Here is a 57437-nt window from a genome sequence, read left to right on the forward strand (position 1 = left end):
CTGCCCGCGCTGCCTCTCTCCCCTGCGCGTCTCTGTCCGTCTCCCTCGCGGCCTCTGTCCTTCTCTGTCTCTCCCCCTCCCACTCTCCGTGCGGCCCCCTCTGTCTCGGACCCCGGCCCCCGCCTCGGCCGCGTCCCAGGCTCGCCCGGGAGCCCGAGCTCCCGCCGCCCGCGGCGCGCCGAGAACTCCCAACTCGCGGCACGCCGCCCCGCTTTGCGAGACTTTCGCCCCTCCTCACACGTGACCCGCGCCCCACTGCGGAGGCCGCGCGCCCCCCAGCCCGGGAGCCCCGGCTGCCCGCGGGACCCCGCCCTGCCCGCCCCTCGGCCTAACCCGGCCTCAAGCCCCCTCCCGCGGGGCCCGCGGCGCGGAGCAGGGGCTGGGGCGGGGGGCTGCTGGCCCCGCTCCTGCCCTGGATCCTGCCCGGGTTTTCCTCCTCGCCCCAGGAGCGCTCCTCCCAGAACCCGTTCCTGGATCCGCTCCCGGGTTTTGTGCCCCCCCCCCAGGGGGCAGGTGGAGAGGGTTCCTTGGAGCCGGGAAGGGGGTGGGTGGGAGCTGGTCCCTCTGGGGTCCCACGGAGTCCGGCCCCTCTCCTTAGCGGTCCTCGTACTCTCCCAAAGTACCGCCGGTCAAGGACCCGAAGCACCTCACTCTGGGAGTCTGAGGGGGCCCTATTGGAGGGACCCTCACGATCAGTCAGTCACCACTGCCCCATTTTACAGATGGCGAGACTGGGTACCAGAGAGGGTCAGAAACTCGGCCAAGGTCACCCAGAGATGACAAAGCCAGGCCAAACCCTAGTCTCTTGTTCTCTGTCGTTCTCCATTACCCCAAGCTGTCAGGCCTGGGCCCCACACTCTGGGGTGTCAGGGAACCCCCAGCACCCACAGCACCTGTCTAGCCAGCTACTTCCTGACATCCTGCCACGTCACTCTAGCCCTCCGAGGAGACAAGAGGGAAAGTGCTCCTCCTTCCAGGGTGGTAGGACGAGAGAACACCTGCAGTTAGACAGCCAGTAAAACTTCCCTGGGAGTCTGGCCATCACCGACTAGCCCCATTACAAAGAGGGAGAGACCGAGGCACCCCAAAGCCAGGTGGAGAACTGATGAAATCTGAAATCCCCTCTGGCTCTCCTGAGCCTCGAGGGTGTCAGCATAAGAACAGCAACACACAAACCACCACAAGTGTTTCCCTTCCTCGTGGGCTCTCCCTACTCAAAAGGATTCAGTCCCAACTCCTCAGTATGGTATAGTCAGGCCCCACCTTATCCGGCATCCCACATCCCATAAACCCACAGGTACACCCTGATTCCACAGATTCCAGAACACGCCACAGGCCTCCACACCTCTCTGCCTACACGCACTGTTCCTCCTCACTGAAATGTCCTTCCACCTTTTTTTCCCAGAGAATTCCTGCTGTTCCCCAAGCCCAGCCTCAGTGCCACTTCCTTGAGAAGGCCTCCTGATGACCCCAGCAGAAGTCATTTATCACCCACTCATTCATTCAACCAGCACTAGGCACCCACCATGTACCAGCCCCTGGGCTGGGCACAAGTATGGTTCTTGCTTAGTGGGATGAGGAGTCAGGCTAACCTAGGCTCAAAAGCACCTAGGAGCTACTTGACCTTGAACAAGTTTTTATTTAATCTGTCGGTAAATTGAGGACCCTAACGTCCTCCATTCCCAAGGGGTAGATTAAGTGAGGTGGATGCACAAGAAATACACAGATCATGGTAGGCGCTCAATAAATGTGGCCATCCTTTCTCACGGCTCTCTCCGACTGTGCAGACCTCCAGAACGCACGTCCTGTTCCACGCCTCTCCCTGGTTACCCTGCTGTGTCCTCACAGGCAGACAGCCAGGACTGATGTTCCATCACATGAATGCTCAGTGCGTGGATGCAGGGGAGACTCAAGCAGCCTGAGTGCCCTGTGGGCAAGAGATGTGTGCCTGGTCTTTTTCACCTTTTCCGTGGATGGAAAGTGGGAGGATGAGGGTGAGACAAATGACCTGCCTGGCCACGGGCCTGACCTGGTAGCCATCCTGGGAGTGTGGGGTGCAGGCAGAGGAAGAAGGGGCAGGAAGGAGGGGAAAATGGAGACAGAGATGTCTGTAGATCCAAAGCATCTACTGTCACAGAATCAGTCTCCTGATGCCAAGTCCCTGGGCACAAACTTGAAGATGGGATGGGGGTTCTGGGGCAAGGAGGGTTACCTTGCCGGGCCTGGTCCGCACCCTGGGGCTGCTGTTCATCCTGCAAGGAGACTGGACTGGGAGGAGGTAGGGAGAGGCAAGCAGAGGAGCTCCAGGCAGGGAGAGGTTCGGAGGCCCCAGGAAAGAGCCCTTTCTCTCCTCTCCAGCCCTGTGTGACCCTGGGCAGCTCAACTCTCCTCTCTGGGCCTTTGTTTCCTCATATGTAAAGTGAGAACTATAATACCCACTTTGAGCTTTGGGGTGTGTGTGTGTGTGTGTGTGTGTGTTGTTGTTGTTGTTGTTGTTGTTGTTTTTAGATAGGGTCTTTGCCCAGGCTGGAGTGCAGTGGCGCCATCTCGGCTCACTGCAACCTCCGCCTCCTGGGCTTAAGCCATCCTCCTACCTCAGCCTCCCGAGTAGCTGGGACCACAGGCATGTGCCACCATGCCAGGCTAATTTTTGTATTTTTTGTAGAGATGGGGTTTTGTCATGTTGTCCAGGCTAGTCTCAAACTCTTGAGCTCAAGCGATCCACCTGCCTTGGCCTCCCAAAGTGCTAGGATTACAGGTGTGAACCACCGCACGTGGTCGAGCAGCTGTTTTGAGGATAATCATAGACTAAAGGAAGACTTCACATTGTTCACCTTCCGTGTAAGTAGCTTCTAGCCCTGTGTGAGGTTGGGGGCAGAGATGGAAATGGGCCTGCAGAGGCCTGGGGGCAGTGTGAGGGAGTTGAGAAAAGGCTTGAGTGTCAGAACCTGTGTGACCCTGGGCAAGATGCGTGTCCTCTCTGGACCTCAGAGGCCTCGTCTGTAGTGGGACAGTGTGGACTAGGTCTCCCAAGGGTAAGTGGGCTTTGTCATGATCCACCACAGATGCGCCCCTCCCCAGACGGAATGAGGACAACCCGCTTCCCCTGCGCTCGTACCCCTAGCTCAGCACTATCCAGACCTTCGCAGGGATTGTCTCCTTTGATTCTTGCAAGAATTCTCCAGGCACCTGTTACCAATGGGGAAACTGAGGCACGGGCAGTAATGCCATGAGTGGCAGGGCCGGTGTGGCCAGGAACAATGGTCTGGAGGAAGGAGGTTCGCTCTGAAGTTTGGAGGAGAATGCTTGTAAAACCTCTGTCCACCATACACTTTGGTAAAACGTCCTGGCCATCTCCATTCTCCATTCTCTCCTTTGATCCTCACAAGATCTCCGTGGGGTACGGGCTATGCCTGTCTTTACCTCACAGGTGAGGACTCTGAACTGACACACAGAGAGGGGAAGTGGCTTGTCTGGGGTCAGGCAGTAAGCAACTGTCTGGGCCAGGATTTGAACCAGGCTCAACTTCCACTTTCTGGGGAAAGGTCATTCCAGGCTAGCAGAGCACTCACTAACCGATTTACTCTGGGGTCCTGCTCACACCTCCTGGGTCCTACAGGGGCCCTGAGAGCCTGTGTAGAGGGCTGAGAGGAGAGGAAGGGAGGGCAACTTGGGCCAGGCAGGTGGACAGCTGGGGAGGAGACGGAAAAGGCCACTTCAAAATGCTAGAGTCACAGAGGCCAGAGGTTTTTGTCCTAGAGAGTGTCTTAAAGTTCAGCCAGGGCCGGGCGCGGTGGCTCACGCCTGTAATCCCAGCACTTTGGGAGGCCGAGGCGGGCAGATCACTTGAGGTCAGGTGTTCGAGGCCAGCCTGGCTAACATGGTGAAACCCCGACTCTACTAAAAATACAAAAATTAGCCAGGCATTGTGGTGCGCATCTGTAATCCAAGCTACTCGGGAGGCGAAGGCAGGAGAATCACTTGAACCCGGGAGGCAGAGGTTGCAGTGAGCTGAGATCGCGCCACTGCACTCCAGCCTGGGCTACAGAGCAAGACTCCATCTCAAAAAAAAAAAAAAAAAAAAAAAAAAAAAGGTCCAGCCAGCCCATTCTGCAGATGAGGCAAACTGAGGTAGCCCAGATACTTAGATTAGAAATCAGATCAGGACACAGCTGGCCTGCCTCAGAGCTCTAAAGTCCCAGGAGCTTCCAGGGGGTGAGGTCCAGAGGTGATTAAAGGGACACTGGGGGGCCAGAGGCCCAGAACCCATCCCAGCAGGCTGTGCCCTGGGGACAGAGGACTGTAGGGGTCTCTCCTGCCCTCCACCTCCACCCTCGCCCACCCCCCAGCACTCAGTAGTCACCAGGGTGGAATATTTTAGCACCTATAGAAAAACCGCCACAGACGGCCGTGGCAGCTGTTGCTAAGGAGACGCTCCCAAAATAGCCCCCCTCCGCCAACCTTTCCCGCTGCTGCTCCTGCTGTGGGGAGGGGAGGAGACCAGGCAGGGAGGGGGTGGCACATGAGTGTTCGCCCTAGGCTCACCCACCCACCCTGGCCCCTGGTGCCCACCCTGGCCCAAGACCTGGGCAGCCACAGGTCTGTGGAAGGGCAGGAGCTGTCCCATGCATGCCTGTGATCTCAGTCACAGTCCTCAGCTAGGGAAGAAGGTCACTCAGGTGATAGGAGAGGGGGGAGCAGAACCCCCGCACCCAAGACCCCCCAGCACACTCCCACACATACACAATTACAGGTTATCACAGTTCTCCACATCCACTGTACACACCACAAATACAGTCCCACGCATGCCCACCGAGGGGTACACACACATCAGCAAAGATGCATCAGATGCACGGGTAAACGTCTGCCACAACTACACAACATCCACCTGTACACACACACCATGGAGCCACAAAGACATGCTTTTATATCCACATATTCACACACCCATCCCAAATACACACGTACACCAATATATGCATGCCAGGCACACGGACACACACACACACACACCAATGTACATATACCCTCACAGCACATGGACACACATATTCACAGATACACACAACTGTCCAAACACATGCCCAGCCTGTGGCATCTAAAGGGCAATCAGTTGTGTTACCCAGTAGACTCTGTCTGGGGTGCTGTGTCTTAGGGTTTCCAGAAATCCTCACTTAGTGGGGAACTTCTACAACCACAGGGCAGAGGGTAAGGAGGAGGTGGCAGGCAGGTGGATGAAGGGTTGTGTCTCTCTGAACCCCTTTAAGTCTGGGGACTAGATGATGACTGGTGCTCAGGAGAGCTGCCCTGGGCCCACTTCTCGAAGGGGAAAGTGGAGTAGACTCTCACCCGCAGACTTGAAACTTCTGGGCACAGAGATTTCTGAGCCCCAGGGGCTGGGGCGATAAAGAGGACAAGATGGCAATTGGGTGGCAACTGTGATGGTCTGTGGCATGCGCAAGGCACGTTCCAGTTGGTGAGCCGCTTTCACACTCCATTATTTCACACGCTTGGTAACAGCTACTCTGAGATACTGGTGGAGGTGTCCCCATGTCTGAGTCTCAGAGAGGAGAGAGAACTCCACGACCACACAGTAAGTTACTAGCAGAGCTGGACCCAGAACCCCAGGGGGTGCCAGCACCCAGCCCCAGTGCCTGGCACTTGGCTGCACTGCACGAACTTGGAAGGAGGCCACCGGGTGCAGGGCCTAGCTCTGCCCCTGATGAGCCCCGAGTTACTAGGGGGCAGCCAGGCCCTCCATCTTCCCACCTGGAAAGCTGAGAATGAATCCCCAGGGGTGTTTTCAAGCAGCGGCTTGTGGCCACCGTCAGGGCTGGGGAGTGGTGTTTGCCGGAAGTCCTCGGAATGCCAGCGCAAGGACGAAGGGTGGCCCAGCCTCTCCCCTCCTCGTTTGGCCAGCCGCGGTCTCTCTCCAGCCTCGCTCTGTGACTCCTGAATCCGGGCTCCGGGTCTTCGTTCGCGCCTCGTCACTCTGGAGACGCTGCGAGCGGCTTGCGGTTGCCGTAGGAACCTCGCCAGGGCCTCCGCGAGGCGCACGACTCCGCGCGCTGAGAGCCGCGTTTTGGTCACCGAGAGACACCTGTCGCCAGCGGCGAGGGGTGGGGGCGTCGCGGCCCGGGTTATTATGCTTTTCTTTTTAATTGAGGTGTAACTTACAAATAGTACAGCGAACATCTTAAAAGTACAGCTCTGCGGGGCGCGGTGGCGCACGCCTGTAATCCAGCACTTTGGAAGGCCGAGGCGGGAGGCTCACGTGAGCCCAGGAGTTCGAGACCAGCCTGGGCAACATAGCGAGACCCTGTCTTTTAGAAAAAAATAACAGTGTAATGGCGTGCACCTGTAGTCCCAGCTACTCGGGAGGCCGAACCGGGAGAATGGCTTGAGCCCAGGAGTTCGAGGCTGCAGTGAGCTATCATTCCGGTCACTGCACTCCTCCTCCAGCCTGAGCAATAAGGCGAGACCCTGTCTCTTAAAAAGAAAAAAAAAAAAGGTAGAGCTCGATTAATTTTTCAGACATACTCATAAAACTCGTGTTACCACCACCGTGATCAAGACACAGAAGACTTCCAGGCCCTAGAAGTCTCACATCTTCAGGAATAAACCAGTGAGGGAGAGGTCACCATCTGAAACCCTGGAGTTGTCTGTTTTTGCCCCTCTCTGCTCTGGCAGACCCTCTTTGGGCCTCAGTTTCCTGTGAAGGGAAGCAAGGAGCTGAGGTGACGTGTATTGCGTGGTTTATATCTTGCAAATCGCTTTAGATATTTAGCTAACTTTAACCCGGATAACTATTGTATGAGGTCGGTACTTGGTTTATACACAGGTTAACGATGCGAACACTATAACTTGGAGAGATTAGCTAGTCTAAATTCAGATAGCTCTTAGGTGGTGGAGTTTGAGGGCCTAACTCATCTGTCTAACCTTGATGCTCATCTTTTCCTTCTTTCCTTCCTTGGCCTCTACAGGCCGGGCGCGGTGGCTCACGCCTGTAATCCCAGCACTTTGGGAGGCCGAGGCAGGTGGATCACCTGATGTAAGGAGTTAAGAGACCCGCCTGACCAACATGGTGAAACCCTGTCTCTACTAAAAATCCAAAAATTAGCCGGGCGTGGTGGCAGGCGCCTGTACTCCCAGCTACTCCGGAGGCTGAGGCAGGAGAATCGCTTGAACCCGGGAGGTGGAGGTTGCAGTAAACTGAGATCGCACCACTGCACTCCAGCCTGGGTGACAGAGTGAGACACCGTCTGAAAATAATAATAATAATAATAATAATAAATAATAATAATAATAAAGAATGGTACAAGTAAAAGGCACTGAGGGGCGGGGGGGCAGGCCACGTCTTATCTCCTCGCCTTTGTGCAATTAGTACCTTCCACTGGGGACTCTCTTCTCTTCCCCAAGGTTTTGTCTCCGAGGCAAGCTCCTACTCACCCTCCAAAGCCCACTAGAGCATCATTTGCCCTAAAGCCTTCCTTAAGAGCAATCCTCCCAGGGACTCCCTCCAACAGACAGTGATTGCCATTTTTCCTCTGTGCGGTCCAGTCCGTGCACAGGCACCCACCTCCCACAGCACCAGAAAGGCCCCTGGAGGCTGCACCTAAGTTCAACCCTCAAGGCGCCTGGTGCCCAGCTGGTCTTCAGTAAATGTGTTTGTAACTAAAACGGGAAGAGAGGTTTTGAACCTCGGTGTTTATAACCTTGGTGTGTCAGTAAAATGCGGCCCGCTGCCCCTGCCTCCTGTCACTTAAAAGATATTGAGCTGGAGAAAGAGCTTCCCGAACACCTGGGGTGGAACCGCAGGGAGAGGAAGGTTGGGCCCACCCCGCGCTCGGTTAGGAAATGGACTCGTCCGCGCCTCCGGGCGGGCGGGACCTCAGGGGCTGCCTGGGAAGAGGTCATTCCTTCCACGGGGGAGCGTCCACTCGCCTAGGCCAGAGGAAGACTTGGCGGCCTAGAGGAAGCTCTAGGGAGCCCCGGAAGCCCGGGACATAGCTTTCCTTCCAGGCCCCTGCCCGGTGAGAGACAGCCAATTAAGTGGAGTGATTTTCACTTTACACCCCTATTTCCTTCCACACAGAATTGGAGGCAGTTTGCAGGATATTCCAAACAGTGGTGAAATATAAGAAAGGGCTAGGACCAGAAAAAGAGAGCGAGCGAGAGAGATTATATATACCTATTTTTAAAAAATAATTGAGCAAGTCCCCCATTCTCTCTTCCATAAATCTGACTTTGAACGTAGAATTTGCTTTGTTAGTGAGAAGAGAACAGTCCTTGCCCTTTGAGCTAAAGGAAATTTCCCTCTTTGCTTTCCCCTGCAGCAGGCACATTTTTGAGTGTTGGGAAATTGAGGCTCAGAGACGTGAGGGACTTGCTGGAATCCACCCAGCAGCAGGGACAGATCGTGAATGACCGTGCAGGTGGCCAGAGTGCTGGCAGGGGCTAGAGCCAAATGTTTTCCGCGAGTAAAGGGTTTCCTCTTTTCTCCATGGGGAGCTTTGAAAGTCTCCACCTGGGAGCCTAGTGGGCACAAAAGAGGTGGGGCTAATTACTGAGGACAGAGCCTTAGGACTTTGGGGAGAGGAGAGCCATGTGACCTTGGGGAGCAAGAGACAAATTTGAGCCCCGATTTCCTCATCTGTAAAATAAGGACATAGTATCCATTTCATAGGGACATCAGGAAAACTGGATGCAAAGAGCAATGGCTAAGCACCTGCAATACTTCATTTCTTTTTGAGACAGGGTCTCACTGTCACCCATGCCCAGGTTCAAGTAGAGTAGCGCAATCTCAGTTCACTGCAACCTTGACCTCCCAGGCTCAGGTGATCCTCCCAACTCAGCCTCTCAAGAAGCTGTAACTATAGGCACGTGCTACCACGCCTGGCTAATTTGTGTGTGTGGTTTTTTTTTTTTTTTTTTTTTTTGAGACGGAGCCTCACTCTGTCACCCAGGCTGGAGTGCAGTGGCCTGGTGTTGGCTCACTGCAACCTCTGCCTCCTGGGTTCAAGCGATTCTCCTGCCTCAGCCTCCCAAGTAGCTTGGATTACAGGCGCACGCCACTAATCTGGCTAATCTTTGTATTTTTAGTAGAGACGGGGTTTCACCATGTTGGTCAGGCTGGTCTCGAACTCCTGACCTCAGGTGATCCGCCCACCTCAGTCTCCCAAAGTGCTGAGATTACAGGCGTGAGCCACTGTGCCTGGCCATAATTTTTGTCTTTTTTTTTTTTTTTTTTGTAGCAATAGAGTTTCACCAGGTCGCCCAGGTTTGTCTCAAACTCCTGGGCTCAAGAGATTTGCCCACCTGGCCTCCCAAAGTGCTGAGGTTACAGGCATGAGCCACTGCGCTGGCCTCTTTTTATTTTTTTCTTTTTGAGACAAAGTCTCACTCTGTCACTTAGTTTGGAATACAGTGATGTAATCATAGCTCACTGCCACGTTCAACTCCTGGGCTCAAGCGATCCTCCTGCTTCAGCGTCTCAAGTAGCTGGAGCCACAGGTTTGTGTCACCATGCCCAGCTAATCTTTTTTTTATTTTCTGTTTTCTTAATTTTTTGTAGAGACGAGTCTTGCTGTGTTGCCTTGACTGGTCTTGTACTCCTGGCCTCAAGTGATCCCCCTGCCTCTGCCTCCCAAAGTGCTGGGATTACAGGTGTGAACCACCGTGACTGGCCTACATCTGTCTTTATTTTTCCCATTTAGCAGATGAGAAAGCTGAGGCCCAGAGAGGGGACATGGCAGGCTCAAGGCCACAGTGGCAGGCCTGGGACAAGGTCTAGCCCCTGGAGCCATTCAGCTTGGGTTCCTTCCCCTCCAGCACCACGGTCCCTCCTCAGACTGTCCCTGGCCTTGGCCAGTTTCCCTGTGGTCTTGAGGAAATAAAGGGAAGGGGAGGATCCAGCCCCACATCCCCCCCAACACACACAGTGGGGGCTGCTTCCCAGGAGGACAGATGTTTTCACCAAATGGCACTTGCACGTGCTTTTCTCTGGCTTGGGGAGGAGGTGGGCGCTGAGAAGGAAATGCCAGCTGGTTGGGCAGAGACAACCGCAGCCACACCTGAGGGATTTAAATAGCCTCCGCCTTCTCTGGGCACCGGCTGAGGAGGAGGCATCTGGGCAGGGTTGGAGGGGAGCGGGGAACAGAAGGGCCATTCGGAACCTGCCGCAGCTCAGGGATGAGCGCCTGGCTCTTCCTCCCAGAGGGACCTGGTCTAGGCACCTCACCTCCCTGGACCTCGAGGTTCATCCCCTGCAAAGCGAGGCTCTGAAGGCCGCTGAACCGCGTGCCTGTTGATGGAAAGAACCTGAGTAACAGGCCTGACCCATGCCTGGCACCCAGATGCTCAGTACTTGACGGCTATTGGGGTCACCACCTCCCTGCCAGGGCAGGAGGGCCTGCTGCTGAGTCTCTGACAAATGAGCGTCCACTGGCTGCTCACCCACCTCTCGCGACAGGGTGCTCATCACCTGCCATGGCAACCCACAGTGTAAGGGAATGATTTCATGGCAGACCAAGTGTTGGAATCTGGGCTACAGGACTGCTTGGTGTCTGTGTGACCTCAAGCAAGTTATTTAGCCTCCCTGCCTCGCTTTCCCCATGTGTGAAATGAGAATGAGGCCACTGCTTCCTCACGGTGTTGTTTAGATGAATGCCTTTGGAACTTTACAGTTAAACACGATCCCCAGGGGATTCGTGTGCACATCAGAGTCTGATTCACCCCGGAATGCCTGGGGAGGGGCTGAGATTCTGCATTCCCAACAAGCGGTAGCAATGCTGCTGGTCTTTGGACTGCGTTTGGGGTCTCAAAGGACTGCCTTGGCTGGGCGCGGTGGTTCACGCCTGTAATCCCCGCACTTTGGGAGGCTGAGGCAGGCGAATCATCTGAGGTCAGGAGTTCGAGACCAGCCTGGCCAACATGGTGAAACCCCATCTCTACTAAGAATACAAAAAATAGCCTGGCGTGGTGGCGGGCGCCTGTAATCCCAGCTACTTGGGAGGCTGAGGCATGAGAATTGCCTGAACCAGGAAGGCAGAGATTGCAGTGAGCAGAGATCGTGCCACTGCACCCCAGCCTGGGCCATAGAGCGAGACTCTGTCTCAAAAAAAAAAGGACTGCCTTTCCCTGGGAGGAAAAGTAGGGAAAGTAGGGGGCATAGGGAGCCATAGAAGGGTCTTGACCACTGAAGTGACAGATTTTTATCACAGAAAAGAGGCTGGCCATAGTGGCTTATGCCTGTAATCCCAGCATTTGGAAGGCTGAGGCAGGCAGATGGCTTGAGCACAAGAGTTCGAGACTAGCCTGGGCAACATAGTGAGACCCCATCTCTGTTTAAATACATTTGTCATGGAAAAGCCTCTCTGGTTATCTGTGGCAGGAGGTGGGAGTGGGAGGAGGTCCCTTATTTAGAGAGAGGTGAGGGCGCTGAGTGGGGGGAGGGCTTATTCAGGTCAAGGAGGGGAGGCTAAGGGCCCTCAGCTCACCTGGTCCACTCTTTCAGACGCAGAGACTTATATCCAGAGGGGGTGGTGGACCTGCTCAGACCACACAGCCCTGGGAGGACTCCCTCCCACCAGGGACCCTTCACTCCCCACCCTTCCTGGTGCTCAGCTCTCCTGGGTCTCTCCTGTCCTGTGTGTCCCTGTTTAACATCCTAGTAACACCAAGAAGAGGGAGGCATGAACGAGGGCCCTGGATCTCCCTGACCAGCTTGACCTCCTTCCTACTCACAACAACCCCATTTTACAGGTGAGAAAATTGAGACCAAGAGAGAGGAAGGCCCACCGACCCAGGCGGTAGCCGAGGTCAGTCTGATTCTGCTGCTGAGTGGTGTGCCATTACCATTGTCCACCTGCAGCAAGATCGGGTCCCGACCGTGTGGACAACCAAATTAACAGACGGAGGTGGGGACTCCACTTCCGGCTCGCCCCGCCCCACCCCACGCTCCCAGGGAGGGAGCTCCAGCTCCGGGAAGATGAGGACAATAGCAGGAATCGCCCCACAGGGTACTTCCACGTGCTGGCTCCTGCCAAGCGCTGGCACCAGTGTTATGGGGCCTGTGTACAGATGAGGAAACTGAGGCAGAGATTGGGGCTTGGTGGCAGGCCTCCAGTTTCTGCGGAGGGAAGGCAGAGGGCACTTGGGGCATGGGCGACATGGGTCGTGGCGGGCACCCGGCGCACACGGCAGCCGGGCGCAGGCCAGAAGCCCCCCGCGTCGCCGGGCCGCCCAGTCCGGGAGCCGGGCGCTGGGATGGGCGGGAGGCGGGATCTCCGGGCCGCGCCGCTTCCTGGCTCCCCACCCTGCGCCGGCGGCCGCCCTGGCCACGTCACCGCCCGGCCAAGAGTGCGTGGGCGGCGGCGCGCGGGTGCGATCGCGGAGCTGTGAGGCGCAGGCAGGGCTCTGGGACACCTAGAGACCGGGGCCGGAGACGTGGCAGCCGCCCTGCCCGCCAGAAAGTTTCCTAGAAGTTTGCTGGGCGCGGGCGCACGACTGACTGGCTGGACCATGAACGTGTTCCGAATCCTCGGCGACCTGAGCCACCTCCTGGCCATGATCTTGCTGCTGGGGAAGATCTGGAGGTCCAAGTGCTGCACGGGTGAGGGGCGCCGGGCAGGGAGGTGCGGGACCCCCTCTCTGGCCAACCTCCTGCCCCTGCGTGCAGGGCAGGGCGCTCCAGGTGTCTGCTCAGGGTGGGGACTCCGGCGTGGGGGTCCTTGAAACTTTGCAGAGCTCCACTTCCAAAAACAATGTAAAGTTGTATAAAATCAGAGGAGGAGGACCCCTCGAGATGATGGGAGGAGGGTGGGTTTGTTCCTGCACAGACGCCCCCTCAGGTTGGCAGTGTCACTGCTGGTTGGAAGAGGGAGTTATAAGGGAAGTGACAACCCCTCCCTCCCACCAGTTACACCCATTGTTCCTTCCACCATCGACTGGGGGGAGAAGCAGATATGCACTCAGGAACGGCCCACGATTCTCAAGGTCTTCTCTTCTCTGCCCCTTCCCAGACCCCACCCCACCCCCCAAAGTGAGCCCTCGTCCCTCCCCTGCCTGCATGTGTGGCACTGGTGGCTGTGATGTGGCAGGAGGGCACCAGCCGGGCTCAGGCGGGTATGGAGCTGCCTCTAAACGGAAGCCGGGGAAGGCTGGAGGGGTCCCTGTTTGCATTCTGGCTGCCCTGCTGGAGGTTTGGAGAAGCTTTGAGGCTGGACTCGCGGTCGCCAAACAGATCCAGAGCCACGAAAGGCTGCCAGAGCCTCCTCCAGCCATCTTTGTCCACCGGCATCCTCGTGGTGCCCTCCCTGTGCCTGGCACTGGGTGTACAGAGGCAGGAGTGAGCTCAGGCTCCTCGTGGGGCTGAGGAGGCTGAGAGTGGGCCCCGAAGGCCCTGTGGAAGGAGCAGCTCCGTGCTGGTCCCGGAGGACGAGCAGGTGTCAATCCAGGAAGTGTGTGCTGTGGAGGGCTCCGGGGATGAAGAGGCATGGAGGTCACCAAGCACCGGGCATCCCCCGGGAAGGGTGGGCAGCCAGATTTTGGGTGGTCTGGAGGGAGATGAGTCCAGGAGGGAGGCTGGTCCAGATGTGAAAGGGCCTTTTCTGTCAGGCCAGGGAGTTGGGTCTGGGGAGCCCTTCATGGTTTGGAAGCTGGGAAGGGGCCTGGAAGGGGGCCTGAACAGGTTGCTTTGCAAGCTTTGAGAGAGAAGGCACAGACAGCAGGGGGAGGCCTGGCAGGGTGGGGGTTGGTGCAGACATGAGCAACAGTACGGTGTGGAGGGAGTGGTTCGAGGCCTGGAGGCCATTTGGGTTTGGGGTCTCTGGAGAGACAGGTACAGAGACAGTTCAGGTTCTTCCTCAGGGGAGGTGGCCAGGAATGCTGAGTGGGGGACCCGGAGCGGCAGGCCCTGGTGAGGGGAGAATCAGCTCCAACCTCTCCCTGCACTTTTGCAGAAGGCCCTGCACGGAGTGAGCAACCATGACCAAGAGGGGACACTGGTACCTGGCCGCTGTCTGCCAGACACTGCTGGGCACCTAGAATACAGCCCGGACAGCAGAGGCCCAGCCCTGGTGGAGCTGACTTTCTTTTATTTATTTTTTATTTTTATTTTTTAACAGAGTTTCGCTTGTCCCTGAAGCTGAAGTACTGTGGCGTGATCTCGGCTCACTGCAACCTCCACCTCCCAGGTTCAAGCGATTCTCCTGCCTCAGCCTCCTGAGTAGCTGGGATTACAGGCACGCACCACCACGCCCGGCTAATTTTTGTATTTTTAGTAGAGACGGGGTTTCGCCATGTTGGCCAGGCTGGTCTTGAACTCCTGACCTCAGGTGATTCACCCACCTCGGCCTCCGAAAGTGCTGGGATTGTAGGCGTGGGCCACGGCACCCACCTTTTTTTTTTTTTTTTTTGAGACAGAGTTTTATTCTATCCCCTAGGCTGGAGTGCAGTGGCGCAATCTCGGCTCACTGCAACCTCTGCCTCCCAGGTTCAAGCTATTCTCCTGCTTCAGCCTCCCGAGTAGCTGGGATTACAGACCCCCGCCATCACACTCAGCTAATTTTTGTATTTTTAGTAGAGACGGGGTTTCGCCATATTGGCCAGGCTGGTCTCGAACTCCTGGGCTCGAGTTACAGGTGTGAGCCACTATGCCCAGCCAAGTGGTGGACCTGACTTTCTAGTGGTAGGAAGCCATCAATAAACAATAGTCCTAGGAAACTGAGCAAATGACACGGTTTGTTAGAGGCCATAGTGAGTACTATGGGAACAGAAAAAGGGCAGCTGGGTGGGAGGGATGGGCCTGTGTGTGCACAGAGAGAAGTCAGAGGTGATAGAGGCAGGGCCTGGTGTGACCTCAACAGACCCAGCCCCAAAGGCCAGAGACTTGGGCTTCACTCTCACTCCTCCCCTTGACTCGCTGTGTGACCCTGGGCCTTTGTTTTCCCATTTGTCAAATGGGAGTGAGGGCTGCCCCTGGCAGTGGGGTCCACCTATGCTTAGTGGACCCCGGAGGGACTCTGGCCAGTCCAGGCTCACATTGTCCTCTGTGTCCCGAGTCTCCATGTGCAGCTTCCTGGTGGAAATGATTGTTTTCAAAAGTGTGAAAACTATTGTGCTCAAGATCACCGGGGGGCTGGGCACGGTGACTCACACCTGTAATCCCAGCACTTTGGGAGGCCAAGGCGGGTAGATCACATGAGGTCAGGCGTTCAAGACCAGCCTGGCGCGTGGCGAAACCCCGTCTCCACTAAAAATACAAAAAATTATCTGAGTATGGTGGCAGGTGCCTGTAATCCCAGCTACTCGTGAGGCTGAGGCAGGAGAATTGCTTGAACCTGGGAGGCAGAGGTTGCAGTGAGCTGAGATTGCACCATTGCACTCCAGCCTGGGCAGCAAGAGCGGAACTCTGTCTCAAACAAACAAACAAGCAAAACAAAACAGAAGATCACCAGGGTTCCCAAAGCGCTAAGGAAAATGTGAGTAAAACCCAGGGGACTGGCAGGCTGAGGATGAAGAGAAAAGAGGGGTAGGGGAAGGCCCAAACGGGTGACCAAGCGTCCCCCACCAGGGCTGCCTCCCAGGCAGTCCTACGTGGGGCTGAGGGCTTCTCTGTCAAAGTGTGTGAGGGCTCAGTGAGATGAACATCAGGCCATCCCAGAGCTGGCCTCAGGTCAGTATGGCCTCCCCCAGTGGGGTTCATTACCCACTGCCAGCCCCACTGTTGCCCTCACCCCGGCTAGTGCACGTGCGCGCGTGCTAGACCCCCCAGAGGGACCCAGGTTCTCACTGAGCACTGTGTATTCCTTAGCTCAGTCCTGCCACTCTGCATGAGGGGCCGTTTGACAGGTGAGGAATGTGAGACCGAGGCTCGCCCTAAAGCCAGCACATTCTCCAGAATGTTAGAGACTTCAGGGGTGTTCCCTCTTGCCCATTAAAAATGTTCCCCCAGGCTGGGTGCAGTGGCTTACCCATGTAATCCCAGCACTTTGGGAAGCTGAGGCAGGAGGATCACCTGAGCCCAGGAATTTGAGACCAGCTTGGGCAACATGGCAAAATCTTGTCTCTAGAAAAAATATAAAAATTAGCTGGGCATGGTAGCATGTGCCTGTAGTCCCAGCTACTCAGGAGGCTAAGGTAGGAGGGTCATCCCAGCCTGGGGAGGTTGAGGCTGCAGTGATCTGTGATTGTGTCACTGCACTCCAGCCTGGGTGACAGAGTGAGACCCTGCCTCACAAAAAAAGAAAAAAAAATGTTCTCCCACCCCAAATGTCTGGAACCAGAGGAATGGTTAGAGAAGGCACAGTTCAGGGGTACAGGGGAACCAGACCCTGAATCAGACAGCACAGTAGTTCCCCCTTATCCACGGAGGATATGTTCCAAGACTGCCAGTGGATGCCTGAAACCATGGGTTAAACCAAACCCTATATATATACTGTTTCTTCCATCTGATAACCAAGACTGCTGGCCGGGCACAGTGGCTCACACCTGTAATCCCAGCACTTTGGGAGGCCGAAGTGGGCAGATCACTTGAGGTCAGGAGTTCAAGACCAGCCTGGCCAACACGGTGAAAACCCATCTCTACTAAAAACACAAAAATTAGCCGGGCATGGTGGTGGGCGCCTGTAATCCCAGCTACCCGGGAGGCTGAGGCAGGAGAATGACTTGAACCCAGGAGGCAGACGTTGCAGTGAGTCGAGATCGCACCACTGCACTCCAGCCTGGGTGACAGAGTGAGACTCTGTCTCTAAAAATAAATAAATAAATAAATAAAAAGCGGCCAAAGGACACTAAGGAGCATGACAACAAAATGCAGCATGGATTCCGGGATGGAATCCAGGAATGGAAAAAGGGCAGCAGTGGGAAAACTGGTGAAATCAGAATAAAGCCTGGAGTTCAGTCAACAGTGCTCTACTGATGTTGATTTATTTGTTTTGATAAAGTACTGTCACTAAATACGATGTTTTTTGTTTTTTTTTAAAAAGACAGAGTTTTGCTCTTGTTGCCCAGGCTGGAGTGCAATGGCGCGATCTTGGCTCACTGCAACCTCCACCTCCTGGGTTCAAGCGATTCTCCTGCCTCAGCCTCCCAAGTAGCTGGGGTTACAGGCATGAGCCACCACACCTGGCTAATTTTGTATTTTTTAGTGGAGATGGTGTTTCTCCAAGTTGGTCAGGCTTGGTCTCAAACTCCCAACCTCAGGTGATCTGCCCGCCTCGGCCTCCCAAAGTGTTGGATTACAGGCATGAGCCACCCCCCCCCCCGGCCCAAATACAATGTTAACACTAGATATAGCTGGATATGTGGGATTCTCTGTACTGTCTTTACAACTCTGTTGTAGTAAATCTAACGTTCTTTCAAAATAAAAAGTTAAAAAAAGAAAGAGACCAAAGTGGGTCAAGAAACAGCATTTAGACTGGGCGCGGTGGCTCACGCCTATAATCCCAACACTGAGAGAATGAGGTAGGAGGATCACTTGGGCCCAGGAGTTTGAGACCAGGCTGGGCGACATAGTGAAACTCTGTCTCTACAAAAATAATAATAATAATAATAATAATAATAATAATAATAATAATAATAAAATTAGCCAGTCTGATGGTTTGTGTCTGTAGTTGCCAGCTACTCGAGAGGCTGAGATAGGAGAATTGTTTGAGTCCAGGAGATCGAGGCTGCAGTGAGCTATGATTGCACCACTGCACCCCAGCCTGGGAGACAGAGTAAGACCCTTTCTCTAAAAAGAAAAAAATAAAAAAGAAAGAAACAGCATGGAGAGTATGAACCCTTTTTTGTCAACTCAGTGCATCCATGTGCATCATATGTGTACACATAGGTGTCATGTGTGTACATGTTCACGAAGATCTGGAAGGATGAACACTAGGGGTTTGGAATATTTTTATCTTTGCATCTTTGTATATTGTTTGATTTTTGTTTTGCAAAGAGTAAATATAGGTATAACTTTTGTAACTAGAAAAAAGGCTTTTTGGCTGGGCGTGGTGGGTCATGCCTGTAATCCCAGCACTTTGGGAGGCCAAGGCGGGCAGATCACTTGAAGTCAGAAGTTTGAGACCAGCCATGATCAACCTGGTGAAACTCCATCTCTACTAAAAATTCAAAAATTAGCCAGGCGTGGTGGCAGGCACCTGTAAACCCAGCTACTTCGGAGGCTGAGGCAGGAGAATCACTTGAACCCGGGAGGCAGAGGTTGTGGTGAGCCGAGATCACGCCACTGCACTCCAGCCTGGGCGACAGAGTGAGACTCCATCTCAAAAAAAGAAAAAAGGCTTTTTAAATCTTACAGTTTGAAAAATAAAATAGAATGCTCCCCTGGCCCTGAACCTTCCTCTGCCTGCTCTGGTCTCCCTGGTGAATCAACACCTTGTAAAGTCAGTGAGTTGCTCCTCCTAAGACTGAGCTTTGGGGACTGTCAGTGGAACTCTGGGGGTGGAGTGAAGAGAAGCCTCAACAACCCCCACCAAGCCCGACTCACACCACCCCCGACATCCTCTCCAGAGCAAGAGCCCAGGCAGGCACACGCAGGGGGACTGGGAACTCGGTGTTCGTGTCTTTATTTGGAGACTGGGAGACAGATTACAGTTTAATGAGAGGAACAACGACTCAAGTGATCCGATGGGAAGGGTGAGTTTCCTGGTCCTTAGGGAGCGACAGTGCCCTGGACAGGAGGTCTTTGAGTGGGAATGGACACTCTAGAGGCCTCCCCAGCTCCAGGCTGTGCGCCTCTTGAGGGTGGGCAGGCTTGGGAGTCTGTGTCCTCATTGTCTCCTGTCTACCCTTGGCCACAGGCATCTCTGGGAAGAGCCAGATCCTGTTTGCTCTCGTCTTCACCACCAGGTACCTGGACCTGTTCACCAACTTCATCTCCATCTACAACACAGTAATGAAGGTGAGGGGCTGGGTGTGATGGTTGGGGGAAGCCACCAAGCCCCCACAAACTGTGAGGTAGCCTGCTTGGAAACTCATTCTGTGGAGCCAGGCCAACCTGGGTTTGAATCCTGACTTTGCTGCTTAGTGGCTGCATGACCTCATCTTGGGCCTCTTTGTATATCAGTGTCCTCGTGCAAAAATGAGGACAGGGCTGGGCACTGTGGCTCATGCCTGTAATCCCAGCAATTTGGGAGGCCGAGTTGGGCGGATGGAGTGGTCTCCAATAACCATCCTGGCTAACAAGGTGAAACCCTGTCTCTACTAAAAATACAAAAAATTAGCCGGGCATGGTGGCTCATGCCTGCAGTCCCAGCTACTCAGGAGGCTGAGGCAGGAGAGTTGCTTTAACTTGGGAGGCGGAGGTTGCAGTGAGCCGAGATCGCGCCACTGCACTCCACCCTGGGTGACAGAGTGAGGCTCTGTCTCAAAAAGAAAAAAAAAAAAAAAAGACAATACCATTACTTAGCTCAGAGGGTTTGGTTGGGAACATTAAACGAGATAATAAATGTAAATGTAAAAAACCCTGCCATATATTAAACATTCAATAAAGGGTCACACCTGTAATCCCAGCACTTTGGGAGGCCGAGGCGAGAGGACCGCTTGAGCTCAGGAGTCTGAGACCAGCCTGGGCAATGCAGTGAGACTCCGCCTCTACATAAAATTTAAGAAATTTAGCTGGGCGTAGTGGTGCTCATCTGTGGTCCCAGCTACTCAGGAGGCTGAGGTGGGACAATCACCTGATCTTGGTAGATCAAGGCTGCAGTGAGCCATGATCATGCCATTGTACTCCAGTCTGGGCAACAGAGTGAGATCCTATCTCAAGAAAAAAAAATTATTTAGGTGATAGAGAAGGATTAGAGAGCTACTTCAGGGAGTGTGGTCAGGGTATCTTCAAAGAGATGACATGTAAGCTGACAGCTTAGTGACAACAAGGAACCAGCCATGTAAAGATCAAAGGACACAGCTTTTTTCTGTTTTTTTAAGACGGAGTCTCACTGTTTTCTGTTGCCCAGGCTGGAGTGCAGCAGCGCAATCTCAGCTCACTGCAGCCTCCACCTCCTGGTTTCAAGCCGGGAGCTTGCCTTGTGCCTCAGCCTCCCAAGTAGCTGGGACTACAGGCATGTGCCACCACGTCCAGCTAATTTTTGTATTTTTAGGAGAGACAGGGTTTCTCCATGTTGGCCAGGCTGGTCTCACGCTCCTGACCTCAAGTGGTCCACCCACCTCGACCTCCCAAAGTGCTGGGATTACGGGTGTGAGCCACCGTGCCCGCCAAGATGTAGATTTTAGTTTGGACACATTATCTAATAGGAATCTTATTTCTTGTGCAGTGGTGCGATCATGGCTCACTGCCTCAACTTCCCGGGCTGAAGGGGTCCTCCCACCTCAGACTCCTGAGTAGCTGGGACTACAGGCACGCACCACCATGCCTGGCTAATTTTTTTGTATTTTTAATAGAGACAAGATTTCACCATGTTGCCCAGGCTGGTCTCAAACCCCTGGGCTCAAGTGATCTGCCTGTGTCAGTCTCCCAAAGTTCTGGAATTACCATGATCAGCTAGGAGTCCTTTTTTTTTTTTTTGAGACGGAGTCTCACTCTGTCGCCCAGGCTGGAGTGCAGTGGCGCAATCTCGGCTCACTGCAAGCTCCGCCTCCCGGGTTCACGCCATTCTCCTGCCTCAGCCTCCCGAGTAGCTGGGACTACAGGCGCCTGCCACTGTGCCCAGCTAAGTTTTGTATTTTTAGTAGAGACAGGGTTTCACCTTATTAGCCAGGATGGTCTTGATCTCCTGACCTTGTTATCTGCCCGCCTCGGCCTCCCGAAGTGCTGGGATTACAGGCGTGAGCCATTGCGCCCAGCCAGGAGTCTTCTTTTTTGTTGTTGTTGAAATGGAGTCTTGCACTGTGGCTCAGGCTGGGGTGCAGTGGTGCAATCTTGGCTCACTGCAACCTCTGCCTCCTGGATTCAAGCAATTCTACCACCTCAGCCTCCAGAGTAGCTGGGATTACAGGCGCCCACCACCACGCCCGGCTACTTTTTGTATTTTTTGATAGAGACGGGGTTTCACTATGTTGGCCAGGCTGGTCTCAAACTCCTGACCTCGTGATCTGCCCACCTTGGCCCCTCAAAGTGTTGGAATTACAGGCGTGAGCCACCGCACCTGGCCCTTTTTTTTTTTTTTTTTTTGAGACAGAGTGGAGTGCAGTGGCACGATCTTGGCTCACTGCAGCCTCTGCCTCCCGGGTTCAAGTTATTTATTTATTTATTGTTTAGACAGAATCTAGCTCTGTCGCCCAGGCTGGAGTGCAGTGGCGCGATCTCGGCTCATTGCAACCTCCACCTCCCAAGTTCAAGCGATTCTCCTGCCTCAGCCTCCCGAGTAGCTGGGATTACAGATGTGTGCCACCATGCCTGGCTAACTTTTTTTTTTTTTGTATTTTTAATAAAGACGGGGTTTCACCATGTTAGCCAGGATGGTCTCCTGACCTCGTGATCTGCCCACCTCGGCCTCCCAAAGTGTTGGGATTACAGGCATTAGCCACCATGCCCAGTCTTTTTTATTTTGAGACAGTCTCCCTCTGTTGCCCAGGCTGGAGTGCAGTGGCGTGATCTCGGCTCATTGCAACCTCCGCCTCCCAGGTTCAAGCGAATTCTCCTGCCTCAGCCTCCTGAGTAGCTGGGATTACAGGTGCGCACCACCATGCCTGGCTAATTTTTGTATTTTTAGTAGAGACGGGGTTTCACTATGTTGGCCGGGCTGGTCTCGAACTCCTGACCTCGTGATCCACCCTCCTCGGCCTCCCAAAGTGCTGGGATTACAGGCGAGAGCCACCGTGCCTGGCCTAGGAATCTTATTTCTAAGGAAGAAGGGTTCCATGGGGGAATTCTATCTTGCAGGGCTATTGAGAAGATCACATGAGATAACATACAGCACCTAGAAAATATTTAACTAAAGTGAGTTGTCCTTTTCTTCCATATCAGAGACATCCCTTTGGGATTTCAGGCATGTTGTTACTAGTTGGTAGAGTGGAGGTTGCTGTTACTTGTGAGGTGTTGAACTCATTCAGATTTAGTGAATGTGAATCTGAGGACTGGAAATCACCGTCTACTTAAGTTCACACATGTATCAAACATCACCTGCTAGTTCATTTCTCAGCCCAAGTCAGCCTTGGGCATTCCTGGCAGAGACAGCAGACTCAGCCCTTGCCATAGCTGAATGAGGTCTAGGAAGCTCAAAGAGGCTAGTTTCTACATTTATGAAATGAAAAAGTGACCACCTCATTCACTCATTCCAGCATTTGTTTTATGCCAGGGACTGAGTTAGGAGCTGGGGATTAGGAGGTGGACCTTGCCATGGAGTCCTCTCTTAGAGGGGAGATGGACTTGTACCTAGACATTTACAGAGCATGTGATCACGGGCTAAAATGAATATGTTCACATGGAGCTATGGCGACAGAATGTGTGCCTCATTGTAGTGAAAAAAAGACTGCTTCGAGGAAATAACTCCAAATAGGAGTACAAATAGGAGTGCTCTAGGCCAGTGTGGTCCTGCTCAGGCAGTATCAGCGTCACTTGGGAAACTTGTTAGAAATACAGACTTTTAAGGCCGGGCGCGGTGGCTCATGCCTATAATCCCAGCACTTTGGGAGGCCGAGGCGGGCGGATCACCTGAGGTGAGGAGTTGGAGACAAGCCTGACCAACATGGTGAAACTAAAAATACAAAAATTAGCCGGGCATGGTGGTGCACGCCTGTAATCCCAGCTACTCAGGAGGCTGAGGCAGGAGAATCACTTGAATCCAGGAGGCGGAGGTTGCAGTGAGCCGAGATTGCACCACTGCACTCCAGCCTGGGCGACAGAGCGAGACTCCATCTCAAAAAAAAAAAAAGGAAGAACAAACTCTCAGGCCCATCCAGACCTATGAAATCAAAAGCTCTTGGGGCAAGGGAAGAGACAGCATCTGTGATTTTTTTTTTTTTTTTTTTTTTTTTTTGAGACAAAGTCTCACTCTTATCCCCCAGGCTGGAGTACAATGGCGTGATCTCGGCTCACTGTAACCTCTGCCTCCCGGGTTCAAGTGATTCTCCTGCCTCAGCCTCCCAGCTAGCTGGGATTACAGGCGCCCGCCATCATGCCTGGCTAGTTTTTTTATTTTTAGTAGAAACGGGGTTTCACCATGTTGGCCAGGCTGGTCTCAAACTCTTGACCTCAGGTGATCTGCCCACCTTGGCCTCCCAAGGTGCTGGGATTACAGGCGTGAGCCTCCACACCCAGGCAGCATCTGTGTTTTGATGCACACTCATTTGAGAAGTGCTGGCCTGGAAGGTTGGAGGCCATATCAAAATGAAATCATTATATGCCAGAGGACAGCTACTGTGATTAGGAGAGCTTTTCTGAAGGAGCAATGGTCAGTTAATTCAAGGGATGTTAGCAGGTCATAAGTAGTCCCAGCTTCTAGGGAGGCTGAAGCAGGAGGATCACTCGACCCCAGGGTTTGAGACCAGACTGGGCAACATTTAAAAAAAAAAAGGCTAGTCCTTGTGGAAGAATGCTCAGAAGTCACTGATGCATATCCAGGAAATTGTTTTAAAATTGTTTCAAGAGCCCTGGAATGCCTCTGGTAAATCCCCTGAAATAGACCAATCCTGTTTCACCTAATGCTCCACAAATGAAGGGGACGACAAGGGCACCTTTGACTGTTCATGGCAGCACTGTCAGTCCCAGTATAGAAGCATGGAGTTATTTAATGAAAGGGTCATTGATTTCAAATTCTAGGCAACTGGACCCAAGATAAATTGCAAACATATTTAACCTCTTCATGTTACATTATGGCAGAACACTGACCCTTAGGTTTGGTAGGCTAGGAGCGTAGTAAATAGGCTGGGAAATGACTTCATAGATTCGACTCCCATGTCTCTCTCCCTTTTTAGGTGGTTTTTCTCCTCTGTGCCTATGTTACAGTGTACATGATATATGGGAAATTCCGTAAAACTTTTGACAGTGAGAATGACACATTCCGCCTGGAGTTTCTTCTGGTCCCAGTCATTGGCCTTTCCTTCCTTGAAAACTACAGTTTCACTCTGCTGGAGGTAAGGGAATGGACTGAGTACCAGTTCTCAAAGGGAAATATGCTCCCGGCATCCTTCCCTCCAGACCCTGGGCTTGCCTTCTGCTTACAACTGTGACCATTACTCATGTATCCTTCAGTTATAAGTTGAGAAGAAATTGACAAGCTATTTACAATGCTTTAGTTGGAAATGAGCACATCTCAATAGTCATGATGCCCATAAACCAAGCAGGCATCACAGCCCTACTTCTGGCTGTTGAGACGTTCTGTTCAACAGATGATTAGCAGATCCCTATATCCCTGTAGCACAGTCCAGGCCCAGAAATTTCAACTCAGTAAGTTTGGACTGTGGCCCATGAATCTGCAGGCAACAAGCATCATGGGAGATTCTGACGCTGGTGTTTATGGACATGACTAATTTTTTATTATTTTTTTGAGACGGAGTCTCACTCTGTTGCCCAGGCTGGAGTGCAGTGGCAGGATCTCAGCTCACTGCAACCTCTGCCTCCTGGGTTCAGGTGATTCTCCTGTCTCAGCTTCCCAAGTAACTGGGATTATAGGCACGAGCCACCACACTCAGCTAATTTTTGTATTTTTAGTTGAGACGGGGTTTCACCATGTTGGCCAGGCTGGTCTCCAACTCCTGACCTCAAGTGATCCACCCACCTCGGCCTCCCAAAGTTCTCGGATTATAGGTGTGAGCCTGGCAACATGACTAGATTTTAAGAAACTGTGGCTTCAATTATGATTTTATACTATGAAACTATCATTTAAGTTATTTTTGGCCGGGCACGGTGGCTCACGAGGTCAGGAGATCGAGACCATCCTGGCTAACACAGTGAAACCCTGTCTCTACTGAAAAATAGAAGAAAAAAAATTAGCCGAGCGTGGTGGCAGGCGCCTGTAGTCTCAGCTACTCGGGAGGCTGAGACAGGAGAATGGAGTGAACCCAGGAGGTGGAGCTTGCAGTGAGCCGAGATCGCACCACTGCACTCCAGCCTGGGAGACAGAGTGAGACTCCATCTCAGAAAAAAAAAAAAAAAAAAAAGTTATTTTTGGCTGGGTGTAGTGGCACATGCCTGTATGTAGTCCCAGCTACTAAGGAAGGTGAGATGGAAAGATCACTTGAGCCCAGGAGTTTGAGGCTGCAGCAAGCTATGATCATGCCACTGCACTCCAGCCTGGGTGACAACAGCAAGACCCTATCTTAAAAAAAAAAAATTAAAAGTAGTTTTCTATATAAATGCTCACGCTACACTGTGAAAAAAGCAGTGTACTGTATAATCTTTCAAAAATTAGAAAAAAAACCCCTTATATTTACCTAGAGATGGTAGGTTAAACTGATTAAAATATTATAATTTTTATTGAGAACTTTTTTTCCTCCTTACTGTACCTTCTCCAGCAAGCTATTGTTTTAGTAATTATGTTCTTTTAAGATGGGCCTCTTCTTGGTCTTGCTCAGTCTCTGGTTGCTTTCTCTTTGGCTCAGATCCTCTGGACTTTCTCTATCTACCTGGAATCAGTGGCTATTCTGCCCCAGCTCTTCATGATCAGCAAGACTGGAGAGGCTGAGACCATAACTACTCACTACCTGTTCTTTCTGGGTCTGTACCGGGCACTCTACCTGGCTAACTGGATCAGGCGGTACCAGACTGAGAATTTCTATGACCAAATTGCAGTGGTGTCTGGAGTAGTACAAACCATCTTCTACTGTGACTTCTTCTACTTGTATGTGACCAAAGGTATGTCCTGGGATGACAGCAATGCTGACACTGGCCTAAGGAGTTACTCATCCATTTAATAAGTATTCCAGCAGATACAGATGTGAACAGTCAAGTCTCTGCCATCCACAGTGCTTGTGTTCTAATGCAAGAAGACAAATATTTTCAATAAAGAAACAAATGCCATAAAAACATGCAGGCCAATAGGTTATGTGTACTATGCAAGACAGCTGTGAGATGACATTTGACAGAATACTTGGTTAGTAGTGAAAAACATTCCAGAACTTATTACAAGCCCCAAGGAAACAACCAGCTTGGTGCAATGGACAAAAAGCCTAGTGGGGTCAAAATCTATAAACCTGGAGATGAGTCAACCAAGACCAGTTCACATAGGGCAGGGGTGTCCAACCTTTTGGCTGCCCTGGCCCACACTGGAAGAATTGTCGTGGGCCACACATAAAATACACTGATAGCTTATGAGCAAAAACAAACAAAAAGACACTTCATATGTTTTAAGAAAGTTTACAAATTCGTGTTGGGCCACAAAGCCATCCTGAGCTGCGGGTTGGACAAGCTTGACCTAGCGCCTCGTAGGCCAGGGTAAGGGGCTTGCATTACATTCTGATTGCCAAGGGCAGGTATTGGGTCATTAAAAAACCCAATCCACTAGCTGCTATGTAGGGTAGAAAGCAGTCCAAGTACAGTGACTAGCTATGGGGCAGTTGCAGTTGATCAGGAAAAAGGCTCTAGAGGTAGAAAGAGATGTGGACACAAGTTCTAGGACTTGAGAAGGTCTGCTGATTTGATTGTATGAGATGTACAACAGACAATTTGAGGCCAATCGCTAAGTTTACAGCTGGGGGGAAGGGTGCCAGTAACCAAGTCGGGGATCAGTAGGTCCATAGTCAACCGGAGATGAAAACTCCCCCTTTGCTTTAACAATCGAACATATACTGTGAGCCGGCCATTAAGAGATGATACCAAGATTATGCATCAAGTTATAAAGCAGTCCTTTCATCAGATGGTAAATTCTTATTTCATCTCCATTTTCTTCCAGTCCTTAAGGGAAAGAAGTTAAGTCTTCCAATGCCAATCTGAGGACCTTCAGAGACAGTCTACGCCTTAACAAGCACATGAAGGAAACTATTTTGAATGTTCTCTTTGGCAACTTATCCATAATTTGGGATCAAATGTTAAAACCAGAAAAGTGCTTAGTGTGGATTTCAGCAAAACCTGATCGTCCCACCGAGAAGACCTTCTCATCAATAGATCGCCCTTAAAGACCCATTGTAAGGTCATAAAAAACCTCGGCCAACTGCACAAAGATGGTGCCTCACTGCAACAAGAAACCTTAAGGTGTCTTACCGACGAAATAAAAAAAATAAATGATTGTTCTCCAAGGCCCGAGGGCAAGACTCATGATGAGCAAGTCAACCCCAATCTGGAACAATGTCCCTCCTCTTAAGAATGTCCCAACTAAAGACCAGTTAAAATATTAGGGTACATTCTTGTGAATTTCCACTTTCCAGGTAGATGACCAAATTTAGGTGGTCAAGATATAAAGGTGACAGCTAGTTTTAAGTGTGAAACTTATTTCACTTTCACACTGCCTTCAGGCCAGAAGCAAACCAAATTTACCAGGTTTGGCTGGAGGAGTTTTGTGACTCATCTTTTACTGGTTTGAAATTTTTTCAAACCAGTGGCTGATACCTGCTTTGTACTTAGTACCTTAATACCAATAACCTAATGGTACTTAGGCGAGTACCATTTGCACAATCACTGTTTTACTTATGAGCAGATAGAGATATATCCAAACCCTTACCTACTAGGTATCCTGCTAGGGTTTTCAATTCCAATTCTTGTATTAAGTTTCTTCCTTTCAGTTTTAGGTGCAAAAGTAATCAGTCAATCCAATATCCCCCATCTCTGTCTTGAAACAAAAACTGTTTTAAGACGTCTACGTTGAATTATTCAGAGAATTAAGCAATAAAAGCTCACACCTTATTGTCAACAGTGTTTTTATTTATACCTACAAAAAGAAAACAAGATGGTATCAAAAGGACAATTTACAAACTAAGAATAGTAACATAGCTTTCAGCATCCTGTGCCTGAACATCACACATCTACAAGTCTTTCAAGTCTTAATGCAACAGGAATGTGTCTGGAGACCAGCAAGAACATGAATAGAGAGCACTGATCCCAAGCAAAAGCCACTAACCTTTTAGATGAGAAGTCCACACAACGAATTGTTAGGGAGGATTGGGGAGAAGCAGCCCATTGCTTAATACATTGAAACCCTTTCCCTAAGTTGAGTTTCAACCATGAATGCAGTAACTAGCATAAAATGATTCTTCTGCTCATGTTCTGAAGCCAACAGCAGAACCTGAATTATAAGTGACAGACATGGAGGCAGAAGAGTTAAACTCTGCTAGACTTCAGCTGTGCTCAGGCCATAATAGTTTCTGAGGTTTGGAATTTACTGTTATTTTATGATTACAATGTCCCAGGTGGAAAAAGGGAAGCAAGCAATCCAAATAACCACTTGCTTGCCCAGAGACCTTTCCCTCAAACATGCTTTCAAGAGCTGCGAGAGAGTAGGGCATCCCTTGTGGTGGTACCTCTATGTTTAAAGAAAGAAGAAAAAAACCCAGAATTTGGTTGTAGAAAACAATGCCCACAACAGACTGGCCAGTGCTTAGACAAATTTGGGGTTGGGGGGAACACTTTGGTTTGAAAGCACAGAGCAGTTTGCCATGTTTCTTCTGTGCCTACCATCCTCCCTTGGCCTCAACTTCTGTAAGATGGGGGGGACAAAAAGAGAAGTAAAGTTAAGAAGAAAGTGGAAAATTAAAAAAAAAGATGTCAAAGTTTTTACATGCATATATTTCAGCTTATGCTGAAGACCTACCTGTATGTTGCACATTGAATCATACTTTCAGAACCCCTCAGAAACCATCCCTCTCTCCCTAAAGAATTTTAAAAGGAAAACAAAACCTCGAGTATAGATCTTACAGATCAGCAAGCATTCAGGCCTTAGCCAAAGAATGCAGTGGAGCCTTCCCCCTTCAACTGCATTGTGAATGAATACCAATTAACAGCATAAAAATTAATAGTCCCATATCAGATCTGGAAGGGGTTTCTGGGGCTGTCTGATGTCCCTATCCTGTTGTAGTGAACACAATAGCAGAACATTCTTTCTGGGTCCATCTGCTATGAAGTCTTGGTAAAACAGCATTACTATGAAGAGGATGAACTCACCTACCTTCAGATGGAGGAAAAGTGAAAAGGACTTAGGCTTTAGTCCTCCATGACTTTTCTTAAGCACTACCTACCTGTAATAAGCTGAGTGCAAAAGGATGCCGAAGAAAATCTGCACCCAGAAGCTGTTAGAAAGCACTGCAGAGAACAGGGTATGAAGAAAATAAAGAGTTCTTAATAAACCCTTAAGATTCTTTGTTCAAGGTAACTTTGCCAAAAGGGCAGAGTAGGTGGCAAAGAGTTGCTTTTATTCTAGCTCTACACTGCATTTGAAAAGAAAATTTGCCCATTTTGAATATATTGTTTATAATTAAATGTGCTTTTTACACTGCAGGTCAATATAAAAACTGGTTAGTAAATTTCCAGTGAGCATTTATGTTCATTTGCTCACAGCAGCTGTCTGGATGGAAAATTAATTTCACAGATGGTCCCCAGTTAAACTGGGAAGAAATATAGGCAGCTTCCACCCAGATGCTGAGATGCTACAGTTTAACCACTACAATAAACACTTGTGGTTTTTAATTTAAAGGATACACAAAACTCAGCAATTCAATTTCTAGCCTGACACTAAAATGGTTATTTTTCAGTAACGGGGGGAGAAGTGGGGAGGCAGAGTGTGAAGGGAAATAAAACCAATTAGTAAATTTTAACTATCAAATGCACTCCAGCAATCAGTCAAAACAGGCCCGAGGAAACCTGTTCCAACTTAAGAAACATTTAAAAGCACAAAAGAAAATGTGCAGGGCAGTCCCTCTTTGTTTTCTAACCCAGTAATGAGAAATTTAAAGCACAGATGCCATCTTCCTCTGCAAAACAATTCAGCCCTCCCCCTCCCTCCCTCCCCCCTCCCCAACTCAGAAAAACAAAAGATGGGGCTCCCACAAAAGGGCCTAATACCTTACTCTTTTAGATGAAAAATAGCTCAAATATCTTCAACATGCAAGAAGTTGGGGGAAGAAATTAATCTCTTCCAGTCGGCTATATATATATATATATATATATTTTTTTTTTTTTTTTACAAAATGTTATTACAGACTGGATCATTTTGGTGGGCAGAAGAAACCTGGCAGTGAATTCTAACTAATCTGCATGAAAAGACAAATCACGATGGTTGGGGGGAAAAATTTAAAAAAAAGGAAAAAAAAAGAAAAGGGGAAGAGGAAAAAAAAAGGAAAGACAGTGTTCCTTAAAATGTAATTAAGTCTGCTGGAGTCACTACCACTTGAGTGGTTTCATTTACGTGAAGGAGGAGGAGGGGGAGGAGGAGGAGGGTATTGGTAGGCAGTCTGCCCCATGTAACCTATCATATTGGTAGCTCCCGGAGGCTGTGCAAACTGTTGTGACATCAGTGGCTGTGGCTGCTGCCCAGACCGGCCTATCCCACTAAACTGCTGGCTAGAGCTCTGTGAACTTCTCCCAGTTGAGGTGGTGCTACTAGCTCCGTAAGTGCCAGCACCATATTCTTGAGCTGTATAGCTACTGGTGCCATAAGCAGCTGCCCCATAGGTGCCTTGACCATAGGTGTATTGGCCTGCTTGTGCTCCAAAGGCAGAATTTGGACTTCCATAGCCACTGCCATTAGCATAACCAGCTCTATCGGTTTCACTACGATCCCGATAGCTTGCAGAGTCTCTCCGGCCACCATCCTTGACTCCTCGAAGCCTTCGGTCACACTCATCCTGATACATCAGATTGGGATTGTTGGCTGAAGAAGTGGTCCGGTAACGAGAACGACCACCTAATGGGAAGATACAAGAAGATTTTTAACAGCAGATATATGACCTAAACATAACAATGTAAAAATTCTATTGGGTACAAAAGTATTAAACATGTCTCCTTGATATTTAGTTATGCTGGCCAGCCTCCCAATTAGTACTGTAAAAATATACTCATAATTTGATTCTTTAATGGGACACATTCAAAAGCACAGTAAACATTAAAGGACACTAGACCTTTTCACCCTTTTAGGCCCCTTACTTGAGGATGATCAAGAAACACGGTATTACAATATGAAACCTTGAGTCAGGAAGCCCAGATCCTAGGATATTCGGCAACTGTAGATGCAACTGCTATGTCTCAGTTTCTACCCACCACTAAACAGTGTAAAATGACTGACCTCTCCGTATGGAAAACTGGAAACCTAATATACTACTAAGCATTTTTGAAAGTATTAAAAAAGCAACCATGACCCGGGGCACACTGGCTCACTCTCGTAATCCCAGCACTTTGGGAGATCAAGGCAGGAGGGTCACTTGAGGTCAGCAGTTCAAGACCAGCCAACATGGTGAAACCCTGTCTCTACAAAAAATACAAAAATGAGCTGGACATGGTGGCACATACCTGTAGTACCAGCTACTTGGGAGGCTGAAGCAGGAGAATCACTTGAACCCAGGAGGCAGAGGTTGAAGTGAGCTGAGATCGTGCCACTGCACTCCAGTCTGGGCAACAGAGTGAGACTCTGTCTCTGCCCCCACCCCGCCAAAGCAACCACATTAAAACTCAGACCAGCCTCAGCTAGGTTTGGTGGCTCACTCCTGTAATCTCAGCACTTTGGGAGGCCAAGACAGGTGGATCACCAGAGGTCCCGAGTTTGAGACCAGCCAGGCCAACATGGTGAAACTCCACCTCTACTAAAAATACAAAAATTAGCAGGGTGTGCTGGCGGGTGCCTGTAATCCCAGCTACTTGGGAGGCTGAGGCAGGAGAATCACTTGAACCTGGGAGGCAGAGGTTGCAATGAGCTGAGATCGCGCCATTGCACTTCAGCCTGGGCGAGAGCGAGACTCCGTCTCAAAACAAACAAACAAACAAACAAGCAAACAAGCAAGCAAAACCAAACCTCAGACCAGTCTCTAAGAAAAAAAAATTCACAATTTAGCTTAACTAATAGGACTATCACAACAAACTTCATGTTTTCTTAGTTGAAAAAGGTTATAAAAAGCATTAGGCAGTGTCCTTTGCTATTAAGCAACATACTTACAGCCTTCACATGGTTAAAAACAGCAACTAAAAGCAAGTCACAGAAGGCGTAAAGAGATACCTTGGCAGTACCTGGAAAACTCCAGGACTTACCCTTACCCCCGCCTCCGCCGCCTCCTCTGTGGTCCACAAGCTGCATCAGTTTTGGATTGATAGCCTGATTGGCCTCTTCCAGCACTTTGATAAGCTCTCTGGCCTGTTTTAGGTTCCCTGGGGTGAAGAAGGTATAGGCGGTACCCTTGTTGGTGCTACGGGCTGTTCGGCCAATACGGTGCACATAATCCTCTGAGCTGTTTGGATAGTCATAGTTGATCACAAACTTGACATCTTCCACATCTTCCACGTCAATGATGAGTCAGTGTGTAGGTTGATGTGGCAGGGAAAGAGAAGGTAAAGGACATGCCAACAACAGGTGGGAAGCACGAATGCAGATGACAGCAAGAGGAAAGAAGGTGAAGTTAGTAACCACTCTGAACAGAAACAAAAAAAGACTCATCCCAACAGAGTAAAAGAGGATTACTGATTCCTGGGACATGCATAGGAAGTAGGATCTTTATTGGCTGTAGAATCCTAAGGGAATCCCATCCAAACATCCAAACTCCTGCCTCTGCTACATTTTACCAATATACTGACAGGAGTTACACCAATATTGGTCTTCAGACGCAAATTCCAGTACTATCCTTTACAAAACCGGAACATAGAACAAAGTGGTAAACCACTGTGAAGTTATGAGGCCAAATCACTTCTACTCTGTTGGGAGAAGCCTGGCAAAATCTACCAACAACATAACAAACTTACCTTTAAACCAGTCACAGAGCAAAGTAAAAAAAGGAGCTTCATATATTTTATTACTACAATTTAAAGGAAACTTAATCAAAACATTTAACTTTTTTTGCTCTTATCTTTTTAAGAAACTGAGTAGAGCCAAAGCTGTTAAGTACACACCTATTTTCCTTTGCAGAAACATCCAGATTATCTATCCCCTTTCAATTACAAGAGCACATTACACTAAAATTTTACTGTACTACCAAGCCCAGCTTCTGCCAAAATGAGGATATTTTTGCTCAACTCAAGGTTATTTCAACTCAGGACTTGTTTCAATTATCAATGATTGTCTACGTGACCTGGGAAATTAAATTAATAGCCAAAGAACGTGGGAAAACCATGAAACCTTGAGACACAAGTTTAGTATTCTCTCTACTGCTGGGAATTGGGCTGAATAACCTCCTAAGGCTTAAAATGTAAATGTTAGTGTAATGCTTTCAGCTGAATGTATATTTTTACCTACTTAAACAAACAATTTTAAGAATATAACAAAGAATCCTACTGTTTTGTGGAAAAAAATCTGCATTTTACAAAGAATATTCAGAAAATATCCTAGATAAAACACAGATTTTTGTGATATAAATAATTAAAAAACATTCTCTGTTTGTTACCAGACCGATGCACACTCCCTCCTCCTTTGGGAAACCGCTGCAGCCGATCCCGTCTCTTTGCCTTTTATTTTTGGCGGCCTCCTTTCGAAAACTCCGCCTTCTGACACGGGACCACTGGAGCGCGGGGAGCATGCATCAAGGGTCCGTGGCAGTGAGAAGTCCCCACACACGCTCGCTCTGTGAACTGGCTTAGATGCTTCTCTGTAGCCCCATTTGGTTGCCAAGCGCCGGAGAACCTGGGTTCGGGTAAAAATTTCAGGTCCTCCAACGCCTCCCCCAAGGATAATTGGGGTGATTGTAGAAAAAAATAATTAATAAAAAAAAATGTAAGTTACATCCAAAGGGTCAGACTGCATCTATTGCCCAGACTGGATTAATTTCAAGGGAGAAAGGGGAGATTAAAAAAAAAAAAATTAGCTGTTGTTACAGGGCTTGTGAAGAAGGGGCATTATGTCTGTTTCTTATTACAATAAAGGCTCCTCGGTCTTTACTGACCCCTAAAGTCCTGAATCACACCAGAAAGACGAGAAGGCACTTATCACAGGGGGCAGCTTGAGTCTCCGGCTAGGGTCGTTGACGCAACAAAGGAAAAAAGAATTTACAGGGCCAGGGTGGATGTAAGACAGGGGGTGGGGAATTCTACTCCATGGTATCTTCAGAGCTAGGATAATGCTCCTTATGCAATCCCACTGCATATGACCATGGCAGTAGAACAAGTTCAATTACTACACTGGATGCCTAAGTGTGCTTTCCTAGCAGAAAGCACCAGGGTGGAGTCAACAGTTCACATGCTAATACTTGGAAGTATTTCTAGAAGGGGGTGTTCAATAGAGGGCAGACATGATGCAAGTTCTTCATACTAGAAAGGTGTCCTGTGTGTGCATGCACAGCTGGATGGGGGCACACAGGAGCAAGCGCAGAATTTGGTTTTCTCCAGTCAAGTCTACCCTGATGTTATCTGTGCACTGCCACAATATTATCTTGCTGCCTTTCTAGAAGATGCTGTAGCAGGGTAAGAAATCGAAAGTTAATGTTTTGGCCAGCTGACTGGGATAAGAACCTTTTGTCTGAAAGGCCCTATGACATGGCCTGAATCGCCAATCACTAATTAGGAGGGACTAAGTCTAGCCAAGAGGCTCATCTAGAGCTGCTTCCGGCCAATGTAGATTTGTCTCGGCCATGTATTGAGTGATCTGCAGCTGATATCAAAGCTTCTGTTAAAAAACAAAACAAAATAAATTCAATACTTTTAGTTTAACAGTGTGTAGTTTAAACAAAAAAAAGGAAAAATAAAAAATATCCCAGTGGAAAGGGAAGTGGTAGCCTAAGGATGACTATTATAAAATTATGGGAATCAAAGAACTTACCTGAAGGGAACATTTAAGAGACCATCGCTTGACAGGAAGTGAAAAAAGGCCCTGGTGACTCAGCTGAAAATTGCACCCCTGTCTATGAGGTAGAAGCCTTCACTTTCCAGGATCTTGTAGGACATTGGTCAGAATTCTGCCATTTTGGTGGGTTTTCTCCCTCTTTTGATTTTTTACAAGGCAGCAAACAAAGGGGCCCAAAACAAGCACTGATGTTGAGTAACAAGAAACAGACTCGGGTACCTTCCCTCTCCCCTCACTTGGATGAGTGGGGGTGGGATGAAGAGTCTAAGTTATTCTAATGGTAGCCAATTAATTTGGTTTAGAAATGCAAGGGGACATGGAGCAAATATTTTTAATTGTCTAGGCAAGATGCACAAAGAAGCTACCAGCACATAGCAAGCCTGTTTAAAAACCAACCATTACTGAAAGCTTTATGTAAACTGCTTTCAGGCCTCCGCCTCCTCTCCCAACAGGCCCAAGTTCTAATGGCACAGATCCAGACATGACCTCAGAGGGCAGAGGGGCAGAGAGAACTTTCCATCATGGCTGCAGGTCACCACCTCTGAAGGAGGGAATGATGAGTGCAATGCATAAAAAGGCTTCATTACTTTTGTATTACAGTTTGAATACCTGTTCTCTTTATATTATATAGTATAAGGGAATAATATGGTACTTCTCACCTTACTGGGCAAATTAAATACCTGTCAATAATTTAAGGATTTCCTTGTAATACAAATAATCTTTTTTTTTAAAATATAGAAGTTCTGAGTTAGACCTGTTTAGCTCAGAATAGTGGGCTAAACTACCATAAAATTCTCTGTATATCTTAAATGGTAATGGGTCAAAAACTCCAGAAAATCATCAGTTGATAACACACCTACAGATAAGTGCATGGGTAGGAGGAGGGGATAGCCAAGTGCCCATGATAATTTGACCTCAGTAAATTAAACTGGGCAATACACATATTTGCTATTCTGATACTGCATTAGACTTATAAAATTCCATCTAATAAGCATTCATAAAACTGGACCTCTCTGTATATATCTAGCTTAGACAGGGATAGGGAAAAGAATAACTGAAGAAACTAGCTTACAATAGCTAGGTTTCGTCAGGCTTATTCTATCCAGCCAGAAACCACCACCAGAGAGAAGCTGAGCCATTCAACTGTCTGTCTCCTCTCCCTCTGTTTGAATAGTCATGCCTAGGCCTTGCTGCAGACCAAAGCCTGTTTGTTAGGAGCAGGAAGAGACTTTGAAAATAAAAGGGGGGTGGGGGAAACCAAAGTTAAAAAAAAATTGTGGGGGGGGGCAGGGAACGGGGAGAATCACGCTTTGTATTTTTTTCTTTCAAATATTTATCTAACCACATGTATATACAACTTTCTAAACTTGAAGTTTGAATTTGAAATGACGAATCTTTAAACCAAAAGATACATATACCATTGACAGAGACACCTATCTATACAAACCTAGCCCACGGGAGGCTACATCTGTAGCAATAAGGATGGGTGCCTTTCCAGAACGGAACTCTGTAAAAACAAACAATAATCATCATCAAATAAGCATTCCTCGCTATCTGATCTGTTTACATAACCATGTTAAAATTTCAAATAATGGTGTCAGAAAATCCCAAGCTCTTGTAATGACTGAGATTCTTTTGAAAATCTTTATTACACTCATATTCAGCAGCACAATAAAGAGTTACCTCTACTAATAATGAAATACTGTTAAGATAGTGTGACAATTTGTTACATAATTAATATGAGCTAGAATTTTTTCCCCTTAAAGTTATTTCCCAAATGAGACACAACCAAAAGTTGGGGGTCGGTAGGAAACAAGTTCAAAAGATGTGGAATGAAAAGAACTGAATTTCCCCCCAAAAGGTATGCATATTATTTATTTTTCTTTCTTTTTTTTGAGATGGAGTTTCGCTCTTATTGCCGAGGCTGGAGTGCAATGGCGCAATCTCAGCTCACCGCAACCTCCACCTCCCGGGTTCAAGCGATCCTCCTGCCTCAGTCTCCCAAATAGCTGGGATTACAGGCATATGCCACCATGCCCGGCTAATTTTGTATTTTTAGTAGAGACGGGGTTTCTCCATGTTGGTCAGGCTGGTCTCGAACTCCCAACCTCAGGTGATCCGCCCGCCTCAGCCTCCCAAAGTGCTGGGATTACAGGCGTGAGCCACTGTGCCCGGCCACATTTTATTTCTTAAACAAAATATGGCCTCTTCCATTTCTCAATGGCTTCCCTTAAGAGTAGTCCTGAAAAAAAGGACTGAAAGGAAATATGCTAAAATATGACTCATTAAGAAACATTTTTCTTTAAATATTTCAGTGACAGTTTAATTCTCCCCAAACGGTAGTTATATTTTTATAATCAGAAGGAAAAAATTGAAGACTTTATTAATAAAGGGAGGGTGGTGAAAGTTGTGAAAAAGTTTAAAGAGCCAGCATCGTGGCCCTTAAAGAACCATGAGCACACGCTAAAAGTACCCTCAGTAATTCAATCAACTATACAACAGGGGTAAGACAAACTGGCCTTTGGGCCAAATCTGGCACAACGCCTATTTTTGCAAATAAATATTGTCTGAACATAGCCACGTTTATCTCTTTGAGACAGGGTCCCACCCTGTCACCCAGGCTGGAGTAGCACGATCTTGGCTCACTCCAACCTCTGTCTCCTAGACTCAAGCAATCCTCCCACCTCAATCTCCGGAGTCACTGGGGTTACAGGCGTGCACCACCAAGCTTGGCTAAGTTTTGTTTTGTTTTGTTTTTCTTTTAGAGACAGGATTTCACTATGTTGCCCAGACTGGTCTTGAACTCCTGGGCTCAGGTGATCCACGCGCCTCAGCCTCCCAAAGTGTTAGGATTATAGGCATGAGCCACCAACGGTGCCCAGTCCAGGCCACTTCTTTACATATTATCTATAGCCTACAGCTTTTGTCCTAAAACAGCAGTGCTGAGTGGCTATAACAGAGACCACCATTTGGTTTACAAAGCCAAGCATACTTACTATGTGGCCCTTTACAGAAAGTTTGCCTATCCCTGAAATAGAGCATGAACATTCACTTATGGGCAGGGGGTGGGGAATCAACAGAAAATGCTTAGTTTTAAACTTACCATTAAGTACCCAGTCTCTTTCTGGTTGACTCTTGTCTCCATGGATACACATAGCTGGCCAACTATCAGAAGAAAAGTGACCAATATTTTAAAAATCTTTTAAAGTGGAGAAAATCAAACTTTAAAGCCAAATGCTATCATGCAATTTTTGTAAGGTTTGTCAGGCTTCATGAATAGATGACTGTGCTCATTAAAAGAGCAAACTGCATGGATAGGCATTATTGAAATATTACACAACATTTGGAATACCAATTTAGAAATTTCCAGTTAACTATAAAACCAGAGGTTAATTGCCTTGGTGCTATACTCACCCATCTCTGCGCATCCTTCGAGTCAGATCATCACAGCGTCTCTTTGTCTCCACAAATATTATTGTTTTGTTTTCCTTTTCAGCCATTATTTCTTCCATTAGTTGGATCAACCTGAAAACAAGACCAACGATGCAGTCATCACACAGGAAGTTATTATGTGGACGATTATGTCTGCAATATCAACTCCCAAGGCTACAGTACTTTCTTTGCACATTACGCTTTTAAAATTTTTAATAAACTATTAGAGTACTGAGTCAGGTTCTGCTATGTGCTCAAGAAATACTAACTCATACCATCCTCACAGCAAGTCTCATGTAAGTGGTATTACTCCCATTTCACAGATGAAGAAACTGCAGCACCAAGACACAAAATTGTGCAAAATTATACAGCTGGTAATCAGCAGAGCTGAGTTTCAAACTCAAGAATTCAGAATCCTTGCATTTAACCATAATGCTCTGACAAATGATATGATGATGGATTATCAGAAACCTAGCAATGCTTTTAATGTTCTCAGGCCTCAAAATATACTGGTTTCTGCAGTACTAATTTTGGAGGGTTATTAGAAAAGGTTTATCAGCATTATCAAATCAGAGTAAAATTATCTTCCATACTTGTGGTCTTTTTCACTTTCCATGCAGACATCCACTATCTGGAGGATGTTGTGGTTGGCACTCAACTCCAGATTGCCTACGTTGATCTGGGTGTAATCACGAAGGAAATCCTCTGCAAGCTGTCTTACTTCTTTTGGCCAGGTTGCACTCCACATCAGTGTCTGCCTATCAGGCTATCAAAAAAGGAAAGGCTTTCTTTCAGGCTAAGGAACTTGGACAAATGGCATAAAGACTGCTTATTATTAGCTTTACACACCCTGATTTGGTCAACAATTTTACGGATCTGGGGTTCAAACCCCATATCAAGCATTCTGTCAGCTTCGTCCAATACAAGGTAAGTACATCGGCGAAGATTTGTCTTTCCTGACTCCAGGAAATCTATCAGACGTCCAGGAGTGGCTATGCAGATCTCAACACCTGTAAAACAAAACCAATGATCGAGCCAGTCGACTAGGTGCAGTGGCTCACAGCTGTGTTCTAGCACTTTGGGAAGAGGAGGCGGGAAGATCGCTTGAGGCCAGGAGTTCACAACCAGCCTGGTCAACATAGCAAGACCCCGACTCTACAAAAATGCAGCAGCCCTGGTGGCTGTACTCAATGCTGCAGAGAAGCTATTTTTTTTTTTTTTTCTTGAGACGGAGTCTTGCTCTGTCACCCAGACTGGAATGCAGTGGCACGATCTCGGCTCACTGTAAGCTCCGACTCCCGGGTTCACGCCATTCTCCTGCCTCAGCCTCCCCAGTAGCTGGGACTGCAGGCACCCGCCACCACGCCTGGCTAATTTTTCGTATTTTTAGTAGAGACGGGGTTTCACCATGTTAGCCAGGATGGTCCCAATCTCTGGACCTCGTGATCCGCCCACCTCGGCCTCCCAAAGTGCTGGGATTACAGGCGTGAGGCACCGCACTGGCCCAGAGAAGCTAAATTTTAACAAAGTAACCACAAAACCATGTCAGGACTTATGTACAATCACCAAATCCTCACAAAGTTTCCAGCCATGCTGAACTTTCTCTCTCAAAATAGCTGTTTTAGTCACATCTGAGAATTTCTAAGCTGCTGAAATTCTGAGTTTTCACAAGAACCCACTTTTTTCTCCAATTTCCTCCACAGGAATTGGTAAAGTAAGATAAACTAACAATTCTTTTACACTATATATTATTACCTCTTTCCAAGTCTCGAATCTGGGGACCTTTAGGAGCACCTCCATAAATACAAGTACTCTTCAATCTAGAACATTTGCCATAGTCATCGGCCACCTGCTGTACTTGCTGGGCAAGCTCTCTGGTAGGAGCCAGAACTAGACACTGAAACCAACAAAAAGACACTTGAGACCTCATCCAAGGTTTAAAAAAAAAAAAAAAAAAAAAGAAGAAACAAAATACAAAAAGCTAATCTAATTCTTCGCTGTCTAATCTAGCACATTAAAAGTGATGGGGTGAAGATCAGAAGGGGGCAATATTAGCACAATAGAATGTAGAAAAAAATTATTAGAACTTCATGTTTAGCATTTGGAATGATACTGGTATCCTTGTCACTTTTACTATGACACATTATCAATCATTATAGTTTATATATACTGTTTAAGTGGAGATATAGATTGTATTACCTGGTTTTAAGTATACAACTCTCATTTACAGGTTGAGCAACCTAAACCCCCAAAACCAAAATGCTCCAGCAAGCATTTACTTTGAGGATCATATTGGTCCTCAAAATTTGGATTTGTTTTGTTTTCTGAGACAAAGTCTCACTCTATCGCCCAGGCTGGAGTGCAGTGGTGCAGTGAAGGCTCACTGTAACCTCTGCTTCCTGGGTTCAAATGATTCTCCTGCGCCTCAGCCTCCTGAGTAGCTGGGACTAGAGGCAGGCACCACCATGCCCAGCTAATTATTGTATTTTTGTAGAGATGGGGGTTTCCCCATGTTGGCCAGGCTAGTCTCGAACTCCTGACTTCATGTGATCTGCCCACTTTGGCCTCCCAAAGTGCTGGGATTACAGGTGTGAGCCACCGTGCCTGGCCTCAAATTTGGAATTTTGGATGGTCAACCTGACTTAAACTGGCAGAATGACACATTCCTGACCTCTAATTTAAGCACTTCACCAGGTAGATAAGGCAAAAACAACGAAAATTTACATGTAATCTGACAAGACTGTGTACAATCTGGCCAAGTAATACAAAAATCAAGGTATCATATACCATTCAAATTAAATTATGAAACTTGCTTTATATACTGATCCATTAGATATTAACTAATAATAATGCTGTCAGACATATACTATGTATTATAAGTACTGCATTATTTCTTTTTGTGAATATCTTGAGACATATTGTACATGTTCATAAATATATAGGACAAATGCAAGCTTATTTCTTAAAAAAGTTAAGTAGGCCGGGTGTGGTGGCTCACACCTGTAATCCCATTATTTTGGGAGGCCGAGGCAGATCACCTGAGGTCAGGAGTTCGAGACCAGTCTGGCCAACATGGTGAAACCCCGTCTCTACTAAAAATACAAAAATTAGCTGGGTGTGGCGGCGCATGCCTGTAATCCCAGCTACTTGGGAAGCTGAGACAGGAGAATTGCTTGAAGCCAGGAGGCGGAGGTTGCAATGAGCCGAGATTGTGCCAATGTACTCCAGCGTGGGCAACCAAGAGCGAAACTCCATCTCAAAAAAAAAAAAAAAAAAAAGTACACATTCAATGCCAGGCGCGGTGGCTCACACCTGTAATCCCAGCACCTTGGGGAGGCCGAGGCAGGCAGATCACCTGAGGTCAGGAGTTCCAGACCAGCCTGGCCAACATGGTGCAAACCTGTCTCTACTAAAAATACAAACATTAGCCAGGAGTGGTGGTGCACGCCTTTAATCCCAGCTACTCGGGAGGCTGAGGCAGGAGAATGGCTTGAACCTGGCAGGCGGAGGTTGCAGTGAGCTGAGATCTCGCTACTGCACTCCAGCCTGGGCAACAAGAGTGAGAATATATCTCCAAAAAAAAAAAAGAAAGAAGGCTGGACGCAGTGGCTCATGCCTGTAATCCCAGCAATTTGGGAGAGCAAGGTGGGCTGATCACCTCAGGTCAGGAGTTTGAGACCAGCCTGACCAACACGGAGCGAACCTCCATCTCAAAAAAACACAAAAAATCAAAACAAAAAAACAAAAAAAACCACACCAAAACCAGAAAACACTTGATTTACTGCACAGTAAATGCCCATACAGCATGCATGGTTTCTTTAAGAGTAAGACTTTGGTTCAAATGTAAGCTCAGCTATTCAATTGCTGAGTGATCTTGGGTAAGTCATTTAATTCCAAGAAAGATGAGAATGAAACCATTTCCACCTATGGAGGGTGTGGTTAAGAGTACAAATGGATAATGTAAAGCACCAAGCCTAAATAGTCGCTAAATTGTAGTTTTTCTTAGAATTACAAAGAAACTGAAACACACTTACGATTGGGCCATCTCCCCTTTCCAAGTATGGCTGGTGGTTAATATGAACAATTGCAGGCAGGAGATACTGTGGAGGGGGGAAAGAATGACAACCTTACGCTTAGAAGTACAATCTTACTTAGATACTTAGTAATTACTGAATTAATGCATAAATAGGAAAGTGAAAAACAGAATTTACCACTGCTATATACAAGAAGCAATACAAATTTGAACATAAAATGCTTCCATATATTTAATAACTAAAATAGTATCAAACTATCTGAATGGCACTTCTACGAAGAACTGAGAACGTATGACAATTAGAATAGCAAAATAAGTTACCACAATATCAAGGATCTTCTCTTGCTCATACATACCGCCAACGTCTTCCCAGAGCCAGTCTGAGCAATGCCCACCATATCCCGGCCACTAAGAGCCAACGGAAATCCCTGGCACTGAATTGGAGTTGGTTCTGTAAAGTGCTGATCCATCAACACATCCATTACATATTCTGTAAGAGAATTTTATTTTGCATATTTTATTGTGTTTAAAGACACAAACCAAGAGTTTTTAAAAAAACTTTTAAGCTCACTGAAGATAAGATTTACCCAGCTTCATCTCTCCAAAGTGCTTTTTCTTTATCTACTAGATCTCCGACCAGCTCACTGTTAGCTTCTAAGGGCCAGGCTAGGTGGCTCACGCCTGTAATCCCATTACTTTGGGAGGCTGAGGCCAGTGGAGGCCAGGAGTTCCAGACCAGCCTGGTCAACATGGTGAACCCTGTCTCTACTAAAAATACAAAAATTAGCCAGAGTGGTGGCGGGCCCTTGTAATTCCAGCTACTCGGGAGGGTGAAGCAGAATCGCATGAACCCAGGAGGCGGAGGAGGTAGTGAGCTGAGATCGCGCCACTGCACGTCAGCCTGGGTGACAACGTTGAGACTCCGTTTCCAAAAACAAACAAACAAAAGCTGCTACAATAGTCTACCTCTCCCAGAAATTTGAAAAACCATTACCCTAAAGCATCTAACAGGACATGGGAACATGGTAGTCATTTATTGTTTAGCAAATTCACATTATATCCAGCTAGAAAGCAATTTCATTCTGCTGTTTTCTAAAAGGCAGAGGGCAAAACCCTAGAAAAAGACAAAAACCTCAAAAAACAAAAACAAAACCTCAGTCTAAATACTAGAACAGAAGAACTGATGACCATAAAAACAATCTCTTGTCCTTTCAACAAAACCCCAAACCTGGCTCAAAGAGTTTAACCTACTACCCTTGTCTCCCATTCAACCCAATTTAACAAATTAAGGTTCTAGATTGAAGAACACTTACGTGGGAAGTTAGCATGATGGAAGGCAAACACGGGTTTAGGACAAACATCTCCCCCCCTCACTGTAATCTCCTTCTTTCGGCGTAGCTCATCAACCTCATACTATGGAAAAAAAATGAAATAAGTTAGTAAACTAGTTATTCTAAACATTCAGAATTTATGTTCCAAGCTAGCTGAGCAATTATCCAGTCCACAGCTACGACGGCAAATATTTAATAGTTTACATGGTACTTTCATGTGTATCACTTTAACTCTGCAAGGCTCCTACTTACTTTGTAAGTTAATTAATGATGTAGGTGATTAAGAGTTCCATTTTCTATAGGAGAAAAAAGATAAGTAACTTGCCCAAGGTCAGAATGAGGAGGAAAAAAAAGTGGAACTTGGACCCAAGTACTCTTTCCATTACACTTTCTTCTGAAAGAGTAACCATTTCATGTGTAGAGTCCAAAAAACAATGGTAATGAGGTACAAGAATAGACAATGTTGGCTGGGCACGGTGGCTCCCACCTGTAATCCCAGCACTTTGGGAGGCTGAGGTGGGTGGATCACTTGAGGTCAGGAGTTTGAGACCAGCCTGGCCAACATGGTGAAACTCTGTCTCTACTGAAAAAAAAAAAAAATAATAATAATAAATTAACCAGGCGTGGTGGCACATGTCTGTAATCCCAGCTACTCGGGAGGCTGAGGTGGGAGAATTGCTTGAACCTGGGAGGCAGAGGTTGCAGTGAGCCAAGATCATGCCACAGCACTCTAGCCTAGGGGACAGAGTGAGACTTCACCTCAAAAAAAAAAAAAAAAAAAAAAAAAAAAAAAAAAAAAAAAAAAAAAGCCAATCTATCTTTTTCACTAACAGATGAAAAAACATGACCTAATATACAATAGTTTCAATCATGTATAATAAACAGATTAGTAAGCATTATCAACAAGAGAACAAATTAAATGCATATTTAAACTGGTCCCCTTTTATGAGTATTAGGGGTCTTAGATAAGAATGTAAGAAAGGCTGGGCATGGTGGCTCACACCCATAATCCCAGCACTTTGGGAGGCTGAGGCGGGCAGATCACAAGGTCAGGAGACAGAGACCAGTCTGATCAACATGGTGAAACCCTGCCTCTTGCACTCCAGCCTGGGTGACAGAGCAAGATTCCGTCTCAAAAAAAAAAAAAAAAAAAAAAAAAGAGGCTGGGTGTGGTGGCTCATGCCTGTAATCTCAGCACTTTGAGAGGCTGAGGCAGGTCGATCACCTGAGGTCCGAGGTCCGGAGTTCGAGACCAGCCTGCCCAACATAGTGAAACTCCATCTCTGCTAAAAATACAAAAAATTAGCTGGGCATGGTGGCGGGTGCCTGTGATCCCAGCTACTTGGGAGGCTGAGGCAGTAGAATCGCTTGAACCCAGGAGGCGGAGGTTGCAGTGAGCCAAGATCACACCATTGCACTCTAGCCTGGGCAACAAGAGCAAAACTCCGTCTCAAAAAAAAAAAAAAAATCAGCTGGGTGCAGTGGCTCACGCCTGTAATCCTAGCACTTTGAAAAGCTGAGGCAGGTAGTTTGCTTGAGCTAGGGAGTTCAAGACCAGCCTGGGGAACCCAGTCTCTAGAAAAAGGAAAAAAAAAAAAAAAATTAACCAAAAAATTTTTTAAGAAAAATATCACCACACTAGAATAAAATGTAAAACCGCAACAGTAGCGTATGAATAAACTCTAACCAATATATCTACTTGGTTCAATAATCTGTACATTAAAACACACATGTAAACTTACTGGTGTCAGCCTTGCTACTTCCGGATGTTCCACATAAAAATTTTTCTCAAACTTGGGGAGCTCACTCAAATCCCACTTTTTTTTACGCAAACGCTCCCCAGGATTACCAAATTTCTTCGGGGGAAGGCCACCACCACCTCTTGCTCCAAATCTAGGAACAGAATTTTTAGTTAGTTCATCAGTATTTTTAAAGCAACGTATCATACATGCCATAAGAATATTCAAAAAGGATGGAGTTCTAGGGATACTACCAGCCTACCTCCAAAAAGACCATTTTATTTACTCTGATTTAAAGGTATGGAGAAATGTGTAAAACCTCCCTTACTACCCAACAATAAATACTGTTTATGAATATAGCTACAATAGGCGAAAAATTAAAAATCCCTTTATTGAGAGAAATACATCCTAGGGATTACAATCACAGATTCTGGATCCAGACATGGTTTGAGTTTTGATTCTGCCACTTACTGTATAATTTGAAGAGAATTATTTAACTTCCACACACCTTAGTTTCCTATGCAAAGTAGAAATAATACCACTTATTTCAGAGGCTGCTGAGAAAATGACCTAATAATGTGTAATGTACTATAAAAGTATCTGGCATAGCCAGCACTCAGTACAAGTTAGCATCATTTCATTCAACAAATAGTTATTAGGTACCAAGTTACTAGGTACCAAGTATGTATCGGCTACTGTTTGAAGTGGTGCTGTGCTGGAGTTACTAAATAAAACAGACACAAGTCTCTACTTTTGTGTAACAGACATGCAGGCAAAGGATGACATTAATTTAAGTTTCAATTAAAGGCAAGATTGTGGACAAGAAGGAAGATACACTCCAAGCAAGTCCCTCAATCTTAGAATAGCTTCTTGGGCCTGCTCCCCCATTAAACTGTGATAAGCACTCCACCTGTCTGCTTATCTGCAAAGCAAAACTGGGTCTTGGAAAGGACTGGTAGACTGGTCTTCATTTTTAGCTTACGCTAATAAAAGAGCTGAGCCTGCCGGGGGCAGTGGCTCAGGCCTGTAATCCCAGCACTTTGGGAGGCAGAGGCCAGTGGATCACTTGAGGTCAGGAGTTTGAGACCAGCCTGGCCAATATGGTGAAACCCCGTCTCTTACTAAAAACACAAAAGAGTAGCCAGGCGTGGTGGTGCACGCCTGTAATCCCTAGCTACTTGGGAGGCTGAGGCGGGAGAACCGCTGGAACTCGGAAGGCGGAGGTTGCAGTGAGCTGAAATGGCACCATTAGCACTCCAGCCTGGTAGACAGAGGGAGGGTCCGTCAAAAAAAAAAAAAAGCTGAACATAGATTTATGACCTTTCCTTCTTCTTTGATCTCTACTTTTACCTTCTATCTCCTTCTTGTTCCCAAATGGTATTATTAATTTACAGAGAAAAAAACACTAACAAGACTTATTTAAGGCTTTAACACTCAACTAATTACTTAAGATCAACTTCTTGCTTTTTATATACCTTTCACAACAGACAAGCTCAAGAGGAATACAAATATGACCACTAGCCAAAGCTAATATTTAAGAAATCAGAAGCTACTTTTCCTAGAAGAATCTTAACACTAAGATGGCCTTAATTTTCCCTATTTCGATCTTGTAAAGTACAGGTCGTCTTTGTTTGGCATACAAACTGTATAGCATTTTCTCACTCAGTTTCTTTACTCCTTGTAAAATATTGTACTGAATTTAGTTCCCTTTTCCCACTCTAACCCACTTGTAACTTCATCTTATATAAAGTTCCACTTTATCATTGATAGGCAAGTAGGTGTATTATTCTACAGGGCCTCAATTTCCTGCAATTCAAAGCCATTAGAACTCTGGCTTAACCAGCTAGACATTCCTCTAAATACATACGTAACAAAAATTGATGGCAGGAGATTTTATTGGGATCACTGGATACCTACACTCAACAGGCAGAACTTGGCTAATTCCATTTATACCACTACTGAGACAGTGAAGACAAATTAAGAATCAGAACAGGAAGAGCACATAGCATAGGGATACCCGTGTCAGCGACATCTTTAATATGCCCCTCAGCTTAAGACTCAATACTGAACAGACCAAAAGGCCACCTCAATCGCCGCGCCCGCCACACTTGCAAATGAAGCAGCTAAATAAGGTACTTTTCAAGAGGTAGAAAGTCTTTGGATTATCACTCTTGCAAATTATAAAAGACTTCATTGTTATTGCTACATTGCAATGCTACCCAAACCTTAGTGACTTAGGAAAAAATAAAACTTGAAAGTAAGATTCCTGTTAAGGCTTTAAACTGATGATTATCATTTATGTATTTTTTTTTCCTCTCTCCTTACTTCCCTGGCTATTTATTCAAGACATACTATTCTACACTAAACATTTAATTTGAAACATGGGGTTCTTGGAAAATACGCCGTCTTCCATGTTTATAATTAATGCTGACATAATTAATGACCTCAAAATTCAAGAAAGCCTTTTACTTTTGAGCATATCCATGCCATCTTTCAATACGCACACTGTACTCTCTGGTATACTATGCTGCTCAAATGTTTTTATCCGGTCAGTAATTAGTTTAATTTGGCTTTGCAAAAAAATTCACCTTTGAAGAGTCATATATTAACATTAAAAACCATACTACTTCAAATGTACAATGCGTATCATTTTTGCATCACACATGTGAAATACATGAACTGACCTCACCTACTCCTTTTTCAAAATAACCACCACTTCAACTGTGTAACACTCAGTTAAAACAACAGCAATTCAAATAATCAAGAACATTTCTTGGGAAAGGGAGAGTTGGGGCACAGATCTTATGAAATAAGGCCAGTTCGTTTGAAATTTTTTAAAAATGCCATCTGATACTCAAAGTATGGATCAGTAATTCACTTTTTTCCTTTCAAATAACTTATTAAAGCATATATATGGTGAAAGGAAATATTAAACCAAACACCAATGGTAAAGAAATACAACACTATTAGTACCTTGTAGCCCCTCTATGTGCCTATTTCAAGTTTACAACTTTCACCCTAATAACCACTACCTTGAATTTTGTTAACCATTCCCTTTCCTATCATATTTGCACATATCCTTAATTAAATGTGTCACCCTACCACAACGTGCTTTTTAACTCCACACGTCTGTGACTTATCCACATTAATCCAAGTTCTTTTCTCTTTTTCACGGCTGATTCAATTGTACGAATACCCACAACTTATGGAGACATTTGCGTTGTTTCCAATATCCTGTTAGCACGAATGCTGGTATATAAACTTTTCTGTACAAGGATCCTGGGGTACCTGTGCAAGGATTTCTCTAGGCATTACAGTCTAGGGTATAAAGCTTAGGGAGGAATTGCTGGGTCGTTTTCAACTTTCCTAGATAATCTCAAGTTCTTTTTCTAAGTCAATGAACTGAAATTCACTTCTAAACTTAGCAGTACTGTCAAACGCGAAGCAAACATTCCACCTCTCGTCCTCTAAACAATGAGATAAAATATTTTCCTTCCTAATAAGGTATAAATCAAAATAATTTTGTAAAAAGTGGCAACTGAAGTGCTTGAGACTAGTAAATCCAGCAGTTGCGGATCTGAACCACAAAAGACAAAAACGTTTGGAGAAAATATCGTTAACAGAGCGCCTACTACAGTGAGACTATTACATCCATTATCTCTTAATTCCTGACAACACAGCAAAGTAAAGGCAATTATGTTCCTCAGAGGAAACAGGCTCACAAAGTTAGGATCTTGACCAAGGTCACACACACATATATAAAGTGGCGTCACGTAACTCTTTGGGGAAGCGGGGGGGTGGGGGGGGACGGAGTTTCGCTCTTGCCCGGGCTGGAGTGCAATGGCGCGATCTCGGCTCACTGCAACCTCCTCCCCCCGGGTTCAAGCGATTCTCCTGCCTCGGCCTCCCGAGTAGCTGGGATTGCAGGCATGCGCCACCAAGCCAGGCTAATTTTGTTATTTTTAGTAGAGACGGGGTTTCTCCATGTTGGTCAGGCTGGTCTCGAACTCCTGACCTCCGGTGATCCGCCCGCCTCGGCCTCCCAAATTGCTGGGATTACAGGCCTGAGGCACCACGCCCGGCCCACAATACCAAGAACTTTCTAGCGAGGCAAAATAGTTGACGCTGCAGTCCAATTAGAGAAAAAAGGCTGAAATATTAAGATTAAAACTAAAGTAACGACCCAAAAAACCATCCTTCCCCCAAACACGGTCATTTAGAAGGCAAGCAACTCCACTGCTTTACATCCCAATGCATTTCCTCCGACTTAAAATATAACTGAAGAGGATTAAAATCTATTTCTAAAAATGAGAAGTTGGTCTTTTCGTCTCCAGTGCCTTAAACAGTGAACTCTGGGGAGAGAACGTCAAGGGTGCCATTTCGTGTAAGGCTTTCCTGGGCTGAAGTCTTCTCTCAGGAAGATCCGCGTTTTCCAGATGAACGCCGAGGCCTGCAGACATCGAACAGCCCGCCCGAAGCGGCCGGGCTCGAGAGCCGGGAAGCCAGGCGAGGCGCCAAAGCCCGGGCCTGGGCTGATGCGGCCAGGCCGCCCCTCCCGATCCCCCGCGGGGCTGGGATGAGGCCGGGCCGCGCCACGACGGCCGTCCGCACTGAGAGGCCCAGCGTCGCCAAGCGGCCGCTCTCCTCGGGTCCCGAGTGACCCCGGGGCCGAGGTCCGCGCACGAAACCGCTGTCTCGCCTCGAGTCGCCTCCCCTCGCCTCCCGGGTCGAGAGCAAGGCTCCCAGGCTCGCAGTCCGCCGGGCCTCCCCAAGAAGCAACTCCCCCACCCCCACGCCAGGCCTCTCCTCTCCTCCCCCACCCTTACCCTCCACGGTCACGATCCCGGTCCCGGTCCCCAAAGCCTCCTCCGCGCATGGTCCCAAAAGGATAGAGATCTGGGAGCGGGGCACGGATGGCCGGGCTCGGGAGGGCCTGCGGCTCCGGTCTGGTGACGACCGATGGCGGCGGCGCCTCCGCTGTTGGGGCGGCGGCAGGCGCAGCGCTCTCTCGCTCCGACGCGCTGTCTCCCGTCGCAGACGCCACCGTCGCCGCCTCTCTCGTCGGAGACGGGAGCAAAACACAGAGAATCGGGGCTACAAAGCCGGTGGGCAGGTTTGGCTACGCTCAAACCGGGCAGTGCCGCGGTTTAGGCGTCTCCTTCCTTCCCAGCGACTGCACAAAATGGCGGCCGCCGCTGAGTCGGCTCCAACTTAACGCTGCGTACGGCGGAGACAATACGTAAACAGCGTCTCGGAATAGCCCGAGGGCTCCGCGGGGAACTACGGGTATTCTTGGAAGCACTTTACGTCAGTTGCGACGATGGGCGTATTTTGCGGTCTGTACAAGAAAAACAAAGTACGGAGCGAGCGTAGAGTTCTCGCGCCACCCGAACTAGAACGTGGGATGAGGTGGGAGGAAGCGCCTCTGGTGCGACGTAACATTCTTTGCGTCGTTAGCCGGCCTGCTGTTGCTAAGATGCGCAGTATGCGTAACGCATTCTGTTTAGAGAATAGAGGATTTTGCCTGATTCCGATCTCGGGACAGACCCCACGGCCGGCTTGAAGAAGTTGCTTTGCAGAGACAATAACCGTCCTCCATATTGTTATCAAGTTTCAGAGTCCTCTGGCGCCAGAGGCCGGGAGGGTCTTAAATTCCCTAGCTGGCCTTCCTATATGGCGCCGCAAGCCCTCTCGCCCCGCCGCCCTGGGCCCGCTGAGAATGGCGGCGGGCCCCGGCGCCATTTCCTTTCCGTTGCCTTTCGCTGCTCTGTCTCCGGCAGCCATGATGGATGAGCCGTAACCGTTTCTTTCGGGAGTTTGTGAGGTGGCGATGTCCCCTCCAGGTTAAAGTGCCCTCAGCTACATTTGGTTCACACTGAGGTGCATTTTCTGAACCGTATATTTTCACCGTCCCTGGCCGAGCACAGCTGTTGCTAATACAGAAACAAAATGTGCTTGGAGGCCAGGCACGTGGCTCACGCTTGTAATACTAACACTTTGGGAGGCCGAGGCGGGAGGATCACCTGGAGTTCGAGACCAGCCTGGCCAAAATGGCAAAACCCCGTCTCTACGAAAAATACAAAAATTAGCAGGGCATGGTGGCGGGTGCCTGTAGTCCCAGCTACTTGGGAGGCTGAGGCAGGAGAATCGCTTGAACCCGGGAGTCGGAGGTCGCAGTGAGCCGAGATCGTGCCACTGCACTCCATCCTGGACGACGGGGCAAGAATCCGTCTCAAAAAAAAAAAAAAAAAATTGTTTGGAGCCCCAGTGGACTCCGTGGGCCCATTGCTGCCGTTGAACGGCGCTCCTCAGAAGGCCCGGAGAAGACCCCAGCACTCTCGGGAGAACAAGGTTTCAGAGCGATGGTCTTTAGACACAGAAAGGGCGAAGGCTAAGGACAAGTGTTTAACCAGGCTAGCCCACGTTCTCCGCTCAATTCCTTCCAGACTGGCTTCCCTCTCCTTACCTGCTTCCTGTCGTCTCAAACTGCATTTTGAAGCCCCGCAAGCTTGGTCAAATGGCGTCACACAACTGTTGAGCTGTTAGGGCCCTCGAGACGGGCCCATCTAACGTCTCAATTCAACAGATGGGTAGAAGCGGGGAGATTTGGCCCCTCAGTGTGGGTGCTGAGTGTTTGTTTCCCAAATTTTTGGGAACATAGCATAAGAAAAGGAGCTTCAAAAAGAAAAAAAAATGGACCACTGATTTTTCTGTGGTTATGTGTTCTTTTTCCCCAAGTACGTTCTTAACATTGGCAAATGAACCTCTTAAAGTGATTGAGACTCGCCTGGGTCATATTCTTTTTTTTTCTTTTTTCTTTTTTTTTGGCTGGAGTGCAGTGGCACAATCTCGGCTCACTGCAACCCCTGCTGCCCGGGTTCAGGCAATTCTCCTGCCTCAGCCTCCCGTGTAGCTGGGATCACAGGTTCTTGCCCTCGCACTTGGCTAATATTTGTAGTTTAGCTGGGGTTTCACCATCTTGGCCAGGCTGGTCTTGAACTCCTGACCTCGTGATCCACCCGCGTCGACCTGCCAAAGTGCTGGGATTACAGGCGTGAGCCACCGCACCGGCCTGGGTCATATTCTTTTATTTACACTGTTAACCTGCCCCAGTCCTCATCATCTCTTGCCTGGATGACTGCGCTCGCCTCTTTTTAATCTGCCTGCTCCTGTCCTTGCTCACTCTGAATTTATTCTTCACACTGCAGTCATAGGGGTCCTTTTATTATGTCACTTTACTTAAAATTTTCCAGAGGTTTCCACTTGAAAGAAAAGACAAAGGCCTTACAGTGGCCTACAAGCCCTTGAGGATGCAGCCCTGTTCTGTCTTTCCTCCTTGTTCTACTCTAGCCACACTCGTCCTCAGGGCCTTTGCACTTGCTCTTTATGTCAGCAAGGCTAGATACCTCAGTTTAGGTCTGTGCTCACATGTCACTCAATCAGGGAGGCCTCCCCAGAACCCAATGCAACACTGCATAACCTGCATACTCTCCTCCTTCAGAAGTACACATGCATTCTCTCTTTTCCATTTTTCTTTGCTTTCATTTGAATTAGTAACTGCTTGACATAAACACTTTTTGTCTCCCTCCTAGAGTGTAAAATCTGTGAGTGCAGGAACTTATTTGTTCACCACCGTGACCCAGTGCCTACCTGGCACAGTGCCTGACCTTTTAGCCATTCGACCACGCCATACCCTTGTCCAGTGAGTCTGTGACTGTCCCTTTGTGTTTCCGGGCCAACTGACATCTCAACGGCTTTTGTTTTTTGAGACAGAGTCTCGCTCTGTCGCCCAGGCTGGAGTGCAGTTGGCTCACTGCAACCTCCGCCTCTTGGTTTCAAGCGATTCTCCTGCCTCAGCTTCCTGAGTAGTTGGGATTACAGGCATACGCCACCACACCTGGCTAATTTTTGCATTTTTAATAGAGACAGGGTTTCACCATGTTGGCCAGGCTGGTCTGGAACTCCTGACTTCAGGTGATCTGCCTGCTTCGGCCTCCCAAAGTGCTGGGATTACAGGCGTGAGCCACCTTGCCTGGCCTTTGTCATCAATTTTATTTTAATTCTGGGGTACATGTTCAGGATATACAAGTTTGGTACACAAGAAAACGTGTGTCATGGTGGTTTGTTGCACAGATCAACCCCTTGCCTAGGTATTAGGCCCAGCATCCGTTAGCTATTCTTCCCGATGCTCTCCCTCCTCCGACCCCCAACAGGCCCCAGTGTGTGTTGTTCCCCCGCTCCATGTGTCCGTGTCCTCTTCTGGGTCTTTGATAGTCTTCACTGATGCTTTCTGCTCACGCTCAGTTAATCTGCATTTTCACATAAGATAAAATAATCATAGAGCAGAGGCAGCAGTCAGCTATGTGTTTGTTTCAGGCGAGCAGAGGGATGACTTTTTAGTTTTGTCCTTTGTCCTGTGCTTGTGATGGTAAACCATCAATGTACATTGTCAGGGTGAAATTCAACAGAACTGTTTTAGTGTAAAGATCTTGGAGGCCCACAAGGAATTTCTTTGTGGGCAAATTGTGAGAGGCCTATGTAGCTTTTTTTTGTTTGTTTTTTTTTAGAGACAGAGTCTCACTCTGTCGCCCAGGCTGGAGTGCAATGGCGCGATCTCGGTTCACTGCAACTTCTGCCTCCTGGGTTCAAGCAATTCTCCTGCCTCAGCCTTCTGAGTGGCTGGGATGACAAGCATGCGACATGACGCTAATTTTTATATTTTTTAGTAGAGACTGGCTTTTGCCATTATTGGCCGGGCTGGTTTTGAACTCCTGACCTCAAGTGATCCACGCACCTTGGCCTCCCAAAGTGCTAGGATTACATGGCCACCGCATCTGGCCTTCATTATATATTACGGTGTAATAATAATATAAATAGGCCGGGCCTAATAGAAATAGTCTGGCTAACATGATGAAACCCCGTCTCTCCTAAAAATACAAAAAAATTAGCTGGGCGTGATGGCGCATGCCTGTAGCTACTCAGGAGGCTGAGGCAGGAGAATCGCTTGAATTGGGGAGGTGGAGGTTGCAGTCTTAAAAATGGTATTTACAGGCTGGGCACAGTGGCTGATGCCTGTAATCTCAGCACTTTGCGGGGCTGAGGTGGGCAGATCACTTGAGGTCAGGAACTCGAGATCAGCCTGGCCAACGTGGTGAAACCCCGTCTCTACTAAAAATACAAAAAATTAGCCAGGTGTGGTGGTGGGCGCCTGTAATCACAGCTACTCGAGAGGCTGAGGCAGGAGAATGGCTTGAACCCAGGAGGCGGAGGTTGCAGTGACCCAAGATGGCACCATTGCACTCCAACCTGAGCGACAGAGCAAGACTCTGTGTCTAAAAAGACAGAAAAAAGAGAAGTTTCCTCTAGAGCGCTGAATGACAAGAGACAATGTGGAGAGAGAAGTCTCATACTTACAACCATCCCTGCCAAGACCCCAGATATACAAGTGAGGCCATCCCAGACCCTTCAGCCAGCCTACTAGCTGAATGTAGCTGCGTGAGTGAGCTATTTCCTTCCTCCCCGCAAAATCCCTTATCTTTTTCTTCATATTTTCATCTTAGGATATGAAAATGAAACTGCTGTAGTTGTTTTTTAACCATGAAGGGAACTTTTGGAGAACAGAACCAGCACACCGAAGGTGGGGAAAGTGGAGAGAAGGAAAGAACCTGGGCCCTTGATGACATTATAGAGTCACTGTATTAGCCAACTGTGGAGCTGGTTGATTTCTGGACTTCTTATTTGAAATGACATGCTTCCTCATTGTTTAATCTACTTTTTTGAGCTTTGTGTTACTTGTAGCTGAAAGCATTCTAACTGATACACTCCTCAACCAGCTCTTCTAATACAAGTACAAAATCTGAAACAAGTCAGGCATGGTGGCATGTGCCTATAGTCCCAGCTACTTGGGAGGCTGAGGCGGGAGGGTCGCTTGAGCCCAGGCATTTGAGGTTGCATTGAGCTATGATTGTGCCACTGCACTCCAGCCTGGGTGACAGACTGAGACCCCATCTGTAAAACAAACAAACACAGAAAATCTGAAACACCTTGCATAGTATACAATAGGCATTCAATAAGTTTATCATTAATGAGGAAGTAAAAGAAGATTTTGTTGTAAAGAATGCTAATTGCTTATCCAACAACCATTCTTCCTTTCTCCCTTTTCAATTAAGAGTCAGGAGGCTGGCGCTGTGGCTCACACCTGTAATCCCAGCACTTTGGGAGGCCGAGGCGGGAGGATCCCTTGAGCCCAGGAGTTCAAGATCAGCCTAGGTAACATAGTGAAATCTCAGCTCTACAAATAATAAAAAAATTAGCTGGGTGTGGTGGTGTGTGTATGTGGTTCCAGATACTTTCCATATACGTGGAAGGCTGAGGTGGGAGCGTCACTTGAGCCCAGGTGGTTGAGGCTGCAGTGAGCTATGCTTGCCCCACTGCACTCCAGCCTGGGTGACAGAGACCCTGTAACCTCTGAAAAAAAAAATTGAGCGAGAGAGAGAAGACAGGGTCTTGTTCTGTCACCTTGGCTGGAGTGCAGTGACACGATCACAGCTCACTGCCATCTTGGACTCCTAGGCTCAAGCGATCCTCCCGCCTCAGCTGCTGAGTACCTAGGTCTACAGGTGCTCATCACCATGCCTGGCTCCTTTTCCTCCTTAATAACAGAACTCCAAATTTTAGCTGGGCATATTGATGTCTGGAACAAAAGTCTGTATTTTCCTACATCTTTTGTGCATGGGTATGGCCAATGAGATATAAGCACAAGTGTTGTATGGTAGGGCTGCTTTACAGGAGCTGAGTCAGCTAGACAGAGCTTTTCCTTCTTTTTTTTTTCTTTTTGCCCTTCTGCCTTTTATCTTTCTTTCTTTCTTTCTTTTTTTGAGACAGGGTCTCACTGTGTCACCCAGGCTGGAGTGCAGTGGCACAATCTTGGCTCACTGCAACCTCTGCCTCCCGGGTTCAAGAGATTCACCCGCCTCAACCTCCTGAGTAACTGGGAGTACAGGCGCATGCCACCACACCCAGATAATTTTTGTATTTTTAGTAGAGATGAGATTTCACCAGGTTGGCCAGGCTGGTCTCGAACTCCTGTCCTAAAGTGATCCACCTGCCTCAGCCTCCCTAAGTGCTGGGATTACACGTGTGAGCCACTGCACCCAGACTGCCTTTTATCTTTCTTCTCTCAACTTGGTTTCTCTGACTAGAGCTCCAGCTGCCAACTTAGGCAATGAGCTGACCTTGAAGACGGAAGTCAAAAATTAAGATGGTCAAGCAGAAAGATAGAGGCCTGCGGGCCTGATGACAAAGTGGACCCACTGTAGTAGCATCTCTGGACTGCCTAGCTTTAGATTTCTTTTCTATGAGAGAAAAATAAACCTGTATTTTGTTTGGGACACTTATTTTGGGGGTTTTCCCTTATATTCAGTCAAGTAAAATCTAAGCTATCCCTTTAACAACTTCCCTCTCAAAATATTGAAGCCTGGCGTAGGAAAGCACGTGAAGAGTATGAATAATGAGAGCTGTCCCACCCGAGTGTTAAGCAAGCCCCTCCTGGCTTCCCTTTCTCCAGTCCCTGAAGGCGGCACTTGAGAGGCACTCTGTTGTTACCTTGGAGTTCTAGATGGCAAGTGATAGAATCTAACTGGCTAACTAAGGCAAAGGGAAGCTTATTAGAAGGACATTAGGGGCTGAGCGTGGTGACTCATGCCTGTAATCCCAGTGCTTTGGGAGGCCAAGGCGGGTGGATCATCTGAGGTCAGGAGTTCAAGACCAGCCTAGCCAACATGGCAAAACCCCATCTCTATTAAAAATACAAAAATTAGCTGGGTGGGGTTGTGCACACCTGTAATCCCAGCTACTCGGGAGGCTGAGACAGGAGAATCGCTTGAACCCAGGAGGTGGAGGTTGCAGTGAGCCAAGATCACACCACTGCACTCCAGGCTGGGTGACAGAGCTAGAGTCTGTCTCAGAAAAAAAAAAAAAAAAAAAAAAAAAAAAAGGACATTAGGGTTCATTGAATTAGCAGAAGACTGCAGAAAGAGCCTGGGCATGGATGGGAGTCTGAGCCACTCAGCAGTCTAGGAGCCGGAAACCCCAGTCTAGCAGC

At 47.9% G+C, this 57437-nt stretch overlaps 2 protein-coding genes across 4 annotated transcripts; one reads left to right on the top strand and one right to left on the bottom strand.

Moving 5' to 3' along the window:
* Window positions 1–12285: 12285 nt before the first annotated feature.
* Window positions 12286–27746, top strand: KDELR3 (KDEL endoplasmic reticulum protein retention receptor 3). Of its 2 annotated transcripts, XM_003821592.7 has the most exons (5): window positions 12286–12613; window positions 18804–18904; window positions 23878–24036; window positions 25504–25756; window positions 26793–27746. In XM_003821592.7, exons 1-5 carry the CDS (start codon window positions 12523–12525, stop codon window positions 26831–26833), a joined length of 645 nt encoding a protein of 214 aa, XP_003821640.2. In that variant the 5' UTR covers window positions 12286–12522; the 3' UTR covers window positions 26834–27746. The 2 variants fall into 2 exon arrangements, with proteins under 2 accessions (XP_003821640.2, XP_008973335.1); XM_008975087.5 differs by having other exon boundaries at window positions 12305–12613; window positions 25504–27746.
* DDX17 (DEAD-box helicase 17) lies at window positions 27737–51687 on the bottom strand. 2 transcript variants are annotated; one of them, XM_003821591.5, is made up of 13 exons: window positions 50161–51687; window positions 45338–45488; window positions 43578–43677; window positions 42621–42754; window positions 42266–42331; window positions 39987–40128; window positions 39081–39241; window positions 38825–38997; window positions 38214–38324; window positions 37903–37964; window positions 36247–36306; window positions 32066–32308; window positions 27737–30731 (listed from the first exon to the last, which is right to left on the bottom strand). In XM_003821591.5, exons 1-13 carry the CDS (start codon window positions 50208–50210, stop codon window positions 30226–30228), a joined length of 1959 nt encoding a protein of 652 aa, XP_003821639.1. In that variant the 5' UTR covers window positions 50211–51687; the 3' UTR covers window positions 27737–30225. The 2 variants fall into 2 exon arrangements, with proteins under 2 accessions (XP_003821639.1, XP_008973334.1); XM_008975086.5 differs by having other exon boundaries at window positions 32072–32308; window positions 50161–51679.
* Window positions 51688–57437: the final 5750 nt, after the last annotated feature.

Source organism: Pan paniscus, chromosome 23 (genome assembly GCF_029289425.2).
Source record: "Pan paniscus chromosome 23, NHGRI_mPanPan1-v2.0_pri, whole genome shotgun sequence".
Classification (NCBI taxonomy): Eukaryota; Metazoa; Chordata; class Mammalia; order Primates; family Hominidae; genus Pan; species Pan paniscus.

What these genes read in the sequence shown, in the direction of transcription:
- KDELR3 (XM_008975087.5), top strand. Translation starts at nt 12,523, where the DNA reads ATGAACGTGTTCCGAATCCTCGGCGACCTGAGCCACCTCCTGGCCATG. An exon ending in GAGGTCCAAGTGCTGCACGG is followed by an intron (nt 12,614 to 18,803) that starts GTGAGGGGCGCC and finishes CCTTGGCCACAG; the next exon opens with GCATCTCTGGGAAGAGCCAG. An exon ending in ACAGTTTCACTCTGCTGGAG is followed by an intron (nt 24,037 to 25,503) that starts GTAAGGGAATGG and finishes TCTTTGGCTCAG; the next exon opens with ATCCTCTGGACTTTCTCTAT.
- DDX17 (XM_003821591.5), bottom strand. Translation starts at nt 50,210, where the DNA reads ATGCGCGGAGGAGGCTTTGGGGACCGGGACCGGGATCGTGACCGTGGA. An exon ending in AAGTAGCAAGGCTGACACCA is followed by an intron (nt 43,678 to 45,337) that starts GTAAGTTTACAT and finishes TTTTTTCCATAG; the next exon opens with TATGAGGTTGATGAGCTACG. An exon ending in AAATTGTTGACCAAATCAGG is followed by an intron (nt 38,998 to 39,080) that starts GTGTGTAAAGCT and finishes CTTTTTTGATAG; the next exon opens with CCTGATAGGCAGACACTGAT.